This window comes from Dendrobates tinctorius, unplaced genomic scaffold, assembly GCF_039654945.1.
Source record: "Dendrobates tinctorius isolate UK_male_01 unplaced genomic scaffold, ASM3965494v1 ptg000147l, whole genome shotgun sequence".
Lineage (NCBI taxonomy): Eukaryota > Metazoa > Chordata > Amphibia > Anura > Dendrobatidae > Dendrobates > Dendrobates tinctorius.
Genome location: NW_027361814.1, coordinates 17,270,211 through 17,342,299, shown reverse-complemented (window position 1 = coordinate 17,342,299; position 72,089 = coordinate 17,270,211). Strand labels below are relative to the sequence as shown.

Below are 72,089 nucleotides of genomic sequence, written 5' to 3'. Positions count from 1 at the left end.
GCTGTGTTGTCACAGGTGCAGGATGGCCGAGAGAAAGTGATTGCCTATGGCAGCCGATCGCTGCACGACTCCGAACGCAACCCGGACAATTACAGCTCCTTTAAGCTCGAGCTCCTCGCGGTAGTGTGAGCAATGACGGAACGGTTCGCAGAGTACCTGGCGGGCTCCGAGGCGGTAGTGCAGACTGACAACCCACTAGCCCATTTGGAGAATGCCAAACTGGGGGCCCTGGAGCCACGGTGGGTGGCTCGGATAGCCAAGTTCAACTACAGGATCACCTACAAAAGGGGGGCTGAAAACGTGCACGCTGACGCACTCTCCAGAATCCGACACACCACCCCAGGGAAGAATCGAGATGACGAATTAGAAGGAGAAGAGATGCCGTTTGTCCTCACCACTGCCGCGCTTACAGCCAATGCACAAGAAGCGCCTCATTCGGAACCCTTAGGGGGAGTGCTGGAACAGCCACGCGACCAGTGGGTCCAACAGGAAGATGGAGAGATTGGACTCCTACGTCGATGGGTGGCCACCGGCAAACTGCCCACTAGCTCACAGCGACAGACTATGACCCAGGATATGTTGCTGATGTTGCGTCAGTGGGAAAAGCTAGTCATCAAAAAGGGACTTTTATATCGGAAAGCCATGTTTCGACCACGTCTGCTACACTATGGCAGGTGATCGTGCCCGGAGCCCACCTCAGCCAGCTGGCTCGGGAAGCCCACGAAAAGGGGGCTTACTTCGGTGCTCAAAAGACTTGGCAATGGTTGCAGCAGATAGTGTACCATCCACGCTTGCACGCCGCTGTAGAAGTTTGCCGAGCCTGCCACCCGTGCGAGCTCGCCAAACCTCCCGTGCAACGAGCCCCAGTGCAGACAATTGTAACATCAGCTCCCCTTGAGCTCCTCATGGTGGACTATCTGACCATAGGTCCGGCCTACCAGGGGTACGAACATTGCCTCGTTATGGTGGATCATTTCACCAAGTTCGCCGTGGTCACCCCCACCCGAGACCAAACAGCGGAGTCGGCCGCCTACGCAATTTGTAAAAACTTTATCCAAGTATACGGCTGCCCGCAACGAATACACTCGGAACAAGGAGCGTGCTTCCTACCGAGTGACTGGTTACACCCCCTACTCATTGCTGTTCGGACGGGAAGGTAAAGGAATCACGGAAGTGGAGTTAAACCTGGAGGAACCCCAGCCCTGGACCGGAGTGTCCTCGTGGGACTGAAATCACCGGCACCGGCTGCAGACCCTCCACCGAATTGTCCAGCTCCAGGCTCCAGGATATAGAACACCCGGGGGGAGCACTGCCCCCACCGATTGACTTCCAAACTGGGGATCGGGTGCTCGTGCTAGATCAATGCCCCCAAAACAAGTTAGAACCACGGTGGGAGGAGAACCCGTACCGAGTGTTGCGCCGAGTAAGCCCCGACGGGCCTGTGTATGAAATACAATCTGAAGGAAAAGACGCAACTCTCACTCGTGTTGTGCACCGTAACATGTTACGGCCTTGTGCGTCCACTGACCCCTTACGACCCGAACCGGTCCCGCAGGTCCCTGACCCCCCCGCCCACGGTCTGGGACCTGGACGATGAAGAGGACCCCCCAACTGCATCCGCGGGTCACCCAAGTAGTAACACCACAGTAGACCCAGGAATCCCACCAGAATCGACTATCCTACCACCATCCACCACCCCAGAAGACTCCATCATACCCAAGCTTCGACGGTCCGAGTGATCAACAGCTGGCAAACCCCCTGAACGTTACGAACAGGACCAGTTCGCATGGCGACAAGGCCTGCTGTCTCGAAAGGCTAACCCAAGTCTACTAAAACCCTCGCCCGAGGACTGGCGAGCAAACAGGACGGAAGTGTGGGAAGAAGGGCCCCCGCCGCGTGTCCGGGCCGGAACCAAGGGGACCGTCACCTAGGTTCCGGGGGAAACTGTTCCCAGGGGACAGAGTTCAGGGACAGACCGTTGAGATGGACAGATGGGCTGGGGGAGGAGCCAGTATAAAAGGGGAACGCTAGTCACCGTGAGTCAGCAGACTGGGACAGAAGCAGCAGGAGACCATGGGAGCGACTGAGAACCAGAGCGACTTATCGGAGCCAGGAGAGACATTCCTCGGGGACATCAGAGGGACGGCGCCGAGACGACCGTCCGAGAGCCTCTGCCCCACTTCTGCCCGCTGCCGCCTCACCTCAGCTCGCGGCCGCTGCAGCCTCGCCCTTGCCCGAGGTCGCTCGCGGCCATTGCCGCCTCCGGCCCGCGGCTGCAGCTTGTCCCCCGCCACCCATGGCCGCCCTGCTCCTACCCGTGGCCGCGGCAAGTCCAGTGCTGCCGCCGGCCACCACTGTCCCGCTTCGGTCCGCGGCAAGGGCGGGGCCGTTGCTCGCCGCGGATTCCCCGTCGCAGCTGGTAGCTGCGCAGGTGGCCTGCCCCTCGCCACCCCACATCACTGCCACTTGCCCCAGTCCGGGGGCTGCGGCCCATCCGTCCAAGGACTCCTCCGGGGCCTGTGGTACTCCAGTGTCATCGGAGCACCGGTGCGCTCGAAGACTTCGTCAACGCTTCAGCAACTGGGCCCAGTGACTGCTACGCCGAAAGACAACCATCCCGAATGGCGAGGGACATCTGGACGGCTAAGTTGACTATATATTTAAGGACCCGTAGTCGGGCATAACGCAGCCCTATAGTGACCGGCTCTTGCCGGACGTAGTCGTGTTCTACCCCGTTTGTGTTTGCTTGTATAGAGCCCCTGCGAGGACAATTCTTGTTACCCCTTTGGTTGGTTAGGCTACAACTGAGGACAGTTACCTCTAGGCCTATAAACGTTAATACTAAAAGCACTAAACCGTCTCGCGCCTCATCACTGCATCCGGCGTACCTGCGAGTACCACACACACACACACACACACACAATCATTTAATTTGAATGGACACGGTGTAAAAAAAATTTTTTTCTAGAAAATTGAACACCTACTCCCTGCTTTACCTACAGTTTACAACTGGTCTTTAAAGCCCCCGTTACACACTGCGATATCGCTAGCAATATCGCTGTAAAGTCACCGATTTTGTGACGTAGCAGTGATATTGCTAGCGATATCGCTACATGTGATACTTACCTCCGACCGGCTCCCCCTCTGATTATTGCTGGTCTCGCGAGAAGGTCCTGGATCATTTCTCGTCGGGCGCTGCCTGCTGGGCTACCTGTGGCGCCGACGAGCGACGCGTGGACACGGGCGGGAGGACGTCAGGATCGCCGCGTCTGACAGGTAAGTAGCGACCCCGACCCCCGCTATGTCGCTGGTGAGATCTGCTTGTGTGGCAGCTCACTAGCGACCACTTAGCGATACACCAGCAATCCTGACCGCGTCATATCGTTGTCGGGATCGCTGGTGCATCGCTAAGTGTAACGGTACCCTTAGGGTCATAATAAGCAGACACTGCTATCTGTTTAAGCGCTTGTTCACATGACCATGGTAAAAACAGATAGGACTTGGACCAATATTATTCATTGGGGCAGTGCATATGAGTGAGAAAATGGCAGCATGTGCTAGTTTCTTCAGTAAATTGGATGACATGCAGCCATTCATGTCTATGGATTCGCAAAAAAAATTAGATGACCTACGGACCCATAGTATAGAATTCGAATTTTATGGATCAACTGCAATTCTGTAATGTAGTAAAGTAGAAATATTCTTGTAAATGACTAATAGTTGTTGCTGTTTACAAAACGGATTACTCACGGATGACAAGCAAGAAAAATTGTTCCACTTTTCTGGATGAAACTATGTTTTATACACTCATGTGAACCCAACCTACCCTAATTTCAAGAGACCCTTCTCTTGCCTGCCAATAAACACATAACAAAACAAGGGGTAAGGAGACAGAGTTTTTTGTAGGCAAGCATATGGATTTCAGCCTAATGGGACAGTTTCAGAAACAACAAATCTGCCACATGTAAACATAGTCTTTCTGTACTGCTTGCTTATGTGGCAGAGATTTCTTACAAAAGCTTGTGAGCGGCTGCAAATTCTGCACACACTGGGAACAGCAAAATTTCAGGGTATCGTTATTGACCTGAAAAACAGTTTGTAAATCAAAGGTCTTTAAAGCAGGCCTAAGAGCAAATAGTGTTTCATCATTTTAGCCCTCTGCCAGAGACCTTCATACTCCAGAGAAACAGTCTTCAAAATGCAAAGTTTTCAAGACACTGTACATATTGTAAAAAAAAAAGGTGTGATTGTAATGGTGGTGGACTGTGCTGCACCAATTGTGTCAATGTGAATAATGGCTTGCGTCTTTTGTGTACACTGTGATAAGTATAGTATAATGCGTTTTAGCTAATGTTAGTAATGTACAATGTAAGGCATAGTGTATAATATAGGCAATATAGGGATAGATTGTTGACTGTAGTTTAGGTAGTGACGTTGGAGTAAGATAAAGTTATTGTTTTGGACTAGCCCATAGGCTTAGTATTAGGGCAAGTGACTGGTTCCTGTAATTAAGGAGTTCGAGTTTGGAGTGCTAAGTGAGCAGTGATGCCAAAGGGGTGATCCATAGGAAGAGGAGATTTAAGGCCAGGGATAGCGGTATCCTGAGGAAAAGTGACTGACAACAATTCATAGTGGCCTTCTGGAGAAGGATCCGTGTAGAGGATGCTGAGTCACCGACCCCCAAGCTTACAACACCAAAGGTAACAGGCCTAAACAGAATTGAGTTAGTGGGACTAGAGTGGGTCCTAAACAGTTGATGAAGGGAGCCAGTAGTGGAAGAAATAGGATGCAGAACCGCTGAGCGAGTAGAGAGATTTCCTGAACAGGATTGTGGTCTTCAGGCTGAATTGTGGTGATGTAAGGAGGTGGTTGGGACCCTCAAATGCTTCCTCTCCCCTGGACACTGTTCACAGGATTACGCATGGCACTTCATTGTTCACTAATGCTATTATATTTGTTATGTACTGTAATGTGATGTATTTGTCATGTACTGTGTATAGGCTTAGGGATAGATTAGGGGATAGTTTAGGACTGTAGGGTGATTAGAATAGAATAGTGGGGGCATCATAGACATAGGGAATAGAATAGATTAGGAGTGTGAGGTACAGTTAGCATAGGGGTTTGTCAGTAGGGAGGAGTTAGAGTAGAGCAGGGCACAGCATAGGGATATAGTCAGGACACTTCCTGATTAGGCAGCAGAGCTCGGACAGCCTTGCCCAGGGTAAGGTGTAAGGAGCAGTGAAGGAGACAGTCTGCCAACCATGGGGATAGAGCTGCCATGGCAGAAAGGGGCCTCAGGCTGAGGATCGTGCAGGCGGTACCAGCTTAGGAAGGAGCGTCCCGACAAGGATCCGGGGTCTACGATGGGGGCAGGAGTAGCTGAGATGGCGTTCCTGGCACCTTTCCCGATTGGAACTGGACAAGGGGATGGCAGGGAATTGGTGACACTGGACGCACAGATGAGACAGATTGTCTAGAGATAAGGCAGAGATTGCCGGCAGAAGAGAGACGAAGCTGACAGGAAAGATAGATGCTGCCTGGAAGGCAGGGAAAGCTCAGAAGATGATCCTGTATGAAACCCGTGCTGCAAGTGTGATGGATGCCCTGCTGTTTAGTAACGTTCAACTGTTGAAAAAGAACTGTGTCTCTGAGATGTTTTGTGGAGCTCGGAAATGACAGTAACCGTGAGTGCACTGCTGCGCACGCTGTACATACCACCTTCTTACTATCCAGAATCCCACAATGTCTGTTCGCTATTTTATCTGTCTTCTCTGGTAGATTTCTAAAACTCAACAAGGAAAGAACAGAATTAATCAACCTTCCCCCATCTCACGCAACCCCCCAACAGACCGATCCATCAAAGTAAATAGCTGCTCACTCTCTCACTCCAGTCCCGCAAGCTCGCTGCCTCAGGATAACCACTGACTCATATCCAAACCCTTTCCACTTCCTGCTGAAAAAATATTTCCCAGATCTGTACATTCCTTTATCAAGAATCTGCAAAAACACTAGTGCATTTCCTCATCAACTCCCACCTTTCCTCATCAACTCCAACCTTGACTACTGCAAACTCCTGCTTTGTGGCCTCCCCCTAACACTCTTGTACCTCTCCAATCCACAAACTCTGCTGTCCGACTACTCTACCTATCCCCCAGCTATTCCCCAGTCTCTCTTCTCTGTCAATAACTTCACCGGCCCCCATTGCCCAGAGACTCCAGTTCAAAACCCTAACCATGGCATTTAAAGCTATCTGTCATGCTACTGCAGTACAATATAGTGCAACCTCTACCAGCGGGTGCGGGAAGAGAGGTTGCACACACATCATAGCAATGCTGAGCAGCAGCACAAGCACCACCAGGTGGCAAAAGAGTGGTCAGACGAGCCGAGTCAGAAACAGTCAGGAGCAGAAGTACCAGAGGTCACAGTAGTACATGTGGTCAGAAACAAGCCAGGGGATCAGCAACAGTCGGAAGCGGATAAGACAAAAACAAAAGACAGAAGCAGGTCCAAATGCAAGTCAAGTCAAAACCAGGGAGTCAACAAACTTACAGGGAAAAACTGAGTCAGGAAAGACAGAGGGAATAAACAGACCAGGGCAAGTCAGGGATCACAGGGGGAGAAATCAAGATATACCAGAGTCAGATACACACGCCGAAGGCAGAACTATAGCTGACACCACCTGCAGGATGCAGCGGAGCTAAATGTAAAACCTGAAACCAGACTGAGGCTGAGAAAAGTTAACCCCTGAAATGACCAGAGCGAGAACATGGAAAGACAGGACTCAAAACCCGGTCTGGATCATGACACTATCCCCAACCTGCCACCTCTATGTATTAAAGTTTGACATCCCTGCCGTAGACGAAACGACCATAAGACTTTGTGCCCGCTATCATTTGCGTATGATCTTTGCCAAGATATAGTTCAGAAAAGACTTTATTTTTGAATGACAATCTCTTTAATTGAAATGTGGAATCTAAGGTCTTGGCCAGCCCACACCACCATCTATCCGCAGCCTGCATAGCCATAAGGCCCTCACAGCACAAGTCCACACACCTAGCCGGGACCCACATATTCATGTAGCATTCCAGGGTGCGAAAGGAAAATAGTGTCTCGCTACATAATAAAAGAACTTACTTAGAATTATCTTATGCAGTAACACCATCTTATTTCTATTTCAAGGGATTGACCAGCCCATTTATAGTTCACAAAGGGCCTGAATGTGCTCTAAAAAATGAACACATGCACACTCACATACCGGTCCTCCAATGCAGCTCTGTACATCTACCTGGCTCTGGGTATGCAATGTTTAGGAGTAATATTGCATTACACATGAGGCTATGTCAGGGATCTCATACTTGTCCAGGTACACGGGCCGAATATAGAAAAAGTTTGAATATGACTGGCCACATTCTTTGCAGGACAAGATGACGTTATCAGTGATACCATTTTTTTTCTTTATGAATTTTTGATACATTTTTTAAACATTTTTGGTCCCTTTTTTTATTCATTATTTTTTTACTGCTGTTCATCATAATAATAATAATAATAATAAATTTTATTTTTTATAGCGCCGACATATTCCGCAGCACTTTACATTTCAGAGGGGATTTGTATAGACAATAGACATTACAGCATAACAATAATCACATACAGTAGATTATAACAAATACCAAGAGGAGTGAGGGCCCTGCTCGCAAGCTTACAGTCTATGAGGAAAGAGGTAGACACGAAAGGTGGGTGGTAACAGTTGCCCTGATTGTATGGACCAGCCATAATGTTAAGTGTGTAACAGTACAGACACAGAGGGCTAATGGATGCATAAAGCATGTGGGAACATGATGCTGGGAACCTGGTTATGGTAAAATTTTTGGCTCTGCCACACAGGGATAGGTTAGGTTAATGTGTTGAGGCGATAGGCCAGTCTGAATAAATGCGTTTTCAGGACACGCTTAAAATTGTGGGGACTGGGGACTAATCGTATTGACTCGTTCCAATTTTAGTATATGTGCTGCCGAAGCGAGCCATCATATGGTTTATGGTCCAGTTTTATAGCTTGGCTCATTGCGATGATACCAAACTGTATACATTTTTTTTTTCGTTTCGTTTTTACATACAAACAGGAATTTTAGTGGCCAAAATGTTTTTCTGTTATTTTTGTCACATTTTATTTTGATTTTTTCCATTACTTTGTCCCCTATAAAGTAATATTATGTTACAATTTTCCCCATTTTGTAACAATGTCCTCATCGTACTAGAATATCCCCCAAGCTAGCAAACTCCTGTAATAATGTTCCACATCCTGGCCCCTTCCTGTAATAATGTCCCCCATCCTTTAATAATATCACCCATCCTATAATAATGTCCCCCACCCTGGCTTCATCCTGTAATAATGTGCTTTATCCTGTAAAAATGTCTGCCGTCCTGGCCCTTCCTGTAATAATGTCCCCTATCCTGTAATAATATTCCCCATCCTGACCCCATATTTCAAAGATGCCTCCCATGTGGCCCCTTCCTATAATAATGTCTTGTAGTAATGTCTACTGCTTTTCATGTACACATAAAAAAAATGAAAAAAAACAAACAGATTCTTCTCACCTGTCCTCACTTCCATGGTGAACAATGTATTTTTCCTCCCACACAATGGGGGGACGCATGGCAACGTCAGCTGCTGACCTCTGATAGGCCGGTGTCTGGTATAGGTATTGTGAGGCAGGGAGCTGGTGGCTCTCTGCACCGTGATACATTTAAATTGAATGCATTTCTGAAGATGCACCGTCATTAAAAAAAAGCGCTGGTGTCAGGACCAGGTTGTGATCGTCTGAGACTCCTGGGGCCATGGCATTTCCAAAATCTCATCAAATATTAAATGTAGCTTTATTATTTTTTTTTTTAGCAATAACTTTTATCTATAGAGCTTTTTCAATGTATATTTTGTTAATGAATTATTTGTGGGATTTCAGCACAGAGGATTGGTGGGTAACTCTTTTGCTTTGCAGCACTGCTGGGGTCTAAGGGTTCACATACTAAGGACATTGGCATGGAGTTTGTTTGTTTGCCCTCTGTCTGGGTGTTTTTGGTTTTCCACCCACGCTCTAAAAACCATATTGGAAGGGGATGTGTCACAAGCCAGGCATATCTGTTTTAGTAAATTATCTTATTTCTCATCTTATCTCATAACTGTACATTCAGCTATAATTCCTCCTAAAAATTATGAATAATTTGAGTGTTGCGGACCCCCGTATTGGGTGTTTTTATACAGTCAGGCAGTCTCTGGAGTGATTTGATAGTGTTAATCTGTGTAGGAACCCCCTACCGTCACCCAACTTTTAACATCCAGCTGTTCCTTTATTTGAACCTTTTCAACAGTAACAACACAGGGTCGGTACAATATATCAATCTGAAGGAATACAGTTATTACTAACAAGCAGGTAATCCCTGCATGTGTTGAGGCTTTCGAGCAGCAGCAAGACATGCAGCCGCGGGGACGCAAACATATTTTTCGAACACACCAAAGTCACTCGGTAAGTACCCGAGCATGGATAACACCTTATCAAAGCATGTTCGCTCATCACTAGTTGTTCCTAAAACAGACTCTTGAACACCTTCTTAACATGCGATGTGCATGTACGTCATAAGTCAGATGCCGGTCTATGCAGTAGGCTCAGGCACTGAGCCAGTACTACACAGGGCATGTACCAGCGGTGATAGGGTATGTGCACGTTGTGGATTTGTGTGCGGAATCTGATATTTTTTACAGAATCTGCAGGTCAAAATCCGCGCGTTTTTCCTGCGGATTTTGTGTGGATTTGGCCTGCATTTTTTCACCTGCAGATTCCTATAATGGAATGGGTGTAAAAACGCTGTGGAATCCGCACAAAGAATTGACATGCTGCGGAAAATAAACCGCTGCGTTTCCATGCGGATTTTTCCGCAGCATGTGCACATCGGTTTTTTTCCCATAGATTTACATTGTACTGTACATCACTCGGAAATCTGCAGCAGATCTGCAGCGGCAAATCCGCAACGTGTGCACATACCCTTAGGGCAGAGACACACTGGCGTATTTCTCCTGCGATAATCGCGTCGCACTGAACGGAGTGGCCGGCACCTCTCATGACCTGAGCATGACGGATTACTATGCAGCTGTCAAGCTCAGGTCAGGAGAGCCGACAGCCAGTGCGAGTTTTACAATGCGATTCTCGGATGAAAAATACGGCAGTGTGACTCTGCCCTTAGACAGCAGGCTATTGCAGCTAGCTCAGCTTGCTGCTGTTTAACCACCTGAATGTCAGTATAGACCTCTTACACTGGCATTTCTCAGCAGGGTGACTGTTCCTGCAGTATATAGGCTGAGCTTCAGAGGAGATCATTAAAAAAAAAAGAATGCATTTGGATCAAAAAAATGCCCATGATTTTTTTTTTTTTTTTGTGATAATTAGGTCCACAACAAAAACATGACATGAACTATTTCATGTTTTAGCCATGAAAGCCACGACAGAACACAAACGTGGAAAATGGTTGTCTGTATGAGGCCTTAGATTAGCCAGACTGAGAATTACATGTATCAAACATCAGGAGACACTATGATAACCTGGTGCATTTTAAGGCTTCATAATCTAAGTTTTCAAAAAAATTAAACAATTTGGACAAATCTGCTCCAATGATGGAATTTTTTCTATGATGTCATTCAAAACTGCAGCTTGTCCTGCAAAAAAAAACAATCCCATACAGCTCTATGGATGGAAATTGAAAGGGAGGAAAAAAAACATATACCGTATTTTTCGGACTATAAGACGCACGAGACCATAAGACGCACCCCAAATTTTCAGAAGGAAAATAGGGAAAAAAATAATAACATGTCAATTGGGGGTCCATCTTACAGTCCAAATTCAGCTTACCAGGGATGGGATCGGCACAGGTGGAGGAGTGGTCACAGGGGCCGTTCGGTGGTCCAGGCTGGTGAGGTAGCCTCCAGGAAATACCAAGGTGGTGCGGTGGCGGTGGCTCTGTGCTGAGGCAGGGGTGGCGGCACTGTGCTGGGGCAGGGGCTCTGTGCTGGGGCAGGGGGGCTGTGCTGGGGCTCTGTGCTGGGGCAGGGGGGCTGTGCTACGGCTCTGTGCTGGGGCAGGGGGGCTGTGCTGCGGCTCTGTGCTGGGGCAGGGGGGCTGTGCTGGGGCAGGGGAGACTGTGCTGGGGCTGTGCTCCGGTGCAGGGGCGGCGGCTCCGGTGCACATCCCCCGCACATCCGTTGCTGCCATGTTGCCGTGGCCTCCGGGAACATGTACGCTGGGAAGATGGCCGCTGGTCCAGAACCCCACTGAAAACCTCTGGAATGTAATCAAGAGGATGATGGATAGTCACAAGCCATCAAACAAAGAACTGCTTAAATTTTTGTGCCAGAAGCAGTGTGAGAGACTGGTGGAAAGCATGCCAAGACGCATGAAAGCTGTTTATAAAAATTATGGTTATTCCACAAAATATTGGTTTCTGAACTCTTCCTGAGTTAAAACATTAGTATTGTTGTTTCTAAATGATTATGAACTTGTTTTCTTTGCATTATTTGAGGTCTGAAAGCACAGGTTTGTTTTTTTTTAATTTTGACCATTTCTCCTTTTCAGAAAAAAAACCCCAAAAATTATTGTTTGGAAATTCGGAGACATGTTGTCAGAAGTTTATAGACTAAAAGAACAAATTACATTTTACTTAAAAATATACCTATAAAGAGAAAAATCAGACAAACTGAAGATTTGAAAGTGGTCTCTTAATTTTTGCCAGAGCTGTGTATATATATATATATATATATATATATATATACACACATATATATATATATATATATATATATATATACACTCACTGGCCACTTTATTAGGTACACCTGTCCAACTGTGTGTTAAGACTTAATTTCTAATCAGCCAATCACATGGCGGCAACTCAGTGCATTTAGGCATGTAGACATGGTCAAGACAATCTCCTGCAGTTCAAACCGAGCATCAGTATGGGGAAGAAAGGTGATTTGAGTGCCTTTGAACGTGGCATGATTGTTGGTGCCAGAAGGGCTGGTCTGAGAATTTCAGAAACTGCTGATCTACTGGGATTTTCACGCACAACCATCTCTAGGGTTTACAGAGAATGGTCCGAAAAAGAAAAAAAATCCAGTGAGCGGCAGTTCTGTGGCCGGAAATGCCATGTTGATGCCAGAGGTCAGAGGAGAATGGGCAGACTGGTTCGAGCTGATAGAAAGGCAACAGTGACTCAAATTGCCACCCGTTACAACCAAGGTAGGCAGAAGAGCATCTCTGAACGCACAGTGCGTCGAACTTTGAGGCAGATGGGCTACAGCAGCAGAAGACCACACTGGGTACCACTCCTCTCAGCTAAGAACAGGAAACTGAGGCTACAATTTGCACAAGCTCATCGAAATTGGACAGTAGAAGATTGGAAAAACGTTGCCTGGTCTGATGAGTCTCGATTTCTGCTGCGACATTCGGATGGTAGGGTCAGAATTTGGCGTAAACAACATGAAAGCATGGATCCATCCTGCCTTGTATCAACAGTTCAGGCTGGTGGTGGTGGTGTCATGGTGTGGGGAATTTTTTCTGGGCACTCTTTGGGCCCCTTGGTACCAATTGAGCATCGTTGCAACGCCACAGCCTACCTGAGTATTGTTGCTGACCATGTCCATCCCTTTATGACCACAATGTACCCAACATCTGATGGCTACTTTCAGCAGGATAATGCGCCATGTCATAAAGCTCGAATCATCTCAGATTGGTTTCTTGAACATGACAATGAGTTTACTGTACTCAAATGGCCTCCTCAGTCACCAGATCTCAATCCAATAGAGCATCTTTGGGATGTGGTGGAACGGGAGATTCGCATCAGGGATGTGCAGCCGACAAATCTGCGCCAACTGTGTGATGCCATCATGTCAATATGGTCCAAAATCTCTGAGGAATGCTTCCAGCACCTTGTTGAATCTCTGCCACGAAGAATTGAGGCAGTTCTGAAGGCAAAAGGGGGTCCAACCCCTTACTAGCATGGTGTACCTAATAAAGTGGCCAGTGAGTGTATATATAACATGATGAATTCAGGCTCAGACTGACCTGCGAGGGAGCGGCTGGATCTCCCAGTACAGCCTCTGTGAAGGAGTGTTAACGATCATATTTACAGAGAAAGCCATCATCTAATCATTATATAAACTAAGAAAAAACTATAGGGGAACAAAAGTGCACAAGACCATCGCGTGATTCCCTTTTGGGTGCAAAGGAACGTAAAAGGCAGGTGCTCACCTGGGCAGGTTGTATGCAGGCAGAATTCCTATGAACAGGGTCGGTTTCCTAGGGACCACAGGTAAAATTGATTCCAGGAGGCCCAGCCTACTGCTATATTGAATTGAAATTTACATGTTTATATATGTCAGAATTTTAGCACAGAATATAGCATGCAAAACAGAACTGTGTTGTGCACTGTACTACATCAAAGTAGTGCATTTAAAGGGAATCTGTCACCCCTTTTTTGAGATATCATATAATGATATCATTCAATTGTGTGTCACATAAGGATTCTCTTAGTACTTTTGCTTCCCCCTGACCCCGCACCTTTCATGCATAAATACCTTTTTTATATCGGTTCAGATGTATGTAAACTGCCGCTGTCCGGTCCAATGGGCGGGGCTTATTCACCTGCTTCCCCCCTCCCTCCCTGTCTTGCTCTATGTATTTCTTCTTGTGTAGAGCAAGACAGGGAGGGGGGGAGCAGTTGAATAAGCTCCGCCCACTGGACCGGACAGCGGCAGTTTACACACATCTGAACCGATATAAAAAAGGTATTTATGCATGAAAGGTGCGGGGTCAGGGGGAAGCAAAAGTACTAAGAGAATCCTTATGTGACATACAATTGAATGATATCATTATATGATATCTCAAAAAAGGGGTGACAGATTCCCTTTAATGATGTTGCATAGAGTGACGCTATATAAGCAGGTGCTGACATGCAGTACGCAGGGATTGCAGAGCAATGCGGTACAAGAATATGATTTATATAACAGTAAAGATGATAGTAATCTACTCACATGGAGTTAATAAACAGTAAAAAAGGATTAAGGCTATGTGCCCACGTAGCGTTTTAAAACGCTCACTAAAAAACGGACTCCTTCCCAGAAATTGCGCGTTTTTTTCCCGCGTGATTTCACCGCGATTTTACCGCGATTTTCGCGTGCGATATTCAAGCACTTTCCAAGCGATTTGAAGCATCGCTTGGAAAGTGATTGACAGCTTGGTCACACTCGTCAAACATAGTGTTTGACAAGTGTGAGCAGCTTTTTACTATTGAGGCCGCCTATGCGGCATCAATAGTGAAAGATAGAATGTTAAAATGCTGAAAAAAATAAAAAAATCGGGGTATATTTACCTTCCGGCGTCCTGCACTGCCATCCCGGGCCACAGGGTTCCCAGTAATGCCTTGCGAGACCTGTGATGACGTAGTCTCGCGTTGCTATAGCGATCTCGCGAGACCACTAGAGTCACGCGAGACTACGTCATCACAGGACCTTGCCGCAAGGCATTACTGGGAACGCTTAGGCCGGGAATGCAGCGCGGGACGCCGGAAGGTAAATATACCCCGATTTTTTATTCTTTTTTTACAGGGGTATGGTACACAGGTTCTGGAGGACAGTCTCCTCTCCTCCACACCGTGGGTACCAACCGCACATGTGACGCTTAACTTCCCGCATGGTGGGCATAGCCACATGCGGGAAGTAAGCGATTCTCATGCATTCCTATGGGTGCGGAATCGCGGCAATTCTTTGCGATTCCGCACAAAAGAATGAGCATGCTGCGATTTTTTTCCGCGATGCGATTCCGCCGCGGAAAAAAGTGCAGCATTAGCACAGCGTGTGCGGAATGCCATAGGAATGCATGGGGGGCGTTCTGTACACGATTTTTAAACGTTTTCGCTGCGTTTTCGCGCCGAAAATCGCGGCAAAAACGCTTAAAAATCGCTACGTGGGCACACAGCCTAAAGGAGTAGTAAGAATTGATGCGACAGTCTGAAGTTTAATCAACACTTAGGGTATGATTCCACGGTCAGGATTGGCTCGGTATTTGCTCAGGATTTGATGCAGGTAAAATCTGCACCAAATCTGCATCAGAGGTCACTGGCAGGTCAGCTACGTTTTTTACGTGTGTTTTTTCATGCGGATTTGTATGCATTTTTTTGTAAGCTAAATAAAGATATATTATTTAACAACAAAAAAAAGAATTGTGATGTAATTTCCTTCTCCAACCTCTTCTTTTATCTACTCCATTGAAGAATGTTTACACAGATAGATAGATAGATAGATAGATAGATAGATAGATAGATAGATGGCACTGGGGACTAGAGTGTGTGGCTGCATGTATTTCTATGCAGCTCAGGGCCGGCCCGAACGTATAGGCGAACTAGACGGCCGCCTAGGGCGCCGACCCAAAGGGGGCACCAGAGAAAAAATAGAAAAAATTATAAAAAATCTTTTCAAAAGCAAAAAGTTTTAGGGATGGAAAGAAAAGTGTACATATTTAAGGGCAAATATGACGCAAGAGAGGTTGGTTGGGTTGGCAACAATTTCTATAGAATCTGAAGTTGCTAAACAAATTAATCTCAGTGACTTAGTGTCATCCTTTTAACCTCTTCCCGACCGCCCACAGTAGATAAACGTTGGCGCTTGCTGGGCTTTGTGCAGCGCCGACATTTATCTACTGTCGGCGGTTTTGTGCCCCCCGGGACTCCCTCATACCTTATAACGCGGGGATCCCGGTGCACAATGCATGCTGGGACCCCCGACGTCATCGGGACCTGATTGTCGCGTCACAGCAGCCAATGAGAGAGCTCGCTGGGAAAGCTGCTTGTTTCCCGGCGATCTCCCTCATTATAACGCGACTTCTCCTCTGAGCTCATGCTGACAGATGAGCAGAGGTGAAGCAGCGTTACTGTGTGACTAGATCGCTGCCTGGCACAGCTGATCGCTGCCTGGCACAGCTGTGCCAGGCAGCGATCTTGTCACACAGTAACGCTGCTTCACCTCTGCTCATCTGTCAGTGTGAGATCAGAGGAGAAGTGGCGTTACTATGTGCCGGGCAGCGATCTTGTCACATAGTAATGCTGCTTCTCCTCTGATCATCTGTCAGTGTGAGATCAGAGGAGAAGTGGCGTTACTATGAGTCAAAAATACAAAAAATAAAAAACACAAAAATAAAAAAAAGTAAAGAAAAAAAAAGCAGGTAGGCAGGCTAGGGTTAGGGTTAGGGTTAGGGCTAGGGTTAGGGTTAGGGCTAGGGTTAAGGCTAGGGTTAGGGCTAGGGTTAGGACTAGGGTTAGGGCTGGAATTCGAATTGGGGGTTTCCACTGCTTAGGTACATCAGGGGCTCTGTAAACGCAACATGACGCCTGCAGACCATTCCATCAAAGTCTGCATTTCAGAACGTCACTACTTCCCTTCCGAGCCCCACCGTGTGCCCAAACAGTGGTTCCCCCCCACATGTGGGGTACCAGCGTACTCAGGACAAATTGGACAACTCTTAGGGTCCAATTTCTCCTGTTACCCTTGTGAAAATAAAAATTGGGAGCTAAAAGATCATTTTTGTGGAAAAAAAATGATTTTTTTATTTTCACGGCTCTACATTATAAACTTTAGTGAAACACTTGAGGGTTCAAAGTGCTCACCACACATCTAGATAAGTTCCTTGGGGGGGGTCTAGTTTCCAAACAGGGGTCACTTGTGGAGGGTTTCCACTGTTTAGGCACATCAGGGGCTCTGCAAACGCGACATGACACCTGCAGACCATTCCATCAAAGTCTGCATTCCAAAACGTCACTACTTCCCTTCCGAGCCCCACTGTGTGCCCAAACAGTAGTTTTCTTCCACATATGGGGTACCAGTGTACTCAGGACAAATTGGACAACAACTTTTGGGGTCCAATTTCTCCTGTTACCCTTGTGAAAATAAAAAATTGGGGGCTAAAAGATCATTTTGTGGAACAAAAATGATTTTTTATTTTCATGGCTCTACGTTATAAACTTCTGTGAAGCACTTGGGGGTTCAAAGTGCTCACGACACATCTAGATAAGTTCTTTAAGGGGTCTAGTTTCCAAAATGGGGTCACTTGTGGGGGTTTCCACTGTTTAGGCACATCAGGGGCTCTCCAAATGCGACATGGCGTCCTATCTCAATTCCAGCCAATTCTGCATTGAAAAAGTCAAACGGCACTCCTTCCTTTCTGAGCTCTGCCGTGTGCTCAAACAGTGGTTTAGCCCCACATACGGGGTATCGGCGTATTTGGGAGAAATTGAGCAAAAAATTTTGTGGTTCATTTTCTGTTTTTACACTTGTGAAAATAAAAAAAATGGTTCTGAAGTAAAATGTTTGTGAAAAAAAGGTAAATGTTTATTTTTTCCTTCCACATTCCATTCATTCATGTGAAGCACCTGAAGGGTTAATAAACTTCTTGAATGTGGTTTTGAGTACATTGAGAGGTGCAGTTTTTAGAATGGTGTCACTTTTGGGTATTTTCTGTCATATTGACCCCCCAAACTCACTTTAAATGTGAGGTGGTCCCTAAAAAAAATGGTGTTGTAAATTTTGTTGTAAAAATGAGAAATCGCTGGTCAACTTTTAACCCTTATAACTTCCTAAAAAAAAAAAAATTATGTTTCCAAAATTGTGCAGATGTAAAGTAGACATGTGGGAAATGTTATTTATTAACTATTTTGTGCGATATCACACTCTGATTTAAGGGCATAAAAATTAAAAGTTTGAAAATTGCAAAATTTTCTAAATTTTCGCCAAATTTCGATTTTTTTAACATATAAGCGCAGTTCATATCTAAGAAATTTTACCACTATCCTGAAGTACAATATGTCATGAGAAAACAATGTCAGAATCAGCAGGATCCGTTGAAGCGTTCTAGAGTTATGGCCTCATAAAGTGACACTGGTCAGAATTGAAAAAATTGGCCTGGTCACGAAGGCAAAAACAGGCTCAGGCGCGAAAGGGTTAAAAAAAAAAGGCAAGGAGACAAAAATTTTAATTACCTATGGTCGTTTTTGTTTTGTGTTATTGATTACTTTGTATATATTTGTCCTATACAACGTCTCAGAAGATTAAAGAGTTAGGAGAGAGTTAATTAATCATTGTTGTTGTGGTTTATTTTGCTCCTAAATTTATATCCCAAGTTTTCATCTACTGCCAAGAATAGTAGGGGCGCCACAAAATAGTTTTGCCTAGGGCGCCGTAATCTCTCGGGCCGGCCCTGATGCAGCTGAACGCTCCGGTCCCAAGTGCAGTGCCGGGTACAGAGGTGCAAGATTCGTGCGTGTTTCTCGCATGAAAACCAACAGGAAGAGGAAAAAAATCCTCCAATACTCAGAAAAAGCACCAAAAACAGGCAGAGATGCTTACCTGTATAGACATGTAAATCAACAGCCGCGGAGACACCATCACATGTTTCTCAACGCAAGTAATGACTAGCCAGGTCTTTTACTGGGAAGGAACAACCACGGGAAGGGCAGTCTCCAATGAAGGAAACCACCTATGCCAAAACATGGTATCCATCCACAGACAGCTGTTTCGGGGTATTGCCCCTCATCAGTGTGGAGTAGGAAACTGGCTAGTAGGAGCAATGCCTAGTAAAAGACTGCGAAAATGAGGATGAGTGACCTCATGGAGATCAACATCCGACACTGTGGAGACTGCCCTTCCCGTGGTTGTTCCTTCCCGGTGAAAGACCTGGCTAGTCATTGCTTGCGTTGAGAAATATGTGATGGTGTCTCCGCGGCTGTTGATTTACATGTTTTTGCATATTTCCCATAAGGGATGGGGGCATTGCTCTAGAATCACTGCGTTGAGAAACATGTGATGGTGTCTCCGCAGTGTCGGATGTTGATCTCCATGAGGTCACTCATCCTCATTTTCGCTACCTGTATAGACAGGCCTCAATACATCTGCACTAACAGGGTGCAGCGGACCCAAGTAAAATGGCAGCTGCACAGGTGCAAAATGCCAAATGAGACAGCCAGCCTACAATCACCAGTGCAGAAGAAATAATCCGTATGTGGCAATGTTCACACAGGGAATGCAGAGCATCAGGTTCGCAGCCTCTTAATAACACCATACAGGGGGGCTGCCCAGTGCTCACTATAAGGGTGTGTGCACACGCTGCGGATTCTGCTGCGGTGTACAGTACCATTAAAACCAATGGAAAATGAAAACCGCTGTACAGATGCTGCAGAATTTTCCATGCGGATTTGCTGCGGTTTCAAATCCGCAGAAAGAATTGACATGTCCTTAATAACGAGTATCCCACGACAAGTTCAGCTCTGCTACATCTGGATGCATGACATCCAGAGATAGCAGAGCTTGTAGATGACCACCGGAGATCTCCAGCGGTCACCTACTGTAGTTTTCACGGTCAGCTGACCGTGAGAACTAGCCTAGTGACCGGAGACAACCCCCGGTCACATGCATGGCAGTTTTCGCTGTAAGCTAAGTTATCGCGAGAACTGCAGTGGCCCCGTCCACTTCCGGCGGTGGGAGGAGGTAAGACCTTATTTAAATTAGTACATGAGTAGTAAGCTGCATTTACGCAGTTATTACACCTAAAAACTAATCATTAGATGCGGTTTTACTGCTTCTGATTGTCTATAGTAAATATACCGTGCAGCGATGGAGCGTCGCCGCATTGTAAACAGACATGCTGCGTTCTGGAAAGATGCTCCGCATGTCCGTTTACGCTGGTCTGCCGCCTGCGTCTATTAATGTATAGTGGAGAAGGGATTTTATGAAATCCCCTCCACTATGCTGTAACATCTGGACGCTGCGGGGTTGACGCTGCGGCTGTACACAGCATCAAACACGCGCTTCCTGACTGTGGAAACATACCCTTATCATGACTCCCGCTGGTCCTCCGTGATATACAGTCCGATGGGGGTTGTAGTGCCAGCAAAGGCTGGCGCAGTGTCCTCAGATGGGGTCCTCTGTCAATGGTCCAACTTCTGGCGGCAGTGGGCGGTCTCCGGTTTTATCTGCTGAGCCCCTAGTCCAAAAGCCTGAGCAAACAAAGTGAGGGAAGCTGCAGCAGTGCCTGTAACAAGCGTGGGCTGCTGCGCGCTGGTCAGCAGAAGGAACCGCAACTCAGTGTCCTGTATCCGGCCCACGTTTCTCTGCATGAGTGCGGTCCTGCATTTAGCTGGGCGCACGGTGCTCTCCACACTCAAGGTCCTGCTGAAGTGCTCAGGAGATGTCGCCCGCAGTACGTCGCGGCGCTGCTGCTCGGGGTGCGGAGCATGCTGCACACTCTCCTGCAGTCTCCCTGATGGCGGGAAACTGCGGCTTCTCGGGTGCGGAGCATGCTGCACACTCTCCTGCACTCTCCCTGACGGCGGGAAACTGCCGCTTCTCGGGTGCGGAGCATGCTGCACACTCTCCTGCAGTCTCCCTGATGGCGGGAAACTGCGGCTTCTCGGGTGCGGAGCATGCTGCACACTCTCCTGCACTCTCCCTGACGGTGGGAAACTGCCGCTTCTCGGGTGCGGAGCATGCTGCACACTCTCCTGCACTCTCCCTGACGGCGGGAAACTGCCGCTTCTCGGGTGCGGAGCATGCTGCACACTCTCCTGCACTCTCCCTGACGGCGGGAAACTGCCGCTTCTCGGGTGCGGAGCATGCTGCACACTCTCCTGCACTCTCCCTGACGGCGGGAAACTGCCGCTTCTCGGGTGCGGAGCATGCTGCACACTCTCCTGCAGTCTCTCTGATGGCGGGAAACTGCCGCTTCTCGGGTGCGGAGCATGCTGCACACTCTCCTGCAGTCTCCCTGATGGCGGGAAACTGCCGCTTCTCGGGTGCGGAGCATGCTGCACACTCTCCTGCACTCTCCCTGACGGCGGGAAACTGCCGCTTCTCGGGTGCGGAGCATGCTGCACACTCTCCTGCAGTCTCCCTGATGGCGGGAAACTGCCGCTTCTCGGGTGCGGAGCATGCTGCACACTCTCCTGCAGTCTCCCTGACGGCGGGAAACTGCCGCTTCTCGGGTGCGGAGCATGCTGCACACTCTCCTGCACTCTCCCTGACGGCGGGAAACTGCCGCTTCTCGGGTGCGGAGCATGCTGCACACTCTCCTGCAGTCTCCCTGATGGCGGGAAACTGCCGCTTCTCGGGTGCGGAGCATGCTGCACACTCTCCTGCACTCTCCCTGACGGCGGGAAACTGCCGCTTCTCGGGTGCGGAGCATGCTGCACACTCTCCTGCACTCTCCCTGACGGCGGGAAACTGCCGCTTCGTGCGCTTTCAGTTCTGCTTCCAGCTTAAACACGCCTCCTCTTCCCGGGTCATGGAGCCTGTTCGGTCCCCTATTCCTGTTCCCCCGGGCAACATGGGACGCAGCCTCGACAGTTCCGGACCCGGCACAATGCAGGTCCCCACAGCCCGGTCCTCCTCCTTGTAGATGCATCTAGTGAGGCTGCGGTGGTTGTTCTTGGACCTGAGATCAGGGATATATGGGGCTTTCTTTCCAGGGACAGCAGCGGAGGAGCGGGGCACCAATATTTGGGTTATTTAGTGTCTTCCTCCGCTGTGAGGCAGACCCAGACCTTAGGGCTTGTCAGGGTGTATAGTTCTGTTTTGTGTTTGTTGTTGTGATTTTATCCTATACTTTAAATATATCTACTAAAAATTGCAAGTTTTAATAAGTCTATTATTGATGCTTATCCATACACACACAGTATATATCTACACAGACATATATGTAGATGCACAGGTATATATGACTTTATATATACATTTACGTGTGTGTGTTCTGGCCGCACGGTGAATATTATCTACAACTCCCCCATACTCTGCGCAGTGAGCGCCGGTGACAAGCAGGAGGATCCCGTCCTCCCTCCGTCTCCATGACAACCAAGCGAAAAGGTGAGAGGAGGAGGAGTAAGGCGCAGCGGGTCACGTGTCCCGGAAGTGGAGCTGTCTGACGGGAAATGACGTCGGGAGCAGAGAGAAAGAACCAGAGAGGGAGAAGCTGAGCTCGAAGTGAGAGCGGCGGGGAGAGGTCAGAGGTCAGCGGGGGACCGCAGGGGGAAAAGGTCAGGGGTCAGCGCAGGACCGGAGGCCTAGCAGGTGAGAGGCGGACAGGGAATGGCGGGAGCTATTCGGGGTGTATCAGACTGTGTGTATATGTGTGTACAAGGGACATGGAGCTCCTCCCCCTCTGTCTATGCACTGTGTGTGTGTGTGCGCACAGGGGCTGCTCCTTCCTGAGGGGACACTTGTCACCAGCAGCCATGACAGCTGTCTTCTCCCCACCCTGCTCTTCCCTCAGACCATAATGTCCTCCCTATGAGGCGGTGAAGACTGATCCTGTCTGCGCTGACAGGGGCGGCCATTGTTTTGGTGTTGAGCTATGGCATCATGTGATGACAGTGTCACTTGACCTCTGATCCCCTGGCCACGCCCCCTTGGCCGCTGTCGGTCCTTCACCTTCCGCTGACCGTCTCCTCTCACGTTCTCTTCCGTCTTTCCATTCAATGGTCGTCACCTGGATCTACAATAAAAATGGCGCAGCGTGGTGGAAACGATTTCTCCTGATCTGACGCAGGTCAAGAGGGCGACTCCTGCGTGTCATTATACTGCAGATGAGCCCCAAACAGAACAGCTGTCCCCCCACCATTCCTCCATTGCTGCCTGTGTCCAACACTGGTCTCCAAGCCCCCTGTTCTGGTAAGAGCTCACACAAGGGAAGAGTTAGTGGGAAGACTGGTGCGGGACACCCATTGCAGAGTGGAAAAGCAGCGGGTGCCCAGTCTTAATATTAAAGGGTTATTCCCAAAATATCAAGTTATTATCCCCTATCCATGGAAGAGGGGGGGTCTTGAATGGAGCAGAGCAATGCACGTGCTCAACCTTCGCTCTATTCATGGGACTGCTGGAGAAAGCAGAGTACAGCGCTCCGATATCTCCGACAGTCCCAACATATACAACGACTGGAGCAGGGGTTGAGCAGATGCTCATCTTCACACCATTCAAGACAATGCTCTGCAGAGTCCCATTCTCGGGGTCACTGGAAGTGTCAAGGTATCCCCTATCCATAGGATAAGTTGCTATTTTGGAATTAACCCTTTAACCGTATCTAGTGCACAACCCCTATTAATGGGGGAATCCATTTTTTATATAAATCTACTGGGATTCTTCAGGAGACATAAGCCCAGGAAACATCTTGGTCATATTTTATTACTACTAGACAACCACATTAATAGTTTTACACCTATTAAAGGGAACCTGGCACATTGTATATGCAGTCTCTGTGGGCAGCATGTTATAGAAAAGGAGAAGCTGAGCAGAAGGCTATATGGTTTTGTGGGAAAGAATTCAGCATAAGGGCGCATTCAGACATCCTTACAAATCTGTCCGAGATCGGATCGCAATGCACAGACTGCCTGCAGGTCTCCCAACCTGAGCGTGACAGCATCATATATTTTCTATGAAACTGTCACGCTCAGGTCTGGAGGCCTGCAGCCATTCCGATCTCGGACTGATTTGTATGGACGTTTGAATGCGCTCTAACTTGTAGAGTTTATACATTGAAATTCCTGGTGTTTGTAGGTATGAGAGTCCAGTGGGCGGTCCTAATCAGTAACTGACAGATACCTCTGCATGTGCAGTCATTCAGGGAAGACTGTCAATCTCTGATAGCACCGCCCACTGGACTTGTATGTATACAAACACCAGGGATGTCAGCAATTAAAAAGCAAATTTTACTGAAACTTTTCCCACAAAGTTGTAGATCATCCTGCTCCATAACTTTCGACCTGAAGGTCAGATGCCATTTTCAGCACAACAGGTTCCCTTTAAGTATTGTGTACTTTTTTGCTTGTTGTCAGAGAGCACTTTTTTTTTGTTTGCATCTAGTGATTTTTACTCAACCCGACCATCAACGTGCAACAACTTACGCCAACAAATACACAGGGAATTGTGTTAGCTCAAAGCCCGATGAGTTCACAAGCTTTTATATTAAGTGTGTGGACAGCTTGATGGAGGCAAGATGCTGCAGTGACGTCTGGCAGCGGCTCATTCGCCTCTTCTTAATAAAAGCACGTGTTTGCTCTGCACAACTTGAATGTGCATATTTATGGGCAGATCAGGAGGAATAGATGTGTGACTAGTCTTGCGGCACTCACTGTTCCATAAAATAGTCCTTTATTCCATATTACGGGATAGAAAGTAGGGAGCATGGAGGACAGTGGCACTTCTTGTGTCAGTGTATTCTGCCCTAGAAGCAATGCCTGTAAAATGCCTTCATTGTATGGCATTTGATGGGAACTGCCATTTGTTTTTTTTTCTGTATAAATATATATAATAAACTGTGTGATTAAATTAAATGGAAGGTACAGTACCAACCCATATCCTAGAGATGCCGTATTATGGATTTGTTATACGGCTGTGTACATGGTGCTAAATGACTTTTACCACGCACTTGCCTGACGAGAAAAAATATATCCCAAGGGTTGGTTGGTTCCTTTAAAATTATTATAGGTGAAGGCTTAGAACATAACAGTCTGCTTGTGAGAAAGAGACTTTGTGTAGTTGAAGTAATATTGTTATCACCGTGGATGTACAGAGATCACTGTGGCTTTATCCAATCAATTATCCAATGAAATATGAATTGGGATCACTACTGTATTAGGGGATGAGACTACTGGAGGCATCAGAGAGCCAGAAAATGCGCAGCCACCACTCCATTCTCGTGGGACATTTCAGAGCCTCATTCTTGGAATTGGTGCTGGTCCCAGTGATCAGACCCCCACAATTTGCAATTTATCGCCTACTCTTTAGATTTTGGTGATAACTAGTGATGAGCGAATGTGCTCAGATAAGGTGTTCTCTGAACATGCTTGTAAGTGTCTTTGACGTGCTCGAAAAATATATTCAAGTCTCCGCAGCTGCATGTCTCGCGTCTGTTCGACTGCCCCAACACATGCAGGGATTCTGTTTGTTAGACAATCCCTGCATGTGTTTGCAGCTGTCAAACAGCCTCGCGACATGGAGAACGCGGGGACTCGAACATATTATTTGAGCACGCCGAAGTCACCCGGGTTAGCACACGAGCATGCTCAGATAACACGTTCACTCATTACTAGTTATAACCCTTTAGAGGGTTATTCCCAACATAGCAAGTTATCCCCTGTTTATGGGATAGGAGATAACTTACTGATCTCTGGGGTCCGACTGCTGGAATCTCGAAATTAATGGAGGTGCACATTCCTCATTCATTGCTATTTCGGACAGCCCCATAGACAATCATTGGAATGACTGTCGAGCATGAGCACCTTCATTCTTTTCAAGATGTGGATTTTGGAACCCCAATCATGGCTGCCGGATTCCTGCGGATCAGTAGGATATCCCATCTCCTTATATCCTCAGCATGCTATACAATCTTTGAAACTCTCATTTAATGAATGGACTGAGTGCAGATACCTCTACTCTCATAGTGGAGAGTTAGTCGGCCAGCTATGGATGTGTTGTGTATGACCCCCTTAATGGTCATTATACAATTCTTTCCTATTTTAGCCAAGCTGCCTCTAAAGTTGGAGATGTACATTCAAGGGAGCCTAAAGCTAAAATTTCAACTCCATTACCTGCAAAATCCTGTAATGAGTGAGAACCTGGGGACAGGGGAACAAACATCCTCAAACTGTGATGACTATTTGTGTACACATCTACTTTAGCAGGGATATAGCAGCTTGGCCACTTAGTCAGGTAGTAATAATTTTTGGCCCTAAAACACAATATTTTCGTTTTCTGCTTTTTTTTTTTAGAGCCAAGAGCCAATATGGAGACTGAGAGTGAGCAGAACTCTACTTCCACTAATGGGAGTACAGCATCCAGCGCCAGCTCCCGTCCTCAGATATCGCAGATGTCTCTCTATGAACGCCAGGCTGTTCAGGTATGTGTCACAAGCAGCTCGGTGTGATTCTATAGGCACCATTTAGATGGCTGCCATCTATATCTGGTCATGGCATTCTTCATGGGTACAAATGGTCCCTTCGAATGTCTATGGAGCAGCATTTGATTTCTGGCACTTGCTGCGTTCTCATGTCTTAGCATTATTACAGATTAACCAGAGTGCATTACAGGATCCTGCCTGGGCCCCGAAAACTGTTTATATGTGCGAGGTTCAAGGTCTGTGTTTGAGCACCAATACAGTATTTTTTTTTTTCCGCAGGCGCTGCAGGCTTTACATAGACAACCGAACGCAGCGCAGTACTTCCACCAACTGATGTTGCAGCAGCAGCTGAGTAATGCACAGCTGCATAGTCTGGCAGCAGTTCAGCAGGTAAGTGATCTTCTCATATAGGAATCATTTTTTACATATTTGCTCATTTCAGTTTATAAAAATACACTTTTTAAATATTGTCCAGATATGTCTTGGAGTGGGTCTGAGAGGATTTTTGCCCGTTCATCCAGAACAGTATTGGTAAGATGATGTTGGAGGAGAGGTTCGGTCTCAGTCTCTTTTCTAGTTCATCTCAGATGTCGGATGAAGTTGAGATCAGGACTCTGCGCAGCCGGTCATGTCCTTGAACATCACTCCCTCCCCAATCATGGGCCCAATTCATCAAAGCTTTCACTCCTGTATCCCTGATCTGTCACTGCACAGAACACGTTCCAACCACTGCAGATTCCATTGGCGGTAGCCTTACACCACGCCATCTGCGCTGGTATAGGTGCGCTTTTTAGAATGAGCCATACTTTTTGGTAAAGGCAGGTGACATGGCACACCTGAGGCAATGAGACTGAATGAAATGATGAAGAGATGTGTTCCAATACTTCTCTCCTTATAGTCTGTATATCTACGCATTTCCTTGTGCATGGTCCGACATGTCACTTCTGACGACTGTATCTGGGGACCATTCACTCTTTCTTTATCGCTTCATTGGGGGACACAGATTACCATGGGTGTATGCTGCTAGCAGGCTGACACTATGCAAAAAAGGAAAATTAGCTCCTCCCCGGCAGTATACACCCACCGACAGGCACCAAGTACCTCAGTTTGTGCTTACTTGTCTGTAGGAGGCGGACCAGGATCTCCCAAGATCGGCATTTAACGATTCCTTTTTCCCTTTTAGGATTTGTGTGAGTGTATTAATTTTTTCCCATTTATTTTTCAGGTTCAGCTTCGGGAAACAGGGGGTAAATGTTCACCTTGCTTTCCCATATCACGCGGCTGAGCGAGCAATGTGGTGTGACCCACATCGCAACTCGCAGGACCGCAGGCAGGACTTTTTCACTATCACCCTCGGGTGCCACGGGCTAACGACAGGTGGCTGGTCCTAGCCGATTCCCCTTCTCACCCCTCTCCCGAGACAGGGCTGAGAGGAAGATGGCGGTCACCGGCGGTGACTCTCCCCTGCTGGCAAAGGGGTAGCGCCGTCTCCTGCACTATTCAAACATAGTGCTGGGAAGAGGACCTTCATTCACAGCGGCCCCCCTCATCGCGGGCCCTTGCGGTCATTCTCTTCAGGGAGCATGTGGACCTCAGGTAAGCAGCCTAAAGGCTACCACCAGTCCCGTTCTCGCCCCACATGGAAGTCAGTGGGGTCGGCGCCGCTGATACAGTGTCACTCTCCATTTAAATTTCCCGCCCATTTTTTGGCAGGCGCGTGCCTCACAGCTTCCCTCCACACGGGTGCTAGTCATTGAAGCAGCAGACAGCGGGTCCCCATCCTCTTACCTCCCTCATCTCTGCGGCGTCACGGGCAGAACTTCGGGGGCACAATCTGGGCGCTTCTTACTTTCACTTTCCCTTATCTCTGCGGCGTCACGGGCAGGACTCCGGGGGCACAATCTGGGCGCTTCTTACTTTCACTTTCCCTTATCTCTGCGGCGTCACGGGCAGGACTCCGGGGGCACAAACCGGGCGCTTCTTACTTTCACTTTCACTTATGCCTTCTTCGCCGGTTCACGCCTCCTGCGCGCTTTGTTGGCGCCTTTTATCAGCCCATCACAGAGCTACTTTCTGTTTGTAGCTCCTCAGTCCCCTCCCTGATCCCCCCCCCCCCCCGCAGGCTACAGCCAATCGCGCAGCGCTGCCGCCCTGCACCGCCCATCACTAAGGCCCTGCGCCTCTCTGGGACCTCGTGTGCACCACGGATCTCAGCTTGGGGGACACATCTGCTGGCTGCTGCGCATCATATTAACGGAGCTGGTCACGGTAGGCTCTTATATTTCTGAGCCCCTATTTCTAGCTCCCTCGGTAGCCTCACTTCCTGCAGATACTTGCCACAGTAATACTGCAGTCTTCACATATGCCCAACCCTGCAAGGGCTCCTTATCCTAGACCCACCACTACCCACTACGCCTGTGCGCGCTGTAAAAAGAAGTGGGCGTCAGGTCAGTCGTCTCCCTTCTGCCTGTCCTGCAGTCCTTCCACAATGTCTGCCCCACCGGAGCACCCCGAGTCCCGGGATGACAGCACTCCCCCTCTCCCAGAGTGGGCCGTTGCAATGTCTCAGTCGGTCTCTGACCTGACGAAAGTTTCTCAGTCCCTGGTCCAGGTCTTAGAACGATTACCTCAGCTATCGACAGCCACCAGTGCTCCGACCGCCTCTCACGGTGAGTCGTCTGCACCTGACCGCGACCTCCATAGGGACAGACCGAGTAGGATTTCGAGGAAGCGGGTTCTTTCTAGCTCTTCCAGCTCGCAAGGTCCGTCCGTTCCACCCAGGCTACTTTCCTCGTCTCCCTCTTCAGAAGACGACCTTAGGTCAGACAATGATTCCCAATCGGGATCTGACTCAGAGGCGGACAACATGTCTAAAACACAGGACATGGTTGATAGTCTCATATCGGCTATTTTCCAGACGCTCAAAATAAAGGAAGATAAGGCACCCCTTCAGGACTGCTCTGTCCCCTTTAAACGAGCGAAACCCCCCTCCTGAACCTTTCCTAATCACAAAGAGTTCGACACTAACCAAACACTGGGAACACCCTGAGAAACGTTTCTCAGGCCGCAGGTACTTAGACGTCCTGTATCCATTTGATGCGGATCTTCTCACAAAATGGACTAAAGCTCCCGAGGTGGACCCACCAGTTTCCCGTCTATCCTCTAAGACGTTTTATCCCTTCCGGACGGGGCATCCCTTAAAGATCCAGCAGACAGGCAAATAGAATCGCTGGCTAAATCAATTTTTGAAGCATCCGGCTCCTCTCTCTGCCCTATTTTCGCTTCCGCCTGGGTGGCGAAAGTCATTTCAGCTTGGGCAAAAATTCTTCACAAGGGCATCTTATCGGCAGCCCCTCAGGACGAGCTGGCAGATCTAGCAGAACCAATTGATAATGCGGGTAAATACCTTTTGGCCACCTCCTTAGATGCGGCTGTGTGCGTAGCAAGAGCTAACAGCAACATAGTAGCTTGGTTGAAGTCATGGAGTGCGGACACCACTTCCAAGAAGTTGCTCACCAACCTGGCATTTCCCGGTTCTAGGCTCTTTGGCGCCAAGCTGGATCAGATAATTTCCGATGCCACTGGGGGTAAAAGTACCTCCCTTCCCCAGTCTCGGCCTAGACTGTTTTTCAACAGAAAAGCTTCTCGGCCATTTAGGTCCTTTTGCCCCTTCTCTTCCACAGAACGACCATCCCAGCAGGACCGCCCCTCTGCCTCCAGAGAACGGAGAAAACCATCGTATAAACCCGCTCCCCGCTGGAAATCAAGAGGCCAACCCTCCAGGTCTTCAGGCTCCGGTAGATTTTCCTCAAAGTGACGGGTCACCCCCACCTGGAATTTCTTCCAGGGTGGGAGGCAGGCTCTCTTCTTTCATGGACACTTGGCTGTCCGTTGTCGACGATGCTTGGGTCAGGGAAATCTTATCCGGATACAAAATCGAATTTTCTTCCCCAAACAGTCGCTTCTTCCTGTCTCGACCTCCAGGACGGCCTTCTCCTCCCTTCTTTCTGCCGGAGTAATCGTTCCCATTCCTTCAAACAAACGGTTTTCAGGGTTCTACTCGAATCTCTTCGTAGTCCCGAAAAAAGACGGTTCCCTTCGCCCAATCTTGGTCCTCAAGTTGCTCAATCGCCACGTGAGGACCCTTCACTTCAGGATGGAGTCCCTGCGCTCAGTGATAGCTTCGATGGAACCCGGAGAGTTCCTCTGCTCTGTGGACATACAGGATGCTATCTCCGCTTTGCGATTCAGGAAAATCACTATCAGTTCACGCCACGGCCCTTCCCTTCGGCCTAGCCTCCGCTCCCCGTGTCTTTACGAAGGTGATGGCAACAGTCATGGCCATTCTTCGCTCCAGGGGGATTCTCATTATCCCTTATCTGGACGATCTGTTGATCAAGGGCTCGTCCCGCCAAGACTGTCTTCAAAGTCTCCAAATAACTCTGGATATCCTCGCCCGGCTCGGATGGATAGTCAACAAAGAGAAGTCCATCCTGCACCCTACTCAGCGTCTGACCTTTTTGGGCATGGAATTCGACACAAATCTAGCCCGGGTGTTTCTTCCGAGGGACACATTTTCTGCCCTTTGCAAGGGCATCCGATCCCTAAAGCGGTCAAGGCCCATTCCCCTTCGGTCCTGTGTGGGGGTCCTGGGGAAGATGATGGCTTCCATGGAAGCATTGTCTTTCGCACAATTTCACACTCGTCCTCTCCAGCTGTCCCTCCTTTCAGCCTGGGACAAGACCTCGGTTTCTCTGGATCGCCCCATACTCCTTCCTCTCAGAGTAAGGCAATCTCTGACTTGGTGGACAATACCGGCGTCAGTTCTACAGGGGAGGTCCTTTCTCCCGCCTCAGTGGCAAGTCATCACCACTGATGCCAGTCTTCTAGGATGGGGGGCGGTTTTCCATCGGAAAACGGCCCAAGGGCGCTGGAACGCCCAGGAGACTCTTCTCCCATCAACCTTCTGGAAATCAGAGCGATCTTCCTTGCCCTCCTCTGCTGGCAGCCTCTCCTCGTGGGAAAACCAGTCCGCATTCAATCGGACAACGCCACGGCCGTGGCATACATAAACCACCAGGGCGGTACTCACAGCAGGCAGGTAATGACAGAAGTGGCAAAGATACTGCGTTGGGCAGAGCGTTACGTTCCGGCTATCTCCGCTGTTCACATTCCAGGGGTGGAAAATTGGGCAGCCGACTTCCTAAGTCGCCAGGGCCTAGCGTCAGGCGAATGGTCTCTTCACCCAACAGTCTTCAATCAGATATGCCAGCGTTGGGGCACCCCGGACGTCGATCTCATGGCATCTCGGATGAACCCTAAACTTCCTCGCTTCGTAGCCAGGTCCAGGGACCCTCTAGCCGTCGGTTGCGACGCCCTGGTAATTCCGTGGTCCCAGTTCCAACTTCCTTACCTTTTTCCTCCCCTTGCCCTGATCCCAAGGGTGGTCAAGAAAATAAAATCAGAAGGCATCCCAGTAATTCTGGTGGCTCCAGACTGGCCAAGACGACCTTGGTATGCGAAACTGGTGAATATGCTCGCGGACGTCCCCTGGAGGCTTCCAGACCGTCCAGATCTTCTCTCACAAGGCCCCCTTTACCACCAGAATTCTCAGTCTGAGTTTAACATCATGGCCATTGAGGCCGCGATTCTGAGAGTATCCGGTTTTTCCAACCAGGTCATTCAGACGATGATCAGAGCTAGAAAACCAGCCTCCTCCCACATTTACCATAGGTACTGGAAGACTTTTTTCCGTTGGTGCGACGATAACAATGTTTTTCCATCCACACTTGGCTTCCTCCAGTCAGGCTTAGATGCGGGCCTGTCCCTCAGTGCCCTCAAAGGCCAGGTATCGGCTCTGTCGATTCTTTTCCAGAGGGATCTGGCCCCCTTACCGCAAGTTAAGATCTTTCTCCAGGGAGTCGCCCACGTGGCTCCTCCTCATCATTCTCCAATAGATCTGTGGGACCTCAATCTCGTTCTTGGCGCTCTCCAAAAGGCGCCGTTCGAGCCTATCCAGGACATTCCTCTTTCCCTTCTCTCATGGAAGGTAACGTTCCTGATCGCCATTACATCCATTAGGAGAGTTTCTGAGCTGGCGGCTTTATCATGTCGTTCCCCGTACCTAATCCTCCATCAGGATAAGGTCATTCTCAGGCCAGTTCCCTCCTTCCTTCCAAAGGTGGTATCCCCTTTCCACATTACTGAGGATATCGTCCTTCTCTCTTTTTGTCCTCCGCCTGCTCACCCTCTGGAAAAGTCGCTCCACAAACTGGATGTAGTGAGAGCCTTGCATGTCTATCTTGCCAGGACCGCTTCTCTTCGTCAATCTGATTCCCTGCTTGTCCTCTCTGAAGGTCGCCGGAAAGGGCTTTCCGGCATCCAAATTCACAATCGCTCACTGGATTCGTTCTACCATTCTGGAAGCTTACCGCCTTCAGGAAAAACGGCCCCCTCCGGGAGTGAGAGCCCACTCCTCCCGGGCTGTAGTGGCTTCTTGGGCTGTTCAACACCAGGCTTCGGCTTTACAACTTTGCAGGGCCGCGACCTGGTTGTCTTTGCACACGTTTGCGAGGTTCTACAGGGTTCATACCCAGGCCTCGTCTGATGCAGCTTTTGGTAGGAAGGTTCTGCAGGCGGCGGTAGCACATCGGCCGACCTAAGCCCTTCCTTCTCGTTCCTTTACTACTGTTCCCACCCTCGGGACTGCTTTGGAACGTCCCATGGTAATCTGTGTCCCCCAATGAAGCGATAAAGAAAGAGGGATTTTTGGGTTCTTACCGTAAAATCTCTTTCTTGGAGCCTTTATTGGGGGACACAGCACCCTCTGTGTTTAAGTTGTACCGTGTTGGGTCTTCGAGTCCCTTGTTGGGTTGGTACATATTTTGAGAGTTTTTGGTTGTTCCTCCTACTGCTTTCTCACCAACTGCGGTACTTGGTGCCTGTCGGTGGGTGTATACTGCCGGGGAGGAGCTAATTTTCCTTTTTTGCATAGTGTCAGCCTCCTAGCAGCAGCAGCATACACCCATGGTAATCTGTGTCCCCCAATGAAGGATCCAAGAAAGAGATTTTACGGTAAGAACCCAAAAATCCCTCTCTTGTGCTTACCATTGTACTGATTCTTGTCAGCTGATCAAGTAAACCTATATTCTCCTGTGACCTTCAACTTTTCTTATTTTGCCACTACAGGCGACAATCGCTGCCACCCGCCAGGCCGCCTCTCCTAACACCGTTTCCAATCAGCAGACAAGCACCACGCAAGGATCGGTAAGTAGTAACTCTTGGCTATGGATCTGCATTTTATAGAAGTCAGCGGTGAGTTCACTTTCTTGGTTTCCCCAGCAGGTGAATCTGTCCACGAGCTCATCAGCCCAGCTCCTGAGTCGTGCCCAGAACGTCACTGCTCCTAGTGCTACAACACTTACTCAGTCAGTTTTGCTCAGCAATGCCAGCTCGCCACCTCTCAGCCAGTCACAGACGCAAATGTACCTCCGGGTAAGTAAGACGATCAATTCAGTGCAAGGACTGGGGGATAACGGCTGCAAACATTGCAGACATCTTGGAAATCCCTTTCTAGGCTTGGCTTGAGTTTTTATAGTGAATAAGTTCACATTTTCATTTCTTTTCATTGTCAATTTTCTGTCAGCAGCAGCCGCAGCTTGGTAATCTTCTACAAGTCAATCGATCTTTGAATCGAGGTGTCCCTCTGAACTCCCAGCTTATTCTCATGCCCAATGGCTCTGTGGCTACAGTCCAGCAGGAAGTGGCATCCCCCCAGAACCAAGGCATGCATCAAGACTCTGACCAGGTAAACCAGAAAATCTCATTATATTGTCACAGATCAGATATTTACCCCCCTTCTTGACGTGTGATGTGCTTGTCTGTCACATGTCTGATGTGGGTATATGATGTGAGCTGAAGCCTCTAATAGCAATGATTGCAGCAAGCCATGGCAGCTGGGAACCTACTGAAAGCCCCCCCCCGTCACTGCCATCTTTGTACTTCCATGACGCCCAACCTCATTCATTTCTACTATATACTGCAACATGGAAGTATTGCTCTGTATGGAAGAACTGATCAAATAAGTGATCACAAGTTTAAGTCCCTTGCAGAGAAAGACCTGAAAGGTGAATAAAAATTGTTGAAAAAATATTACTGTTTTTAACAGAGTTTTCCAGTTTTTGAAAACCCTCTGTTTCTGGCAGCAGTTTGTTTAAAGGGAAACAAACTTCTTTACTCTCCTCTCCTCAGGTCCAGTCATGAGGCTCTGCAGGTGCTCTCGGTGTCATTGCCTGCAGTGCTGCAGACAGTCAGTGAGCTCAGCGGCTCAGACTGTCAACTCGGGCAAAACCTGTTAGTGTGATGTCTGCGATGCAGACAGTAACAGACACCGAGCGCAGCAGGGACTCAGAGCTGGATACGGAGAGAATGTGTAAAGCACAATTTGTTTCTTCAAAATAAATTGACGCCTGGGAAGAGTGGTTTTCCAAAGGAGAAAACACATTTAACCACTTAACCCCGGAGGTATTTTTGTTTTTTGCTCCCCTTCTTCCCAGAGCCATAACTTTTTAATTTTTCAGTTAATATGGCCACGTGAGGGCTTGTTTTTGCAGGACGAGCTGTACTTTTGAACAAAACCAATTGTGTGAACATATCGTGTACGGAAAAATAAGAAAAAAATTCCAAGTGCGGTGAAATTGCAAAAAATGTGCAATTCCGCAAATGTTTTTTGTTTTTTACTATGTTCACTAAATGCTAAAACTGACCTGCCATTATGATTCTCCAGGGCATTGCGAGTTCATAGACACCAAACATGTCTCGTCTATATTCTAAAATGGTACCGATAAAAACGTGAGCTCTCCACACCATGCAAGCTATAAAGTTGCTCAATTAATAAAAAAAATTAGTTCCACATCTCAAAAAATGGCGATAAAATATTTTTATTTAAATGTTTATTTTAGTTTTTTAATGAAGTCTTGTATTATTAATTTATTATTATTATTATTATTATTATTATTATTATTATTAGTGTTTAAAAAAATAAACAAGTTTGGTATTACAGCAATCCTGCTGACCTGGAGCATCATATTGCCAAGTGATTTCTCCTGCACAATGAAAGCCGTAAAAATGAAACCCTAAGTAAACGGTTTTGGAATTGCGTTTTATTTCGTCCCTTTTTTTTTCTTGTTTTATAGTACATCATATGATAAATTGAATGATGTCACTCAAAATTGTTAACTCGTACAGCAAAAGTCAAACCTTTTATACAGCTATTTAGACTACCGTATATACTTGAATATAAGCCGAGATTTTCAGCCCAAAAAATTGGGCTGAAAGTCCCCCTCTCGTCTTATATTCGAGTCATATACACCGGGGGGGGGCGGGGGTGTCAGATCATACTTACCCGTCCTGACGCTGTGTCTTGAGCCCCCAGCTTCTCCCCGTGCTCTCTCTTCCTGCCTTCAACGGTCACGTGGTGCCGCTCATTAAAACTCATGAATATGCGCATATTCATGAGTTTTAATGAGCGGTACCATGTGACCGCTGAAGGCAGGAAGAGAGCGCGGAGAAGCTGGGGGCTCAAGACACAGCGTCAGGACGGGTAAGTATAGCGATACTTACCTGTCCTGCGTCCATGGCTGCTTGCTGCTGTCTGTCATCGGTCAGTGACGTTCAGACAGCAGAGGGCGCGGTGACGTGGTTAGTGCGCGCCGCGCCCCCTGCAGTCTGAACGTCACTGACTGATGACGTGGCAGATAGCGGTGAGCAGTCGTGGACGCAGGACACGTGAGTATCTCAGGTGCCAGCAGTGACACCAGCACCTGACACCCAGCGACGGAGAGGTGAGTATGTAATTTTTTTTATTTTTACATGCAGCAGCAGCATATGGGGGAATAATCTATGGAGCTTCTTCTGGGGTCAGCATATGGGGGAACAATCTATGGAGCTTCTTATGGGGTCAGCATATGGGGGAATAATCTGGAGCTTCTTCTAGGGTCAGCATATGGGGGAACAATCTATGGAGCTTCTTATGGGGGCAGCATATGGGGGATTAATCTATGGAGCTTCTTCTGGGGACACCATATGGGGGAATAATCTATGGAGCTTCTTCTGGGGACACCATATGGGGGAATAATCTATGGAGCATTTCCCGCCCATGGCTTATACTCGAGTCAATAAGTTCTCCCAGTTTTTTGTGGCAAAATTAGGGGGGGTCGGCTTATACTCGAGTATATACGGTACATTTAAAAACAAATATGCCTCTTGGAAGAAGGGTAGAAATCCCCCATCCCCACCCGAAAACTCAGAATTGAAAAATTTGCCTACTCATCAAGAAGCTCATAGTTTGGGTGTTTTCCTTCCTCACCCTCCGTGACAGGCAGAAATGAAAGAGAACTAAAACAAACCATATGGTCCAACGTACAGCTTCACACGACCGCAAGTATAAAGTGGCTGCAACACTCAGACACTGTGTGATTTTACGGAACCAAACTTCAATCACCATAGGGATCTCTGGTTATAACTTGATCTTCCCCTGTAGTTATTAACCACTGCTTTGGACAAAGTTGCAATTTTTTTTTTTTTGTATTTAGGTTCAGAACTTGGCTGTCCGAGGTCAGCAGACTGCTCAACCCACGTCCACTGCTGCAGGGCCTACCATTGCTCATGCTGCGCCTCCACTGTCCAAACCAGCCACTCACCCAATGCCCTCTTCTTCCGCACCTTCACAACTGCCGTCTTCTCCAGTACAACAGACTGTGAAGAGTCCGCTGGGCCCAGCAGGGGGCACTGTGAGTCAGGGGAGTCAGACAGAGGCGGAGGGAAGAAAAGCAGAAGGAGAGGCTGTGCAACAAAGTGTCGGGATTAACTTGACCAGAGCTGCCACACCAGCGCCCAACCAGACCCTTATTAGCTCTGGTGAGTTCAAATAGAAATCTAGGTATTGTCGAAAATATTCCCTGTTTGTTATCCAATAAGTAAAGTTTGAATACTTTTTAAAATAAATTTGTGCAACAATTTTGCGACTTTTTAAAAACTCTGGAAACCACAAACAGAATTGCAAATATAAAAAAAGACAAAATGACGGAAAAAAGACATAACAAAAGGCGCAGATTAAAAAAAGAACCCGGCGTGAAACACCTAGAACTATACAAAAAAAAGAGCAACTGCAATAATGAATCTGGCCCTATATTTCTTTTTTCTATTACTGATTTAATTCAGTTCTATTTTACACAACATGAAAGTAATATTTCTTTTTAAGAAATTGACTACTAACTGATTATTTATTTTTCTATTTTTTATGCTCCATTTTCCCACTATTATACTGCTTTCTTATGCATTTGAAATCCAACGCTTATCCAATATCTATCTTTTTGTTCTCCCCATTTCTCATTGTCTGTCCATCAGCTACTTACACTCATATTCAGCCTCATTCAGTCCTACAACAGAAGCAGGTGGTATTCCAGCAGCAGATCGCCATCCACCAGCACCGTCAGTCGCAGCTCGTCCATGCCTCTGCCCATCTACAGCTGGCACAGCAGCAGCCACAGGGCGCTTCTCAGCAAGGCTTGCAGGCAACTCCTGCACAACAGACCCTGGTCGTACAACCTATGCTGCAGAGTCCCGAGGCGACTCTGCCAACTAAAGCCCCGGTGCCCATTCAACCCAAACAACCAGGCAAAGGGATTCCACCTTTAAATCTACAAGGACATCTGGCATCCAAACCTACACAAAGTGCTAGACCGCTTCCTACACCCCCTCCTAATCAACCTCACATTCCTGTTCAACTCGTGGGTGCAAGACAGCAGGGTCCTGCGCAAGCTATGGCCCTCGGCGCTCCCCAGGTTCCATCACAGGGGTCGTCTTTAACACAGATCACACTGCCCCCGTCTCCTGCCCCAGTTCCCAGTGCAGTGTCAGGTACTGTGCAGGAAGCCCAAGCTGCGTTTTATGGAGTTCTGCAGGTGAGTCTTGGTTGGAATGAAATTCCTATGATCCACCTTTTTTTTTTTTTTTTTTTTTTTTTTTTTTATTTTAAATATCTTATCCTTGGTTTCATAGAGCAAGATGTCAGGAGCTGCGAAGAGGAAGTCAGAAGAAGACCGGGAAGAATCGCCAACACTACCTGTAAAAGCATCGCCCCCAGCAGACGCACCACCTGCAGTGGAAGAGAGCAGCACTCCAGCTGGTGGGTGGATATCACTTCACGTAGTCCTATCCTGTTTTCTGGAGTCTGTACATCATCATTCTGTACATTTTATTTTTTGCTTATTCCAGTTATTAGTTCTGTGTTCTGGGAATGATTTATAATTTTTTTTTGAAACTTTTATTTGCAATCCACAGATAAGTCTGAGGCTGCCTCTCAAGTCTCTCCAGCTCTCGCTGTGTCCGCTCCTCCTTGCACCCCCACGCTCTCTGTCACTTCTCGTCAGCACAGTGACACCAAGCCCCCACAAGCCATTGTGAAGCCTCAGATCTTGACTCATATTATAGAAGGCTTTGTCATCCAGGAGGGAGCTGAACCCTTTCCTGTAAGCACCATTACAAGTGACCATGAATTAAATTATTCCTTATTTTTTCCTAAGTTACTGTTGCTCCTTCTAGGTTGGCAGTCCTCAGATACCAAAGGACCCAGAAAAGACCCCTGCAGCGGTTACTGCGCTGCCTCCGGTAGAGAGTCTGCTCCCTCATCCTCCATTAGATCAGACTTTTAGCGGTATGTCTCTTTTCTCTTCTTTGTGTGCAGTTGTTCACATGTAATTAGTGCAGCTGCCAAAACTTCCAAAATACTGTAAAGAAAATTTACTTCACACAGTTAATTGCTTTGAGGTCTGTTTGCAGGATAGAAAATAAAAAATATATACATATGCTCGCCGTATACACAATAATGAATTAATGACAATGAATCGGCTCCTAAATCTTTTCTCCACCAGTGTCCCACTGGCGGTACTGTAATTTTTGTCCTCATCTGAAATTATCACCATCTGATTAAAGGAAAATGTATCTTTGAAACTATTTTTGCATTTTTTTAGATTCTGGAAACCCGAAAATGATGACGTGTGAGTATTGTGGGAAGGTCACCTCAGCAAATCAATTCCGTGGCTCAAAGAGGTTCTGCTCTCTAACCTGTGCCAAAAGGTAAATCTAAAAGCACAAGTACTGTATTTCTTCGTAAACTTCATCAGAAATTAGGCAATATTAAAGGAATTGGTTAATCGGGATCAAAACTCTTCTAAATGTACCCTTCAGAAGATCAGCTGATAGGTATGACCTGGTTTCCTCGAAATTCTTTTTTTTTTTTTTTTTTTTACTTCAATACAAGGAAATGTAACACACTATAGTTTTTTTTGATCAGAGCAAAGATCCAAATGCTAGACTTCAGCTTCATTCATAGTCTATGGGACTGCTGGAGAACGCAGTGCATTGCTCGGCCATTTCTGGTGGTGCCATAAACAATAGAGCAGTGGTATGCATCTGTAGCTGTGCATTGGTCAAGACGATGCAGTGCAAAGCCGTAATCCAGATAATGGATAATATACTAAGTTTGGAATAACCCTTTAGCTGTTTTTTTTTTTTTTTCTCCGTGAGAGGTGGATTATAAAGAATCCATCACTATTAGTATTTCTACATATAAGTATGTTTCTCTGTTAGATATAATGTAAGCTGCAGTCACCAATTACGTCTTAAAAGGAAGAAGCTAAGCCAGCTCCAAGAAGCAGGAGGGATGAGAGTACGAAGACGTGGCCCGCGGAGGAACAGCTCTGAGATCGCACGGGCCAAGATCCAGGGGAAGAGACTGCGGGTAAGTGAGGTGCAAGGAGCCTGATTCTCCTCACATCCTAGATAAACCATCAAGGCTACTTTGATAATGCAAAATGTTTAAAAGATCCCATAGCAATGTTCAAGATGTGAATATATTGACTCCTTTAGTACCGACGGGAAGAGCGGCAAAACAGCCTTCCTGTAATCATATCCCAGCACCAGGCACTCAGCTCTGAGCTCCTTTTTATTGATTTTTTGTTAAGAGCTATTTGAATAGTTTTCCAGAAGTCAAACATTAATCTCCCGTCCTTCATTGATTCATAGTAAAGGCTCCAAAAGTCAAAGCTGCCCATATTAATCCTCCCCTACACCTGTATAACAGTAAAGTGGCAGGAGCATCTCTACTTTTCCATTTTATTTGTCAAGGGTTTAAAGAGGTTGCTTGGCTTTTGTGTTCAGGAGGGCACTGCTCCCTGCCTCCGAGCCTTCTGTTTATCAGGGTGCGATGCACTCCTGATGATTGACAGTATAGACCAGCTGTATGGTTGCGCCGCTGTTCCAAACTGCTCGCTCTCCCATGCTGCAAGAAGACGGCAGTTTTTCTGTGCTGTGTGGGAGAAGTGCAAGGGCATCCAGTGATCCGGCCAGCTTTGGAGCAGCGCTTGCAAGTTCGTACCTATGTTAAATCTTAGGCAACAAGCAGTAAACTGTAGCATTAAAGATCCCTACATTCTTGAGAACAGACTATTTTTAATAAGAGGAAAAGTTGTTTTCCAGGACGTCCACCTGACAGCACCATGGAGGACGTCCTCCTCCTCCTTACAGGGACAGGAAAGCACACAAGAGGTTAAAAGGTCCCGTCCCACCCCTTTCCCTCAGTGTTTTTCCTGTCCCTGCATGGAGGGACACAGGAGAGGATCGCTGCGGAAGCTTACCGGTGGGGCCCAGGGGGATCGTACGGCCAGTCCAAGCCTTCCCCCTGTCAAGATGCCCAGGGCCGAAACGTCCCGGTGGGGAGTCCCTCAGCCCCAAAGGCCAGAGAGCAGGATGACGCTCCTGGAGGGAGCCGCTGCTCCCGGTGGGAGGCTCTCGGCTCCAGACATCGGACCGCTGGATCCAGGATGGAAGTAGTGTGTAGCACAGTCCCCGCAGGCAGCTGGGCTTCCGGGCAGGCGCCGACGTCACGATCAAGCGCCGTCAGGGGCGCAGGGGATGACTAGCGGTCCAGGCTAGAACGCGGAAGTGGCCAGCGAGTGGTTCCCGGCCTCTCGCGAGAAGACGCACGTCGCTTCCGGTGACGTCATGGACGCCGGTTTTGAACCTCAGTGCGTGCTCTGGGGGAAAGTGACTGCAACGCAGGACGCGGCGGCAATGGAAGCAGAAGCTCCGGCAGATGGAGGGGTAAGTGCGCCTGGCGCAGACCACCCTCCCCACAGCCTGCCCCGCAGCACAGGACGGAGGACTGACCTGACTACCCCTTTCTTATGCCACTAGGGTAAGGGAACCCCAGCAGCCCCCCCGACCGTGACTAAAGACCCCGGCAAGGCCTCAGCAAAATCTGTCAGATGCCCTGTATGCCGCGTAAAGCTGCTAGACACCCACGGCAAACCCTCTGTGGACCTTGTCCATCGAGGGTCATAAGAGATGAGCAGCCATCCCTCCTCTCAGAGATGAGATCCCTGATACGTGAGGAAGTCCAAGACTCCATGTCCAGTCTCTCACGGCAGCAGCCCCCCAGCCCAGGGCCGAGCCACAAGCGACCAAGGTGGGAGGCAGAGCCAGAGTCTGAACCAAGCTCTGTCGACGGTTCCGACTTTCAGGACTCTGATCCAGAGGAGGAAGGAGTGATCCCAGCAGACAGCCAGGGCCGGGGCAGAAAATACCTGTTTATGGCAGAGGACACTGACGAGTTGGTCCAGGCTGTGAGGAACACTATGCAGATCGAGGAAGTCCCTAAGCCGCAATCTAGACAGGACCTGATGTTCGGGGGACTCACGTCTCAGAGACAAACGGTGTTTCCTATAAGTGAACACATCAAAGCGATGGTCCTAGATGAATGGACAGATGCGGAACATCGACTAGTACTGTCTCGTGATTTTAAGGGTCGACAGCCTTTTGATGCTGAGGAAACGCGACTATGGGAAGAGGTTCCTAAAATCGATGTTCCTGTAGCCAAGGTCACCAAGAAGACCGCCATCCTGTTCGAAGACTCATCAAGCCTCCGTGACCCAATGGACAGGTGGACATTCTCTTAAAAAGGACATGGGAGACTTCTGCAACTCTTATTAGAGCTAACATAGCAGCCACCTCGGTGGCCAGATCTATGTTCCTGTGGATGGGTCAATTGGAGGAACATCTGACCAACAAGACCCCTAGATCCGATTTCCTAGCATCTCTTCCCCTCATCAATTTGATTGATTGATGAAGTCGGCCACAGCATTCCTGTCGGACACGTCGGCTGAATCAGTAAGATTTGCAGCCAGGAACAGCTCCCTGTCTAATGCAGCATGGAGAGCGGTCTGGCTTAAATCCTGGTCTGGGGATAATGCTTCAAAGGCCAAACTATGCTCCATCCCCTTCTCGGGCCTAAGGGTGTTCGGGCCAGCCCTAGAAACATCTTAGAGCTAGTTTCCGACAAACACAAAGGATTTCCAGAGGAAAAACCAAAACGGCCCCAGTCCTTTGGGAGAGGATTCTTCTCTAGCAGACAGCCTGACTTTAGAAGCCAGGGCAGGTCCAACAGAGGCTCTTACAGGAGCTCCCACAGCCAGGGTGGGAGAAGCAAGGGCTCCCTTTTCGCTTCAACCTCCAGATCTAGGAGGCAATGATGCCATAGGCATTGGGGGAAGACTCCGCCACTTCGCAAAAAATTGGGCCCAGATTACCCACAACAAGTGGGTCCTCAGAACCATTGCGGAGGGCTTACAGCATAGAGGTTTGCTCCACTCCCCCTGACAGATATATTTCCCCCACCGTAGTCTCGTCAAACTCCGCCATGTGGACAGACCTACAGGATATGGTCAGTTCAGCGGTTATAGCACCGGTTCCTCTGAGAGAGATGGGCAAGGGACACTACTCCTCCCTCTTCTCCATCGCAAAACCATCCGGCGAGGCCCAAACTATTATAAATTTAAAACCTTTAAATTCCTGGGTGAGGTACAAAAGGTTCCGGATGGAATCAATTCGGTCAGCAATGCATCTCAGAGACCGGGACGCTGTCATGTGCACCCTCGACCTGAAGAGTACTTACTATCAGGTCCCGATCCATCCCTCATCCCAGAGACTGCTAAGGTTCGCAGTCAGACTACCGACCCGGATCTTCCAGTTCCAATGCCTCCCATTTGGGCTGGCTTCGGCCCCCCGAATCTTCACAAAGCTGGTAGCGGAGGTAGTGGCCTACCTGAGAAGCCAAGGAATCGTGATTATACCATACTTAGATGATTTCTTCCTGGTGGCAGGATCCGAAGAAGCGCTCATTCGAGACAGAAACCGAACGATCACAGTAATGGAGTTCCTCGGCTGGATTATCAACTGGCAGAAGTCAGACCTGATACCAGAGAGCAGGTAAGTCTTCCTTGGAGTTCTCCTAGACTCAGGACGCAGGATATCCCTGCTACCAGAAGAAAAGCAGGAGACAAATATATTAAACACCTTCTTCTCCACGGTATTCACGGAGGAAAATGAAATGCTAGGTGAATTGCTGAGAGACAAAGAAAACCCTATATTAAGGGTCACCAATCTAACCCAAGAAGAGGTGCAAAACCGGCTAAATAAGATTAAAATAGATAAATCTCCGGGTCCGGATGGCACCCACGAGTACTAAGAGAACTAAGTAATGTAATAGATAAACCATTATTTCTTATATTTAGGGACTCTATAGCGACGAGGTCTGTTCCACAGGACTGGCGCATAGCAAATGTGGTACCAATATTCAAAAAGAGCTCTAAAAGTGAACCTGGAAATTAGAGGCCAGTAAGTCTAACCTCTATTGTTGGTAAAATATTTGAAGGGTTTCTGAGGGATGTTATTCTGGATTATCTCAATGAGAATAACTGTTTAACGCCATATCAGCATGGGTTTATGAGGAATCGCTCCTGTCAAACCAATCTAATCAGTTTTTATGAAGAGGTAAGCTATAGACTGGACCACACAAGAGGTTGGTACACAAAATGAGAATGCTGGGTCTGGGGGAAAATGTGTGTAAATGGGTAAGTAACTGGCTTAGTGATAGAAAGCAAGGGTGGTTATAAATGGTATATTCTCTAACTGGGTCGCTGTGACCAGTGGGGTACCGCAGGGGTTGATGTTGGGACCTATTCTCTTCAACATATTTATTAACGATCTGGTAGAAGGTTTGCACAGTAAAATATCGATATTTGCAGATGATACAAAACTATGTAAAGCAGTCAATACAAGAGAAGATAGTATTCTGCTACAGATGGATCTGGATAAGTTGGGAACTTGGGCCGAAAGGTGGCAGATGCAGTTTAACAATGATAAATGTAAGGTTATACACATGGGAAGAAGGAATCAATATCACCATTACACACTGAATGGCAAACCACTGGGTAAATCTGACATGGAGAAGGACTTGGGGATCCTAGTTAATGATAAACTTACCTGGGGCAGCCAGTGCCAGGCAGCGGCTGCCAAGGCAAACAGGATCATGGGGTGCATTAAAAGAGGTCTGGATACACATGATGAGAGCATTATACTGCCTCTGTACAAATCTCTGGTTAGACCGCACATGGAGTACTGTGTACAGTTTTGGGCACAGGTGCTCAGGAAGGATATAATGGAACTAGAGCGAGTACAAAGGAGGGCAACAAAATTAATAAAGGGGATGGGGCAACTACAATACCCAGAGAGATTAGCAAAATTAGGATTATTTAGTCTAGAAAAAAGACGACTGAGGGGCGATCTAATAACCATGTATAAGTATATAAGGGGACAATACAAATATCTCTCCGAGGATCTGTTTATACCAAGGAAGGTGACAGTCACAAGGGGGCATTCTCAAGGGGGCATTCTCTGCGTCTGGAGGAGGAAATGTTTTTCCACCAACATAGAAGAGGATTCTTTACTGTTAGGGCAGTGAGAATCTGGAATTCCCTGCCTGAGGAGGTGGTGATGGTTAACTCAGTCGAAGGGTTCAAGAGAGGCCTGGATGTCTTCCTGGAGCGTAACAATATTGTATCTTACAGTTATTGTTAGGTTCTTTAGAAGGACGTAGATCTGGGGATTTATTCTGACAGAATTTTATAGGCTGAACTGGATGGACTGTCTTTTTTTCGGCCGTACTAACTATGTTACTATGACCTCCTAAAGCACCGCACCTCTATAAGAGAGGCAATGAAGGTTCTGGGCCTCATGACGGCATGCATTCCATGCGTCAGATGGGCTCCGTTCCATTCGAGACCCTTACAAAATGAGATTCTCGCAATATGGGACCGGCGTCAGTCTTCATTCGACAAACCCATGAAGCTACCAGGGCCTGTGAAGAGATCACTGCGGTGGTGGACACAGCACAAAAACCTGCAGGTGGGCGTACTATGGACCACCTCTCCATACGTAGTAGTCACCACAGACGCCAGCACGTGGGGATGGGGAGCCCACGTAGAAGGGAAGATCTTTTAGGGAAGATGGCCATAAGACATCAGAAACAAATCCTCCAACTTCAGGGAACTTTATGCGGTCTGGGAAACCCGCCCTGAGGGGAAACCGGACTATCCTGAAGAATCAACATGTCCGAATATTGTCCGACAACGCGACAGCAGTTTCGCTCCTGAAGCACCAGGGAGGTCCCAGGCATCGACCATTCCAAGCCCTAGCGGAAAGAATATTCTCCTGGGCAGAGGGAATAATCCTTTCAATAACCGCAATTCACCTGGAGGGTTCCCAGAACGTGGTAGCGGACTACCTAAGCAGACAGCAGGTCTGCCCGACAGAGTGGGAGCTGAATCAGGAGATATTCCGCCAACTGTGTCAGCGTTGGGGGACCCCCAGAATAGACCTATTCGCAAAGGACCGCGCAAAGGTGATTATGGTTGGCCCATATTGGCCGAGAAGAAGCTGGTTTCCCCTACTGGGGGCCATGGCGGTGGAAAATCCAGTCGAGCTCCCTCTGAAGAAAGATGTCATCCACCAGGGCCCGATCCGCCACCCGAATCCAGCAAGACTTCACCTCTCGGCTTGGATCCTGAAAGGGACATCCTGAAGGCAAAGGGCTTATCAGATCAGGTCATATCTACCCTACAGGCTAGCAGGAAACCGGTTACACCCGCAGTATACCTAAAGATATGGAAGAGGTTCTGTCTGGAGGGTGACAGGTCCGACTTCATGGCAGGTACCCCTGACCTCCCTAGCGTCCTAAACTTCCTGCAGTCGGGTTTTAGTAAAGGCCTTAGACAAAGCACTTTAAAGGTCCAGATTTCGGCCCTGAGTTCCTTTGATTACCCTCTGGCTTCCCATCCTTGGGTAGTAAGGTTCATAAGGGCCACGCAACGTCTACGCCCTACGATCAGGCAGCTCACCCCGCCTTGGGACCTTAGCTTGGTCCTCAGATCCCTATGTCCCCAGTGAAGTGATGTCCATCTTGACTCTCACTCGAAAAACGGCTTTTCTCCTAGCCATCACCATGGCTAAGAGAATCGGGGAAATCCAGACCCTGTCCACCAGAGACCCATATCTCCAAATCAGAGAAGACCGTATAATCCTGAGATTAGACCCGGCATTTATTCCGAAGGTAGCCTCTGGCCAAAATTTAAACCAGGAGATAGTGTAACCATCCTTCTGTGACAACCCCCTGTAGGGATGTGACTCGCTCAGGTGCAGCGGGAGACAATCATGAGACCGGTTCTTCCAAAGTTCATGAGGTTTATTTGTGTCATAAACCATAAATCAGCGTATCACCAAAAATAGCCTCTAGCTTAGGCAAACAAAACATAAACGTTGATGGTTTCAGACTCAGACCGGGAGTCTCAACACATGTGGGAGGTGTAGTCCTCCCCACATACAGCTACCTGGTTCAGGAGCAGGCCACATTATAAGGGTGTAGCCACACCCACGAGCCCAGCAGCTGACTGGTCATGTGACGGTGACCTCACCACAGGTCCTTGCAAAACAATAACAGCACAGCAATATCTGTTATGCTTTACATTATGGAGACAAGCCATTTCTGAGACCCATATCTCCCATTGACTACACAGCCCTTTGCCATGCCACACCCCGTAATGAGAAGGAGCAGAGTCTCCACTAGCTGGAAGTGAGACGTGCCGTTATAGACTACCTAGAGGCCACCAACAATTGGCGTATTGACCCAAACATGTTCATCCTTTTTGGGGATAAAAACAAGGGGAAAAAAGCCTCTAAGGCATCCATCGCAGGATGGATTACTCTGGTAATCTCAAACGCCTACCAATCTGAAGGCGCTAACCAGATACTCTAAAGGCCCACTCTACAAGGGCAGTATTGGCCTCTTTGGCCAAGCGAGCCGGTGCCTCGGTGGATCAAATCTGTAGAACAGCAACCTGGGCCAGACTTGACACATTCTGCAAGCATTACAAGCTTGATATGCTATCTGGTCAGCAGACCGCATTTGGGAGAAAGGTTCTCCAGGCGGTAATCCCACCCTGAGGAGGTGCTTTGGTACTCTCCATGGTGCTGTCAGGTGGACGTCCTGGAAAATAGGTATTAGACCTACCGGTAATGATGTTTCCAGGGGTCCATTCTGACAGCACGGGTAGTTCCCACCCTGTTCACGGTATGTCATATGCTGTAATATGATTGTCATTAAAGTGTTATTTGCATTATCCACGCTGTGGTACTCGTTAAATCACTGAGGGAAAGGCGTGGGACGGGACCTTTTAACCTCTCGTGTGCTTTCCTGTCCCTGTAAGGAGGAGGAAGACGTCCTCCATGGTGCTGTCAGGATGGACTCCTGGAAACATCATTACCGGTAGGTCTAATACCTATTTGTTTACCATCACTTTGCAATTTTTTGCTTTTAACAAAATGTGCCAACCACTTTCAGGGGTTTGACATCTAATGATCAGACAATTTGTGGCTCATTTTAGGCCTTTTTTATATATTGCAGATGTGATCTTTCCATCACGGAAGGATTTACTCTTTCACAGTTCCTTTTCTGTTTTGTAGGAGACAGCCTTACTGATAACCACTACATATGGCATCAGTAATGGTGCATTTCACAATATAATCAATGCACCATGTGCTGCACGAACGACGCCTATTGGAAAACTGAGCCCTTAGTTCATAGGTCACTTGCCCTGATAGTTTTAATGCATTGGTGAAGGATTTCTGAGCTAGAGTATATTTTGGAGAGCTACTTTCCTGTGCATGATTCTGATTCCTAACGATTACCCCTTACTTCCAGGAGGACTCCAGCCGTGGATCTGATAACTCCAGCTATGAAGAAGCTTTCTCTCCAACGTCTCCAGCACCACCGTCCTGCAGAACTCCACAGCGGGAGAGAGACGGCAGCACTCCAACAAGCGGACCCTCAAATTCTGAGTTGCTGGGAATTAATCCAGTGTTTCTGTCAAGCAATCCCAGTCGCTGGAGTGTGGAGGAAGTGTACGAGTTTATTTCTTCTCTGCAAGGTAATGTGGACATGACGTTCATCTTCATGATGTTCGTGCATTGTGGTTGATGGTAAAAAACGAACAGGCGGATGACAAGCTGGTGGTAAAAATGGATACACAGATGGTAAAAACAGACACACTGACGCACGACGTTGGTGACACCAGTACTGTTTTTTCACATAAGTGTTTAAACACAGATGGGTGAATGAGGCCTAAAAATAACCTTTGGCATCTATTACTGTATACTGTTAGTATAGAGAGTGGTTTACTTCCTAGCGGAAGGTGCCTGAGGAACAAACGTCACTTTTAATCGCTTCAGATTTTCTGAACCCTGAAGTGGTTAAAAGGCGCAGCGTTAGACAGACCATGTTCACAATAATGTTGTTTTCTCTGTCACCTTATTGGGGGACACTGGAACCATGGGTGTATGCTGTTGCCACTAGGAGGCTGACAGTATGCACAAAAAAGTTAGCTCCTCCTCTGCAGTGTACACCCCACCGACAGGCACTAGGCTACTCAGTTTAGCTTACTGTCAGTAGGAGGTGGACACTGGTCTTTCATCAGACCCATATCTACTTCAGTGTGCGTTGTTCCTTTTCAGGTACCCGGAAGAATACAGTGTGAATAGTCATAACTGTACTCCCACAAAGAGACTATGAGTACGGCGTGTACTGCCACCCCGTATCCTCATGTCTCCCCGGCAGGACCAAGAGCCCCTAACACAGAAGCATGTGTAGGTGACCCGGATCCGGTCCTTGCCCCCTTCTCCCTACCCACTCGACCACCAGAGCCTGTCAGTATTTGGAGGTGAAGACGTCCCACAAGGCACCAAATTCGGACGTCTTATATCTCCGGATTAAGAGGTACTTTCTCCCTCTCCACCAGGTCCCGAAAGAAGAAGAAAGGATGAAGAGAGAAGTTGAAAAAGGACATAAAAAAAAGGACACGGGGAAGTTTTGTTTCCTTTATTGGCCCATTTTACAGCGCTGGGGCGTTTGGAGGTTAAGGGCCTTTATCCCTTAATTGCTAGCAGGATAGGGCGCCGGGCTACCTTCATTTTGGTGCTCCCTCGGGTCCTCTGTGCCGCTCCCCCCTGCTCCGGTGGTCAGGACAGTAAATTTAGGCCTTAGCTTTTTGGGCCTAGCTCTCGGCATTAGCGCCGCCCCCTTTTTTCTCCTGCATACGGGTGGGCTCTTCTCCCGCCCGTCTTGTCTTCTGCCCGGCACTTAGCTCCGCCCGCTCCATCGGCCGCTGTATGAGCTCTGACCACCGCCATCTTGCTACCCCTGGATATGGCGGCTGGCTCCGCATCCTACCCTGGGTACTACCTCAGAGCACATAAGGTTTTCCTCCTGCTGCGTGCACTTTCTTCGCTGGCACCTGTGACTGTCGCCTGCTCCCTGACGCCCCACAGACTGCCCAGTCCTGGCAGCGTTTTGCCGGTCGCCCGCCTCCCGGACGCCTCGCACCTTCTGGATGCCCCACAGACTGCCTGATACCTGCAGGGGCTTGCATTGCCCCGCTCTGCCGTCAGCCTGCGTGGTCTGTGAGTAGCTGCTCTGCAGCCTGACACTCTCCTCTGCACCTTTCTGTCCCATAACCTTCTGGCACCTATTAGTGGGTCTGTCTCATCATGCCTAAAGGAGAGCGCTCTCGCCTTCCTACCTCTTGCTCCTCCTCCTCTTCTTCTTCTGCTCTGGTGCGTCATCTCCCCTCTGTCAGACCTGCAGCAACCGCACGCCCAGGAGCCCCTTTCTATCCCAGGCGGTGACCCTGGTGTCTGTACTTGACAGGTTGCCCCCTCCTACGCCCGCAGCTACTAGTGGGTCATAGGAATCACTGTCCGGGCCTTCTAACACGGACCGCAAGAGATCCAGACATGAGCACCTTTCTAGGTCCTCTTCCCGTTTCATCTCACCCCCAGGCCTTCCCGGCAGTCTGCCTCACCCGAGTCAGGCGAGACGTTCTCGGGCGCGCTATTAGAGGATGAATCGGATCTGGATTTGGACCAAACCTGTAACATGAGAGATTTGGTCCTGAGCCTCAGTGTGGCAGTTAACCAGACCTTTAACATCAAGGACACCTCTACGGAACCCGCAGATCAGGCGGTTTCGTTTAGACGGTCAAAACCATCTTCCAAGGTCTTTGCCCCTGATGGCGAATTTCAGGAGATACTTACCAGGGAAAGGGAGAACCCGACCAGACACTTTCAAAGAGGAAAGCGCCTTGGAGTCTTATATCCCTTTTCTCTTGAGCTCACCGCTAATTGGACAGCTTCTCCTACCGTGGACCCGCCAGTGTCCAGACTGTCCACCAGCACGATGTTCCCGCTTGCTAATGGAGCGTCCCTCAAGGATTCCAATGACAGGATCATAGAATCTTTTGCAAAATCAGCCTTCGAAGCGGCCGCTTCCACCTGGGTCTCGATGGAAATTGCCAAGTGGGCCAAACAACTCCGTCAGGGCATTCGTGCTGGAGCTCGTTCGAATGACTTGGCGGATCTTGCCGACCAGATTTCGCAGGCAGGAAAGTACCTGGTCTCGGCCTCCCTAGATGCCGCCTCTTGCGCAGCTCAGGCTTCTAGCAATATTGTGGCTATTCGCCGGACTGTCCGGCTTAAGGCCTTATCTTATCTGGCTTAAGGACTTATCTTCAAAGAAGTCACTTACCAGTTTGCCTTTTCAGGGATCTCGTCTATTCGGCTCCCTGCAGGACCAGATTATAAAGGATGCCACTGGGGGCACGAATTCTTCCCTCCCCCAGTCCAAACCCCGTCGGCAATTTTCGAAGCGGCAATTTTCGAAGCGGCAGTTCCGGTCTTTTCGTCGTCTCGCGGCGACAGAGGCCTTTTCCCACCTGCAGAGGCTGCAGGCTCACCAGGATAGGAAGAAGGTTTGCTTTAAAGCCACCCTTTCCTGGCGTTCCCGTAGCACCCAGGGTAGGCTCACCATGTCTAGGCCTGGCAGATCTTCCTCGACATGACTCGTGTCAATATCCCGGCGAATCTCCCAAGCTGGGCGGTAGTCTTCTCTTCTTCAAGGACGTTTGTCTAGCTTTGGTGGAGGACGCATGGGTCAAGGAGATCGTATCCTCGGGATACAAAATAGTTTTCGCTTCGCGGTCCCAAAACCGATTCTTCGAATCCCGTTGTCCAAGGGACCCTTCTCTGGTCTCGGGTTTCTTTGCAGCCATCGACTCCCTTCTCGGTTCAGGGGTAATCATGCCTGTCCCGGAGCGGGAACTCTTCACGGGTTTCTATTCGAACCTGTTTGTGGTGCCGAAGAAAGATGGCACGGTGCGGCCCATCCTGGATCTCAAGTTGCCCAACAGGAGAGTCCGCCTGAGACATTTCAGGATGGAGTCCCTCCGTTCTGTAATTGATTCCATGGAGGCGCAGGAATTCCTGCGCTCCATAGACATTCAGGATGCCTATCTTCATGTCCCTATTTTTCCAGGGCATCAGGTTTCTGCGTTTTGCAGTACATCAGCATCATTTCCAGTTTGTCGCCCTGCTGTTCAGTCTTGCAACCGCTCCAAGGGTTTTCACCAAAATCATGGCAGCCTTGATGGCCATTTTGAGAATCAGAGGGTCTTGTCCTAATCAGGAAAAAGTCCTGCCTTGTTCCGACTCAGCGCCTGATCTTCCTAGGCATGCTGTTCGACACCTGTTGAACAAGGGTCTTTCTCCCCAAAAAGAAGAGGGTAATCCTCCAGCAGTTAGTTCGCTCAGCCATGAAAGTTCTAGGGAGGATGGTGGCAGCGTCGGAGGCGATCCCTTTTGCCCAATTCCACTCAAGACCTCTTCAGCGTGCCATCCTTTCACAGTGGAACGGTCTGTTCTCTCCCTGGATCGTCCGTTTTGGCTTTCTTACCAAGTCAAACGATCTCTCAGATAGTGGCTGGACTCCCTCTCATACTCCAGGGCAGGTCCTTCCTTCCTGTCCACTGGCAAGTGGTGACGACGGACGCCAGCCTTCTCGGCTGGGGAGCAGTATTCCGTCATCTGACTGTCCAAGTATGTTGGTCGGTGAAGGAATCCTCTCTGCCGATCAACATCCTAGAGCTGAGAGCTATTCTTCTGTCCCTCCTCCACTTCTCAAAGGCCTGCCAATCTGAGTTCAGACGGACAATGCTTTAATGGTGGCATATGTCAATCACCAGGGAGGGACCCGGATTTCCGCGGCAATTGCCGAGGTAACCAAGATTCTTCTCTGGGCAGAGTCGACAGTTCCGGCGATATCTGCAGTTAATATTCCTGGCGTGGACAACTGGGCCGCCGATTTTCTCAGTCGCGAGGGTCTCGCGTCAGGAGAATGGTCCCTGCATCAGGAGATCTTCCATCAGATCTACATCCGATGGGGGACTCCGGACGAGGACCCCATGGCGTTCCAACTGAACAGGAAGGTCCCACGTTTCGTGTCCAGGTCCTGCGACCCGCTCGTGGTGGGTTCCAATGCTCTGGCCATTCCCTGGTCCCAGTTCGCGCTTCCCTATCTGTTTCCTCCCCTCCCCCGGCTGTTGAAAAATATTAAGGTGGAGGGGGTGCCGGTCATTCTCATCGCACCGGACTGACCCAGAAGGTCTTGGTTCGCTGATATCGTCATTCTTCTCACGGATGCCCCCTGGAGGCTCCCAGACAAACCGGATCTTCTATCCCAGGGTCCAATATGCCACTAGAATTCTCAGTCGCTCAATTTAACGGCGTAGAAACCGCAGTGCTAAGAGCGTCTGGTTTTTCACATCGGATGATTCTCACTATGATCTAGGCTAGGAAGCCGTCATCTTCCAGGGTCTATTATTGCTTCTTTACAACCTATTTCCGCTGGTGTGAGTCTCAACGCATTCCGCCTATGTCCTTTTCTCTGCCTTCTGTCTTGGCCTTTCTCCAGACGGGATTGGACGCTGGTCTGGCACTCAGTTCCTTAAAGGGTCAGGTGTCAGCACTTTCCATCCTTTTCCAGAAGAATCTATCCTCTCGTCCTCACGTCAGAACCTTTCTTCAAGGGGTTGCGCATGCGGCTCCCCTGTACAGGACATCAGTGGACCCCTGGGATTTCAATCTAGTTCTGGAGGCTCTGAGGAGTCCTCCCTTTGAACCGCTCCGAGAGGTTTCCCTGTCTTTTTTGTCTTGGAAGGTAGCGTTTCTGGGGGCCATCACTTCCATTAGGCGCATTTCGGAGTTTGCGGCCCTTTCCTGTCGCCCTCCCTTTTTGGTTCTTCACCAGGATAAGGTGGTTTTTGGTTTTGCGGCTTTCTCCTTCCTTCCCAAGGTGGTGTTTGCCTTCCACCTAAATGAGGATATCCTCCTCCCCTCCTTTTGTCCGGCTCATCCTCTGGAGCGTTCATTGAACAAGCTAGACCTGGTGAGGGCGGTGAGAGTCTTATCTGGCCAGGACTGCCCCCCTTTAGGAAGACGGACTCTCTTTTCGTCATTCCTGATGGTGTTCGAAGAGGTCTTCCGGCCTCTAAGGCTACGATTGCTCGCTGGATCAGAACGGCGATTTTGGAGACTTACCAGGTAAAAAACAGACTGCCTCCCCCTGGGATCAGGGCTCACTTTACCCGGGCAGTGGGCGCCTCCTGGGCGGTGCACTATATGACTTTATGCCCTACAACTTTGCAAAGCAGCAACTTGGTCTTCCATCCACACGTTCGCCAAATTTTATAAGGTCCATACCTACGCTTCAGCGGATGCCAGCCTAGGCAGAAGGATCTTGCAGGTGGCAGTGGTGAGTTCTCCAACCTGAATGAAGCTTCATATTCCCTCCCCAGGGACTGCTTTTTGACGTCCCATGGTTCTTGTGTCCCCCAATTAGGCGATAGAGAAAACAGGATTTTTGGTTTCTTACCGTAAAATCTGTTTCTCGGAGCCTTCATTGGGGGACACAGCATCCTCCCATGTTTAACAACTCTTGTTCTTTCTCTTGTGTTATATTGTTCCGGTTTAAGTTGTCTGTTTGTTCCTTTATCTTGTTTTCTCCTACTGCTTTCTCACTAACTGAGTAGCCTAGTTCCAGTCGGTGGGGTGTACACTGCAGAGGAGGAGCTAACTTTTTTTTGTGCATAGTGTCAGCCTCCCAGTGGCAGCAGCATACACCCATGGTTCCTGTGTCCCCATATGAAGACTCCGAGAAATAGAATTTATGGTAAGCTACCAAAAATCCTGTTTTGACGTTGTACATTGTTAATTTCATGGAGCTCTTTTTCAGGTGGTTTCCAAGTGGAATTCACATGAAAATGACATGGTGTACGCACACTTTTAAGAATAGATTTGCTTCTAGACATGTTGGAGCTTTGGGCTCCATAATCAAGTTATTCTCTATACTTATAAGCCCTTGCTCAAAAATATAAATGGTACGAGTGTCATCAGTGTTTGGTCAGTGATTCCTCCGTGATTTTCACGAATGGATAAAGACGTGGATTGCCAAGATTCTTCTGTACTTTTTCTTGTTAATCACGTGCAACGCATTCACTGCACATAGATGCCATCTGTGTGATTTTCACGGACCCATTGACTTATATTGTCACTTTGCATCCATGATGCCGGTAAAAAAATGAACATGTCTCCATGATTTTTGCTCAGCCACACACTCTGTGCAAAAAAAAAAAACAAAAAAAAAACCCCACAGCCCCTTAGATTATATGGGGGGGTATGTGTTGTATTTATGAAAATGATGGCTAGAACACATATATCCGAGTGAGGCATAACAATCACGTGAGATCACTTCTCCCATTTTTCTTCCCAACATTAGAAATAAAAAACGTTAACTCTTCTATTGGCATATACCTAGTTTTATCCATTTCATTCATTTTTTTTCTCCCTGATCGACAGGTTGCCAAGACTTAGCGGAAGATTTCCGATCTCAAGAGATTGATGGGCAGGCTCTGCTGCTCCTGAAAGAAGAGCATCTTATGAGCGCCCTAAACATTAAACTCGGACCTGCATTGAAAATCTGCGCCAAAATCAACCTGTTAAAAGAGACTTAATTCTTCACGTTATCCCTACAAAGCACAAGGAGGTGGAGACAATGACTGAGGACTCCCCAGGGCTAATTGAAAGAGTAGGGAAGACTTGTGGAAAAAAAAAAAAAAATTGGGATTTCAGCAGTCTTTACAACTGGCCCCATTTCTTAAAAAAAAAATTAAAAAGAAAAAACGTTCCTACACTCGCGCCACAAGCTCTTTTACCATCTCTACATTATTACTCTCCATATATATCTCTATCTTGTACATGTCTGTATCTGGACATTCAGGTACTGTGCCTAGCAAGGGGGAGCTAAAGGCAGGCCAAGCCTCGCGCCGATCGATTAGACGTGTCTACTGACAGTCAAGAACATTAATGGGTTCCAGATTTGGTGGAGAGGGGCAGAAGACATTGATCTACGTAGCAAAAATCTGTAGGTGAGATACAGATAAAGGATTTGTAAATATACTGGTCTATACAGGTACGGGGGGGGTCTCTATATTGTCGAATCATATGCACACATTTCTACATGGACCTGAATGTATATAACGAGATCCCCCTGATCACGCTTACTGTAGAGACCGGTATTTCTGACATGTCCACACTGTTTCCTCCGTGTGCCTCTCATTAGTGTACGCTGGTCTATTGCACATATAAGCAATGGTTTACTATGTTGGACATTTTTAGTCTAATACGTTGCTGCAGCATGCAATACTGCCTATTGATTCCCTTAGTCAGTGAAGGCGGACCACTGCTGCACCCTGTAATGTTACAGCGTCCTCCATTACCACCATTGCACCCCCTGTGTGCACGAGCAGCCCCTTGTGTGGGATCTGAGCCTTAATAAGAGTAGTTTTCATCTCATTCCAGTACAGATGGATATGCTGTGCACGGATGCTGCTTACAGTACTCGGTAACGTCGTACCGTAGCCTGTATGTGGTGGAGGCGGCCAATTATTGGATTAATGTTACCGATCTCAGTTCAACAAATATTTCGTCTGAGCAAAATGAAAAAAAAAAAAAAAAATCGCTAACCTCATCCCAAATCTATTTCCCTGGGTTATGGCTTGATTTTCTAAATTATTACAAATGAAGGCCTGATTGTATTATTTTTTTTAACCAATGATTGATGTGACAAGTTCCAGCAGAGGGACTGGTAATTGATATGATGTGATTGAGGTTGTATAGGATGAGGAAAAAAAGAAGAAAAACGTTTGTTTGTTTTTTTTACTTTTCCAGAAACAGGGCTGCTATTGCTAATCCTCATCACTGAAATGGCTAAAATCCGAGAGACACAGTTGACGGATTATAGCAGCGCTGTTTAGGCCATGTTCACACGTCTGGTTGTTCTGTTTTTAGGAACACAGAATAACATCAAGAAAGGATCTGTTGCAGTGCTAATGGAAACAGGAAAAAATTGAGTTCCACTGCTTATTCTGGGGTCTGTCTGAGTTCCATGATTTTTAGAAAGAACAGAAGAGAAAGTAGAACTTTTTCTTTACAGAATGGAACTCAGACAGATCCCAGTTATACATCTGAACTGTTTTTTTTTTTCTTAAACATTGTTTGTGATATAAAGGGTTTGTGCTGACATATAATCCACCTGAGCTGACATCGGTTGTGGAGAGACTGCAGTGCAATCACAGCAGACATTGTGCACAGGTCGTAATAGGATCTAGACATTGGCCGATGGATGGTTGGTAGGTTGGTTTCTTGCATACTTTGACGCCTCTCCACACCTGATAAGTGGAGGGAGGTTGGATCTGTATTATATCTAACAGAGGGAAAACTTAGTTTGCTGGATGAATCCCGATACCCCTCTGTTAAGGCTTCTTGGTTGCGATGTGCCTGGAGAACCCTTAAAGTTTCTGGATCATAGAATCCAGAGATGTTAAATATTGGGTTGGCACAATGAACCTAACTCGGGCAAACAACTCAATCTCGCATATGCCGAGATTTTGATTGTAACAAAAAAATAAATGGTGGCCTCCACTGTGTAGGCGACTGGTAGACAAGATACCCTAAAAAGCACAGCACGTGATCATACTGTCTGTAGTCCAGACAAACCTCAGCGGCTAGCCCGGAATCCATGTTTGTAAGGTTCTCTTCTTTGCTTAACCTCATGGTTTTGTGACCATCCTTGCAGTAATGGCTTCCTTGCTTTCCCCTATTTGTATTTTCTTTTAATATTTTTTTTGTATTCTAACATATATGAATATATATTTTATGTAGGTTTTTATGTAAGAGCTCTGTGGAAAGTCACCGATCATAGGACGCTGTGACTGTTGACCAGGTGATGTAGCGATTACAACAGCGGGTGGGAGGGAATTGGAATGTGTTCCCTTTTTTTGTTTTGTTACATTTTGTCAGCACTTGAAGACAATGAAATAAAAGAATCATTGCTTTGGATCTTTTCAATGATGTGAAGTCAGTGGTTTCTACTACTGATCCAAACATAATGTCTGTGTAGGAGACGGCAGATAGTCACTAGTGATGAGCGAGCATGCTCGGATGTGTGTCGAACAGCCGCGAGAAAGGCAGCAGCGGCTACTCGAGCATATTTTTTGAGCATGCCAAAGACACTTGTTTAGCACCCAAGCTTGCCCAGACAACACCTTATATGAACACGTACGCTCATCACTAATAGTCACCACTCACTAGCTCAGTGACAACTGAAAATATGAGTGCCTACAGAGGGCAAAACTGGTGAAAATGCAGGATACAAGGTATATAAGGGCCAGAATTAATTTTATTCCACATATACAAACACATCAGCTAGTTCTAAAATAATGGTACGCTTAAGGCTTTCCAATGTTTCTTTTTAAAGTGATAAACAACATTTTCTTGTCTGAGCGTCAGATTGAATCAAACCCAAAAAGCCGCCATAAAACACAGGAGTATTTCCATATCAAACATATATACGGCAAGTGCCCAATAGGTGTTCATCTTGTTCCTGTCAGGTCTTTCACCCCTTTAGAACACTGAGACGCCAAGAGACCATTCAAGCATAAGAAGTCAATCCTTCCATATTCTGCAATAAAGATAGCTGCATGGCCTCTTGTTCACCTGTTAGCTCCTCAGCCGATTACATTCACCTTCTGTAAGCAAGCTAATCAATTTTAGCTTAGCAGGTTTTTTTATTTTACTTTCAGATAGAATCACTTTTATTCTATTAGGGAACAGAGCAGGCATGCCATTCTGTCACGCCACATAGAGACCGAGAGCACAGCAATGTCACCCTATATCCTCTCTGGTCTACGTAGCAGAACTCTAAGGCCGGCGTTATACTACCGTAGAAAACGGGCGAGTGCTATGCGAGAAAACATTGCATAGCACTTGGCCCAGTGTTAATTTATGGAGTAGCTCACATCACCGTTTATTTTCTCGGGTGTGTTCAGCATGCGTGTAAAATTGAAGCATGCTGCGAATGTTGCCGAGACTCGCCAATGCAAGCCCATGGATGCGAGAAAAAAATCGCACAGCGCACGGACCATGCATGTGCTGTCTAATTTTTACGCATCTGTGTCCTTTGAAAAGCTAGCAATTCATGTTAGAATAGATATATACACATAGAATATATAGATGTCAGTGACACACATATATTACATAGATAGAAAAGCCGGCAATTCATCTGCCGTGTACTGTAAAATCACTGCAAGAGCCGGATAGAAGAGATGGATTATATACAGTAAATACAAATAGAATAGGTAGATAAATAGATGTGTGACAAATACAATTAGTACAGTGTGTGTGCAAATTACTGGACTTGTATTTAATTAATAAAAGATTTTTTTTCGGAAAAAAATTGCGTGGGCTTCCGCGCAATTTTCGTAACCAGCAGAGGGAAAGCCTATGGCTGGGGGGAGATGTTTTTAGCCTGGAAAGGAGTAATACCCATGGAGCTCCCAAGGCTATTAATATCCGCTCACAACTTTATGCTTAGCCTTTATTGGCTATTAAAATGGGGGACCCTAAGAAAAATGTAGGGGCCCCCTATAATAACCAGCTCTCAGCTGCCCCAGAAAAGGTGCAACTCTAAGCACTTAGCCTTGCTCTTCTCACTTGCCCTGTAGAGGTGGTGTTACCTTTGATGTCACCTTTTGCATTGTCAGGTGACATCAAACCCCGAGGTTAGTAATGGGAAGACGCCCCCATTACTAACCCCATGGTCACAGTGGAAGAAAACGGACATCCAGAAAAAAAGTCCTTTAATTGAAAGAATGACACAGACTCTTATAATAACTTAATTAAACCATACTTATGACCTCGCCCATTCTCCCGATGCACTCGTCATCTGCCAAAGAGTTTTAAAAAAAAAACATATCATATTCCTCACCTTTTTGCAGAGATACTGCTAATCCATTTGTCCCAAGACGGATCTAGCTCTGCTACTTCTAGATGGCAGGTTGCTTGATGCGACCATACAGCCTGTCATCCAGCAGACACTGCACCGTGTGCTCGGTGTCTCCCTGTGAACTCCTATTACCTATCTGACGGCGCCACGAGTGTGAGAAAGTTCAGAGAGAGATACTGAGCACATGGTGTTCAGTGTCTGCTGGATGACAGGCTGTATGGTCGGATCATGCAGCCTGCCATCTAGATGTAGCAGAGCTAGACATGTCGTGGGACAAATGGATTAGCAGCATCTCTGCGGAAAGGTGAGGAATATTGTTTGGTTTTCTGTATCGCTTCATTGTGGGACACAGGTAATCATGGGTGTGTGCTGCTGTCGCTAGGAGGCTGACAGACAAAAAAGGAAACTAGCTCCTCAGCAGTATGCACCCACTGACAGGCACAAAATACCTCAGTTTAAGCTTAGTGTCTGTAGGAGGCAGACCTGGATCTGATCCCAGATCTGCATTTTCCTTTGCAGGTTCCCTGTTTGTGTTTATTAATCTTTTTTCCATTTTGTTTTTCAGGTTCCTTTTGCTTAGGGTAACAGGGTGTAATTTCTCACCCTGTTTTCCCGTACGTATGTGACCGAGAGAGCAATGTGGTGTCACCCACATCGCCCACTTTCGGACCCGCGGGCATGACTTTATCCCCTGTCACCTTTACGGGTTTTTCAGGGTGATTCTCGGTAGCCAGTCCTTGCCTTTTCCCCTCCTCACCCCTCTCCTCGGAGAGGGCTGAGAGGAAGACGGTGGTCCCCGGTGGCGACCTCCCCCTTCCTGTAAGGGGTTGATACCATCTTCTGCACCATCTGGAGACGGTGCGGGAAGGAGGATACCTGATTCCAGTGACCCTCACCCGTCCTGAGGGCTCGTGATGTTATCCTCATCACTGCAGAGGGACAGGGACTCCCCACACAGGTATGTCTCCCTCCTTTCCTTATGCAGAGGCAAGTGTCATCCCTGGGAGCACTGTCCCCTTCGTCGCAAGGGACAGGGCAGTGTCAGGGGCAGAAACGGCTGGCAGCCGCGGCTATTTTTTTCATGGCTGGGTTCTGTAATTGCGGACACTCCCCCTTCTCTTGCCACCCCTTTCCGGTATTACTCTAGCACCGCCGCGATTTTAAATCACGCACTTTTTTTTGCCCAATTAGAGGCTTTTTCATCCGCTTGTGGCCACGTCCCCTGCAGTGCATGCTTTTTCTGCGCGTTTTCTTCCCCTCCTATCATGGAGCTTCCCCTTCCTGGCTGGCCACGCCCCCGGCGTATCAGCCAACCGGAGGGGGACCTTCGATTTCTGCGGCCAGCAGATCTTTGTGGTTGTTCACGCCTCCGGCGAGTCATCCATTAGGATGATGGCTTTTCCTTTCACCAGCCGGCAGACTTCTGCATGCGGTGGCATCTTACGCCGTCATATTGTGCGCTCTCTGCAGACTGGAGCACGCTCTGCACACAAGGGGCACAGCCATATTCTGCGCTATCTGCAGATGCTCTGCTTACAGCTTTTTCTGCTGGTCGTCGCTGGTATCTGGTAGGCTCTATTTCTTTTTTCTTGGCTCCTCGGCAATGTCCCCAAGGCCCACTGTTATTCACTACACCTGTGGCCTCTGCAAAAGGAAGTCGTCTTCAGGCCAGTCCCCCCCTTTCTGCCTGTCCTGTAGCCCCTCCACCATGTCTGCCCCGCAGGAGCACTCTAACACCCAGGATGAGAGCACTCCACTCCCTCTGGAGTGGGCTGTTACCATGTCTGTCGATCTCTAACCTGACAGGTTTCACAGTCCAGATTCTGGATCGACTTCCGCATTTGAAAGGAATTAACCATCCTTCAAAACTGCACCTCACTGGAGGCCAAAAGGTCACTCCTCTAAGCTCTCTGGGTCCCGCTCTGACAGGTTCTCCTCTACGTGATGGGACAACTCCCACCCAGGAACATCTCCCACCCAGGAACATCTGTTTCTGTCTCGCCCGCCAAAACTCCCATCTCAGGCCCCAGAGGTTCTTCAGGTCGTCTCCTCCCTACTACGCATAGAAGTAATGGTACCCGTTCCCTGGAACGAACGGTTTTCAGAGTTCTACTCCAATTTTTTCATAGTCCCGAAGAAAGATGCATCGCACCGTCCGATTTTGGACCTCAAACGATTGAACCGTCATTTTCAGATCCACCATTTCAGGATGGAGTCTCTACGTTCGGTGATCGCCTCCATGGAACTGGGAGAATTTCTTTGACTCACAGCAAACAGGTTATGACAGAGGTAACAAGGATTCTGCGATGGACGGAACATCTCGTTCCCAGCATATCAGCCGTTCACATTCCAGGGGTGGAAAATTTAGTGGCCGATTTTCTGAGCTGTCAGGATTTCGCATCGGGCGAGCGGTCTCTTAGCCCTGCCATCTTCAACCAGATTTTCCAGCAATGGGGCACCCCGGATGTCGACCTGATGGCGTCTCGCATGAAACACAAGGTTTCTCAGTTCGTTGCCAGATCCCGGATCCACTAGCCATTGGTTGCGATGTTCTAGTAATCCCGTGGTCACAATTCCGACTGCCTTATCTTTTTCTGCCTCTCCCCTTGATTCCGAGAGTCGTGAAAAAGATAAAGGCCGAAGGGATCCCCGTTATGCTAATAGCTCCAGACTGGCCAAGAGGGGCCTGGTACGCGGAGCTGGTGAACATGCTAATGGACGCCCCCTGGAGGTTTCCAGACTGTCCAGATCTTTTCTCACAAGACCCCCTCTTCCACTAGAGTTCTCAGTCTCTGAGTTTAACGGCATAGACGTTGAGGCTGCAGTCCTGAGGGAGGCTGGTTTTTCCCACCAGGTTATTCAGACCTTGATTAGGGCGAGAAAACCAGCATCCTCGCATATCTACCACAGATTCAGGAAGGCCTTCCGGTGGTGTGAGGAAAACAACTTGGTTCCTATGTCCTTTTCCCTTCCTTGGTTTTCTACAAGCAGGTCTTGACTGGTCTATTGCTCAGTACTCTTAAGGGGCAGGTTTCCTCTGTCAATTCTTTTCCAGCAAAATCTGGCTTCCCATTGCCAGGTAAAGATCTTTCTTCAAGGTGTTGCCCACCTGGCACCTCCTTATCGTCCTCCGATAGACCCAAGGGACCTTAACCTTGTCTTTGGTGCCCTCCAGCATGCTCCCTTTGAGCCCATTCAAGATATTTTGTTTCCTCTCCTGTCATGGAAAGTTGCCTTCTTAGTCGCCATTACGTCCATCAGCAGGGTTTGAGTTAGCAGTGTTATCCTGCCGTTCCCTGTTTCTGATTCTATAGCAGAACATGGTATTTCTCAGACCAGTTCCTTCCTTCCTACCCAAGATGGTCTCTTCATTTCACATCAATGAAGACATTGTGCTTCCTTCTCTATTTTCCTCTCCGGTTCATTCGCTGGACAAGTCCCTCCAAAAGCTGGGTCTGGTCAGAGCTATTCTGTGCTACCTTTCAAGGACTGCTTCCTTTCGTCAGTCCGCTGCCCCATTTGTCTTCTCTGAAGGTTGTCGTAAGAGGCTCCCAGCTTCTAAGTCCACTATTGCCCGTTGGTTCGTCATCAGGCTTCAGTTTTACAGATTTGCAAGGCCATGACCAAGTCATCCTTGCACACCTTTGCAAGGTTTTACAAGGTTCATGCCCATGCCTTGTCTGATGCAGGCCTGGGTAGGAAGGTGCTGCAGGTGGCAGTTATGCACCGGCTGACCCAAGTCTGTTTTCTTTGAATTCTTTCTGCTCCCACCTTTGGGACATCCCATGGTTACCTGTGTCCCCCAATGAAGCGATAGAGGGCTTTTTGGTACCGTAAAATCTCTTTCTTGTATAAAGAGGGCTTTTTGGTACTGTAAAATCTTTCTTGGAGCCTTGGACATAGCACCCTCCCTAATTGTTTGTATCGCTTTTGGGCCTATGTGCCTTTGTTGTTTGGTTGGTACATATGTTGAGTTTTTGGTTGCTTCTCCTACTGCTTTAACACTAACTGAGGTACTTTGTGCCTGTCAGTGGGTGTATACCCCTGAGGAGGGGATATTTTTCTTTTTTACCTAGTGTCAGTCTCCTAGCGACATCAGCATACACCCATGGTTACCTGTGTACCCCAATGAAGGCTCCAAGAAAGAGATTTTACGGTGAGTACCAAAAATCCCTCTTTTTAAACTCTTTGGAGGTGACGAAAGCGTCGGGGGAATGGGCGAGGTCGTAAGTATGGTTTAATATTATTAACCCCTTTTTCTCCCATATGATGTACTATCCCGTCCATGTGCCCTGGGACTTAATTCCCATGGCGGGGGGAGCGCCGCTGATCGCGGCCGGGTGTCAGCTGATTATCACAGCTGACACCCGGCACATTAACCCCTGGCACACTGCGATCAAACATGATCGCAGTGTACCGGGGGCATAGGGAAGGATTGCGCAGGGAGGGGGCTCCCTGCGCGCTTCCCTAAGACCCTCAGAGCAGCGCGATGTGCTCGAACTGCACCGAGGGTCTCCTCCCTGCAGGCCCCCGGATCCAATATGGCTGTGGAGGCCTTCGGGGTCCTGCAAGGAGGCGGCTTTCTCAGTGCCTAAATAAATTTAAAAAAAAAAAACTAATTTTTTTTTGTAAATAAAACAAAAAAACAAAAGTACACATTTAGTATCGCCGCGTCCGTAACGACCCGCCCTATAAAAATGTCCCACTAGTTTACCCCTTTAGTGAACCCCTTAAAAAAAAAAAAGGGCAAAGAACAATGCTTTATCATCATACCGCCGAATTAAAAGTGCAATAACACGCGATCAAAAAGACGAATATAAATAAACATGGTACCGCTGAAAACGTCATCTTGTCCCGCAAAAAACGAGCCACCATACAGCATCATCAGTAAAAAAAAATAAAGTTACATCTCGCAAAATAAGGCGATGCAAAGATTTATATAAAAAATTAACTTTTTATTGTATAAAAGCGCCAAAACATAAAAAAAAATTAAAAAAATGAGGTATCGCTGTAATTGTACTGACCCGAAGAATAAAACCCCTTTATCAATTTTACCGGATGCGGAATACCCCCCCCCCAAAAAAAAAAATTAATGAAATGCTGGTTTTTGTTCATTCTGTGTCCCAAAAATCAGAAAAAGCGATCAAAAAATGTCACGTGCCTGAAAATGGTACCATTAAAAATGTCAATTTGTCCCACAAAAAATAAGACCTCACATGACTCTGAGTCAAACTATTGAAAAATTATAGCTCTCAAAATGTGGTGATGCAAAAACTATTTTTACAATAAAAAGCGTCTTTTAGCGTGTGACAGCTGCCAAACAAAAACCCGCCAGAAAGAGTAAATCAAACCCCCCCTTTATCACCCCCTTAGTTAGGGAAAAATAATAAAATTAAGAAATTTCCATTTTCCCGTTAGGGCTGATATTAGGGTTAGGGCAGTGTTGGGGTTAGGGTTGGAGGGTTTCCACTGTTTGGGCACATCAGGGGCTCTCGAAACGCAACATGGCATCTGATCTCAATTCCAGCCAATTCTGCGTTGAAAAAGTCAAACGGTGCTCCTTTCCTTCCAAGTTCTGCCATGTGCCCAAACAGTGGTTTACCCCCACATATGGGGTATCAGCCTACTCAGGACAAATTGCACACCAACTTTTGGGGTCCAATTTCTCCGGTTACTCTTGGGAAAATAAAAAATTGGAGGCAAAAATATCATTTTTGTGGGAAAAAAATTTATTTTCATGGCTCTATGTTATAAACTTCTGTGAAGCACTTGGGGGTTCAAAGTGCTCACCACACATATAGATAAGTTCCTTGAGGGGTCTAGCTTCCAAAATGGGGGTCACTTGTTGAGGGATTCCAGTTTAGGCACATCAGGGGCTCTCCAAAGGCAACATGACACCCGCAGACCATTTAATCAAAGTCTGCATTCCAAAACGTCCACTACTTCCCTTCCGAGCCCCAACTTGTGCCCATACAGTAGTTTTCTCCCACATATGGGATATCCGCGTACTCAGGACAAATTGCACAATAACTTTTGGGGTCCTGTTACCCTTGGGAAAATAAAAATTGAGGGTGAAAAGATCCTTTTTTTGGAAAAAATGATTTTTTTTAATTGTAGGACTCTACGTTATAAACTTTTGTGAAGCCCTTGGGGGTTCAAAGTTCTCAACACATATCTAGATAAGTTCCTTGGGGGGGTCTAGGTTACAAAATGGGGTCACTTGTGGGAGGTTTCCACTGTTTAGGCACATCAGGAGCTCTCCAAATGTGACATGGTGTCAGATCTAAATTCCAGCCAATTTTGCGTTGAAAAAGTCAAACGGCAGTCATTCCCTTCCAAGCTCTGCCATGCGCCGAAACAGTGGTTCCCCCTCACATATCAGGTATCAGCGTACTCAGGACAAATTGCACAATAACTTTTGCAGTCCAATTTCTCCTGTTACCCTTGGTAAAATAAAAAAAAAAATTGGACCTGAAGTAATTTTTTTGTGAAAAAAAGTTAAATGTTCATTTTTTTTAAAACCTTCAAGAACCTGAAGGGTTAATAAACTTCTTGAATGTGGTTTTGAGCACCTTGAGGGGTACAGTTTTTAGAATGGTGTCACTTTTGGGTATTTTATATCATATAGACCCCTCAATGTGGCTTCAAATGTGATGTGGTCCCTAAAAAAAAAAAAAATGGTGTTGTAAAAATGAGAAATCGCTGGTCAACTTTTAACCCTTATAACTTCCTAAACAGAAAAAAAATTTGTTCCAAAGTTGTGCTGATGTAAAGTAAACATGTGGGAAATGTTACTTAAGTTTTTTGTGTGCCATATCTCTGTGATTTAAGGGCATAAAAATTCAAAGTTGGAAAATTGCAAAATTTTTGCCAAATTTCCATTTTTTTCACAAATAGACAAGTTATAGAAATGAAATTTTCCCAACTAACATGAAGTACAATATGTCACAAGAAAAACAATGTCAGAATCACCAGGATCCATGAAAGCGTTCCAGAGTTATTACCTCATAAAGGGACAGTGGTCAGAATTGTAAAAATTGGCCCGGTCATTTACGTACAAACCATCCTTGGGGGTAAAGGGGTAAAAGAAATCTGTGTCATTCTTTCAATTAAAGGACTATTTTTCTGTGTGTGTGTTTTCTTACAATATGACTATGGGGTTAGTAATATGGGCATCTTATTGATGCCTCTCCATTACTAATCTCTGACAATACAAAGGTGACGTCAACCCTCCCAACTATCACCCCACTTGCCATCACTACAGAACAAGCGGGAAGAGTGAGGCTAAGTGCCAGAACTGGTGCATCTTAGAGATGTGCCTTTTCTGGGGTGGCTGAAAGGTGATGTTTTTAGCCAGGGGGGCAGTATCCATTGCACCTTTCTAGGCTATTAATATCCTTTGATGGTTATTAATTATTAGGGACCCTACATTTTTTTTTTTTTTTTTTTTTAAAGTGTCCCATTTTAATAGCCAGTAAAGGCCAAGTATACAGCTGTGAGCTGGTATTAATAGCCTGGGAAGCTCCATGGGTATTACTGGCTTTTATTCCATCATTATATATATATATATATATATATATTTTACATACATATATACACTGCTCAAAAAAAAAAATAAAGGGAGCACTCAAATAACATCCTAGATCTAAATGAATGAAATATTCTCATTGAGTACTTTGTTCTGTACAAAGTTGAATGTGTGGTCAACATAATCACACAAAAATCATCAATGGAAATCAAATTTTTGAACCAATGGAGGCCTGGAGTTGGAGAGACCCCCAAAATGAAAGTGGAAACAAGTCAAAATGAAAATCAAAACAAACCAAAATTTATAGTGGAAACAAGTCACAATGATGCTCAGTATTGTGTGTGGCCTCCACGTGCCTGTATGACCTCCCTACAACGCCTGGGCATGCTCCTGATGAGGGATCTTCTCCCAGACCTAGCCTAAAGCATCCGTCAACTCATGGACAGTCTGTGGCGCAATGTGACGTTGGTGGATGGAGCGAGCCATGCTGTTCCAGATGTGCTCAATTGGATTCAGGTCTGGGGAATGGGCGGGCCAGTCCATAGCTTCAATGCCTTCATCTTGCAGGAACTGCTGACACACTCCAGCCACATGAAGTCTGGCATTGTCCTGCATTAGGAGGAACCCAGGGCCAACCGCACCAGCATATGGTCTCACAAGGGGGCTGAGGATCTCATCTCGGAACCTAATGGCAGTCAGGCTACCTCTGGCAAGCACATGGAGGGCTGTGTGGCCCTTCAAAGAAATGCCACCCCACACCATTGCTGACCCACTGCCAAACCGGTCATGCTGAAGGATGTTGCAGGCAGCAGATCACTCTCCATGGCGTCTCCAGGCTCTGTCACGTGCTGAGTGTGAACCTGCTGCCTGCAACATCCTTCAGCTTGACCGGTTTGGCAGAGGGTCAGTAATGGTGTGGGGTGGCATTTCTTTGGAGGGCCACACAGCCCTACATGTGCTCACCAGAAGTATCCTGACTGCAATTAGGCACCGAGATGACATCCTCAGACCCCTTGTGAGACCATATGCTGGTGCAGTTGGCCCTGGATTCCTCCTAATGCAGGACAATGCCAGACCTCGTGGCTGGAGTGTGTCAGCATTTCCTGCAAGATGAAGGCATTGAAGCTATGGACTGGACAGCCCATTTCCCAGACCTGAATCCAATTGAGCACATCTGGGACAGCATGTCTCGCTCCATCCACCAACGTCACGTTGCACCACAGACTGTCCAGGAGTTGACGGATGCTTTAGTCCAGGTCTGGGAGATCCCTCAGGAGACCATCTGCAACCTCATCAGGAGCATGCCCAGGCGTTATACAGTAGGGAGGTCATACAGGCACGTGGAGGCCACACACAATACTGAGCATCATTTTGACTTGTTTCCACTTTAAATTTTGTCTTGTTTTGATCTTCATTTTTACTTGTTTCCACTTTCTGGGGGTCTCTCCAAATCCAGGCCTCCATTGGTTCAAAAATTTGATTTCCATTGACGATTTTTGTGTGATTATGTTGACAGCACATTCATCTTTGTACAGAACAAAGTATTCAATGAGAATATTTCATTAATTTAGATCTAGGATGTGTTATTTGAGTGTTCCCTTTATTTTTTTGAGCAGTGTATATACAGTGCCTTGCGAAAGTATTCGGCCCCCTGGAACTTTTCAACCTTTTCCCACATATCATGCTTCAAACATAAAGATACCAAATGTAAATTTTTGGTGAAGAATCTGCAACAAGTGGGATACAATTGTGAAGTAGAACGAAATTTATTGGTTATTTTAAATTTTTGTGGAAAGTCAAAAGCTGAAAAGTGGGGCGTGCAATATTATTCGGCCCCTTTACTTTCAGTGCAGCAAACTCACTCCAGAAGTTCATTGTGGATCTCTGAATGATCCAATGTTGTCCTAAATGACTAATGATGATAAATATAATCCACCTGTGTGTAATCAAGTCTCCGTATAAATGCACCTGCCCTGTGATAGTCTCAGGGTTCTGTTTGATGCACAGAGAGCATCATGAAGACCAAGGAACACAACAGGCAGGTCTGTGATACTGTTGTGAAGAAGTTAAAAGCTGGATTTGGATACAAAATGTTTTCAAAAACTTAAACATCCCTAGGAGCACTGTGCAAGCGATTATATTGAAATGGAAGGAGTATCATACCACTGCAAATCTACCAAGACCCGGCCGTCCTTCTAAACTTTCATCTCAAACAAGGAGAAGACTGATCAGAGATGCAGCCAAGAGGCCCATGATCACTCTGGATGAACTGCAGAGATCTACAGCTGAGGTGGGACAGTCTGGCCATAGGACAACAATCAGTTGTACACTGCACAAATCTGGCCTTTATGAAAGAGTGGCAAGAAGAAAGCCATTTCTCAAAGATATCCATAAAAATTGTCATTTAAAGTTTGCAACAAGTCATCTGGGAGACATACCAAACATGTGGAACAAGGTGCTCTGGTCAGGTGAAACCAAAATCGAACTTTGATAACAATGCCAAACGATATGTTTGGCGTAAAGGCAACACAGCTCATCACCCTGAACACACCATCCCCACTGTAAAACATGGTGGTGGCAGCATCATGGTTTTGGCCTGGTTTTCTTTAGCAGGGGCAACGAAGATGGTTAAAATTGATGGGAAGATGGATGGAGCAAAATACAGGACCATTCTTGAAGAAAACCTGTTGGAGTCTGCAAAAGACCTGAGACTGGGACGGAGATTTGTCTTCCAACAAGACAATGATCCCAAACATAAAGCAAAATCTACAATGGAATGGTTCACAAATAAACATATCCAGGTGTTGGAATGGCCAAGTCAAAGTCCAGACCTGAATCCAATCAAGAATCTGTGGAAAGAGCTGAAAACTGCTGTTCACAAACGATCTCCATCAAACCTCACTGAGCTCGAGCTGTTTGCCAAGGAAGAATGGGCAAGAAATTCAGTCTCTCGATGTACAAAACTTGTAAGTGAAGATGGCTTTAAGATGCAATGATACACTGCGCTGCTGTAGGTATAATTCAAGGAAATTTATTGGTGCCTACGCGTTTCCTGAGCTGTCCCAGCTCACTTCATCAGGACATGATCGATCATGCCCTGATGAAGTGAGCTGGGACAGCTCAGGAAACGCGTAGGCACCAATAAATTTCCTTGAATTATACCTACAGCAGTGCAGTGTATCATTGCACCTTAAAGCCATCTTCACTTACAAGTCCTTGGACCCTGTGCAGACTGCAGCAGCTATTTCATGCGTTGGTAGGTGTTGTGACCGAAGTTTCACAACCCTATCAGGCGAGTCTCTCCTTGCCTCACCATTACAATTGTGTTTTAAAGGTTTCACACAGTGGATGTAAAAGCTCATGCTAAAATCACATTGCAATCAGCAATCGCACTGCATTCGGATGTAAAACGGATGCTAGGTGTGAAAAATCAGATTGTACTCGCATGATATTCGCATTACAATCGTGTGACTCTTGGCAGGGAGACTTGGACCAATTTTTTTTTCTTTTTTATATGTTTAGTGTGACTCGAGCCTAACCCAAGCACATTCCCTGTTTAGGCCTCAGCTTCTTCTGCAGCCTAGTCAGTCTGGCTCCTTGTCCTTTACCCACATTTTCTGGCAATTGCTTGCATGTAGGTCCTTCTCGCATGCTTTGCTGGCTCCATCCTCTTCCTTCATGGTATGTGGTGCCCATCAGGGTCACACAGGTAATTCTAACACACTCCAGCTCCATCTTTTTTTCTGGGACAGCGCCATCTGCAGATTGTAGATCCTCCAAGCCTCACTGCAGGGACCTCTTCATTGGAATACTCCCTCTTGCCTGTTGCAGCCACCATATTGAGAAACGCATCTCTCTGACTTTTTCAGACACCGAAATAAAAGAACAACCCCGGTCACAAGGAGCGCAAAGGACACAGTAGAACTGGTGCAATAAGTCTTCATTTATTTGTATCCACAACACGTTTCGACGGAACAGCTCTGTCTTCCTCAGGTGGCATTAATGTCGAAACGCGTTGTGGATACAAATAGATGGAAGACATATTTCACCAGCTCTACTGCATTCTTGGCGCTCCTTGTGACCGGGGTTGTTCTTTTATTCCATCGTGTTCCTCTCTTGAGTTACCCGGCTGGAGAAGCGGACTTTCCCACCTCTCATCCATTATTACCGCCAGCTTGGCGCTCCCCCTAGACAGTCTACCTGATCTGCCTGCACCAGTTTTTAGACACTGACACTATTCCGCTTGATAAGCTTTCCCTTAAGCCACGTTCACACGTTCAGTATTTTACATCAGTATCTGTAAGCCAAAACCAGGAGTGGAACAATGAGAGGAAAAGTATAATAGAAAAAAAGTCACCACTTCTGCATTTTTCACCCACTCCTGGTTTTGGATAACAAATACTGATGTAAAATACTGACTGTACAATGAACTTGGCCTTATATTGGGACGCTTTCTTCTGTTCTTACCATGCCTAACCTCAGAGAGGATTGCTCTCGCGAACCTGTTCAGTTTCCCTAATTTTGCACTTTGCATGTTGCACCTGCGAATGCAAATTTCCATCAGCTCAAGCTTCAGTTCTGTCACAATTGCAGCCACACAGGAGCCTACAATGAAAAAGCGCACCCTACCCATGAATTAACTGTTGTGGTTGCTGGCTTAACCAAGGTATCTTATGCCCTGGTTTCTGTCATAGAACGTCTGCTTAAACTTTATCTTGCCCCGGTTACTCTGACCACCTCCAAGGGCGAGTCAGACCCACCTGTTATTCTACATCAACATGGCAGATCACAGAAGAAATCCACAAATTGGCAAAGGACACGTTTTCAGCACGGTGGCTCAGTGGTTAACACTGCAGCCTTGCAGTGCTGGTGTCCTGGATTCAATTCCCACCAAAGACAACATCTGCAAGGA

General features: G+C 47.4%; 1 protein-coding gene across 5 annotated transcripts; it reads left to right on the top strand.

Annotated features, from left to right (window-relative positions):
• Window positions 1-21,869: 21,869 nt before the first annotated feature.
• Window positions 21,870-57,704, top strand: PHC1 (polyhomeotic homolog 1). Of its 5 annotated transcripts, none has more exons than XM_073546488.1 (15): window positions 21,870-21,943; window positions 25,843-25,970; window positions 26,250-26,360; window positions 33,159-33,236; window positions 33,312-33,464; window positions 33,616-33,777; window positions 36,563-36,887; window positions 37,377-37,933; window positions 38,031-38,157; window positions 38,313-38,500; window positions 38,574-38,685; window positions 39,002-39,107; window positions 39,621-39,771; window positions 48,124-48,349; window positions 55,164-57,704. In XM_073546488.1, exons 1-15 carry the CDS (start codon window positions 21,925-21,927, stop codon window positions 55,316-55,318), a joined length of 2,598 nt encoding a protein of 865 aa, XP_073402589.1. In that variant the 5' UTR covers window positions 21,870-21,924; the 3' UTR covers window positions 55,319-57,704. The 5 variants fall into 5 exon arrangements, with proteins under 5 accessions (XP_073402589.1, XP_073402592.1, XP_073402586.1 ...); XM_073546491.1 differs by lacking the exon at window positions 21,870-21,943 and adding an exon at window positions 21,990-22,147; XM_073546485.1 differs by lacking the exon at window positions 21,870-21,943 and adding an exon at window positions 22,378-22,747.
• Window positions 57,705-72,089: the final 14,385 nt, after the last annotated feature.

Bases quoted from the DNA above. Each gene is read 5' to 3' on its own strand.
- PHC1 (XM_073546485.1), top strand. From the start codon at position 22,663: ATGAGCCCCAAACAGAACAGCTGTCCCCCCACCATTCCTCCATTGCTG. The intron at 37,934-38,030 runs GTGAGTCTTGGT...TTGGTTTCATAG, and splicing joins CGTTTTATGGAGTTCTGCAG to AGCAAGATGTCAGGAGCTGC. The intron at 38,158-38,312 runs GTGGGTGGATAT...TGCAATCCACAG, and splicing joins AGAGAGCAGCACTCCAGCTG to ATAAGTCTGAGGCTGCCTCT.